The sequence below is a fragment of the Phacochoerus africanus genome, chromosome 5, assembly GCF_016906955.1.
Source record: "Phacochoerus africanus isolate WHEZ1 chromosome 5, ROS_Pafr_v1, whole genome shotgun sequence".
In the NCBI taxonomy this organism is placed as follows: domain Eukaryota; kingdom Metazoa; phylum Chordata; class Mammalia; order Artiodactyla; family Suidae; genus Phacochoerus; species Phacochoerus africanus.
In genome coordinates, this window is record NC_062548.1 from 96,468,978 (window position 1) to 96,529,925 (window position 60,948).

The 60,948-nt window shown below is 42.0% G+C and overlaps 1 protein-coding gene across 2 annotated transcripts; it reads left to right on the plus strand.

The window, feature by feature from the left end:
* Nucleotides 1-3,008: 3,008 nt before the first annotated feature.
* LHCGR (luteinizing hormone/choriogonadotropin receptor) lies at nt 3,009-60,698 on the plus strand. 2 transcript variants are annotated; one of them, XM_047782110.1, is made up of 11 exons: nt 3,009-3,239; nt 22,389-22,460; nt 24,528-24,602; nt 27,617-27,691; nt 29,717-29,791; nt 29,880-29,957; nt 40,089-40,157; nt 45,576-45,650; nt 50,037-50,222; nt 53,315-53,395; nt 58,607-60,698. In XM_047782110.1, the coding sequence occupies exons 1-11, from the start codon at nt 3,067-3,069 to the stop codon at nt 59,748-59,750; spliced, it is 2,103 nt and encodes a 700-aa protein (XP_047638066.1). In that variant the 5' UTR covers nt 3,009-3,066; the 3' UTR covers nt 59,751-60,698. The 2 variants fall into 2 exon arrangements, with proteins under 2 accessions (XP_047638066.1, XP_047638067.1); XM_047782111.1 differs by having other exon boundaries at nt 59,317-60,698.
* Nucleotides 60,699-60,948: the final 250 nt, after the last annotated feature.

Here is a 60,948-nt window from a genome sequence, read left to right on the forward strand (position 1 = left end):
AGTAAAGATTCATGAGCTTTGTCTTCCCAAGGCAAATATAACACTAGAATTTCCATTTTAGTGTTTCATAAATTGTACGCTGGGAACCCCATGCATCAAAATCACATATGAGGTGCTTGGGAAAATGCAAATTTCTAGGCCCTGAACCATACTAACTGAATCAGAATCACTTTGGAGAGAGTGTCCCAGGGGTCTTTGTTTTTAAAGCTTCCCAAATGCTATTTCTGCACCCTGTAATATAAGTTCTGTTCTAGAATTTTGGAGCGCTTTATTAGGATTTCTGAGTTGTAGTGACAGATATTTTTATACCTCTAAGGTAGAATAAACTTATGAATTTTATGAACTTTAGTTTGTCAGCAAAACATAATTAGCAATCCTTGTGGGTCATACTCTTTTGAAGTTCTGTGACAAAAGTAACCATGAGCATAGTTACATGACACAGAAGTCCTTCAGATTTAAAAATATTCACTCTAAATAGGTCACATATTAACGAGTAGGATAGGTAAATTCCACTGTAACAAACTTTTGTGCTTATAGCAAACAATTCAATGTGATTTTGTTATAATAGGTACATTGCAAGAATTGATGTGACGATTAAGATCCAACTGAAACTAATCATAGATAGAAAAATTGTATGAAAACTCAATACATGTGTGAGTTTTTTTACAAATGAACAACTTCACCTCTTCATAAACAGGATTTTATTTCCAATCCAAGACAAACAATAAGTCAATGTACACAATCCAACTTCTTCCACCACCAACACAGTAAGCGCTGGCCTCGAAGTCCCTGCTCTGGAGAGATGAAAGAGCCTTGGAGATTGTGACCTCCAAACCCTCCTCCTACAGATGCAGAAACCACAGACCAAGTCACACTACTGACGATAGTCAGGAATTCATGACTGCCCAAAACTTCTCCCACTGGAGTCTAAGGGGCTCCCAAGGATACTCAAGCACAGAATCAAACGGCTCTTTGGAGGTGAGTGGGAACAACCATTCATTTTATATAAGAGATACACTATGAAGTTAAAAAGAAAAAGCTAAATAAAACATAAGATTTTAAATAACTGTCACTTGGCCACCCTGAATTATTCATTCCCTCTCTCTTGCAATTCAGGCTACATGGTGGAAATGTTTGAAATACCCATTGCTACCCAACTCTCCTACCAAAGTCTGACAAATTAAAAGGGGAGATTAAAATGTGAGCTCAAAGTAGTCATGCGTAATTACTTACCACTTATCCAGATAGATCTATAGGTTGAGAATTAAGCAAGTTTGTTAAGCTCTTCCGAGATGACTTACTAAGCATCTACTATAGGTCTGTGCCTGGGTTCCATTTATTCATTCTGCTATTCAACAAATACATACAGAGTACCTACTCAGAGCTAGAAACTATGACACATCCTAGCAGTACTAAGATAAATAGTCAGGGGAAGCAAAACTAAAGCAATAATTACAGGGTGTTACATTATAAGCTATAGAATCAAGAGCTATGGGCACAATTACTTGGATAGTTTGGGTCCAAGAAGTCGTTACAGTGGAAATGACTTTAGGCTGAGTTTTAAAGGACAACCAGGAGTTTACCTAATGGAATACAGGAAAGGAAGAGAAAATCATTTCAGGTAAGTGAATAGCATATGCAAAGGTACAAAAGGGTGAGAAGATGAGGTAAGAAGTAGGAGAAGGGGGTACAGAGAAAAAGACAATATTACAGACATAGCTTTGTTTTCCATGTCATCAAGTACAATGTAGGCAAAGCCATGAGTTTCTTCTTTTAATCAACTTTCTTCAAGCAAGAGGCTCACAAGGACTACAGCCTGGTGATTGAGCCAGTCTGACCTTGAGAGTTAGCTTCAAACCAGAAAGAAAGAATTCTGTTCTTTTACTTCCTGTCTCTAGTCTTAGACACTTTCCCAGCTCTCAAAGTCCATTCTTTGCAGAATCCAGATTCCTTGAAAGGAGAAAGGAAAGATGCTTTAATGATAAAATTAAATAGGGAAAAATTTGCATCCCCATAGTTAACTATTAAATTTGTTTCCTTTCCAAGTCCTTGGTATGCAGATCACACATTAATTTTTGTCATTGGTAAGACAAAGCGGGTAATAGACATGATTTCAAACAGGTTTCCACCACTTAAGAGCTGTGGGACTTCAGGGAAGTCATGTAATCTCTCAGAACATCATTTTTCTCACTGCAAATACCCTTCTAACTGATGGTTAAATTCAGATATGATATGAGGAAGAGAACCTGTCACAGGTTCCAGCCTACACTGAGCCTTCCATTAGGGCAGCTGCTGTACATGGTAATAGAAGATTCATTCCTTCAACAAATCTTCATTGAGGACTTACCATTAGAGAAACCAGAAATATAAAAATAAACCTGCACTGGACTTTGCTCTCTAGGACCTCACAATCTTCAGCAAAAGTAGAGAACATGCTCAAATAGCTATATTACTTGGAAAGTGGTTACTACTGAGAGACAGACAGACAGTAGCCGGGATGTTGGAAGGACAGAGATTACCCCTGGTGTGAAGGCATTGGCGGGAGAGAAGGGGCAAGAATTTGGGAGCTGGGAATGAAGGACAGGAGTATTGGAGCTGTTGGACAGTTTCATCTCTTCTAAAGTGGACAGGGGTGGTATGGAGTGGAGGATCAGTCTGCCCCCTCACAGACGAAATGAGAGGCCCGGGAAGGGTCACACCTCGCTCAACTTCACACTCACGTTAAGGCAGAGCCACGAAAAGAATTCAGAACTCCCCACCCCTTCCCTTATCCAAAGCATTTTGCTACCTTCTAAAACTAGGGCCATTTGCAGATGTAAAGGACAGGAAAGGCCAGGAACGCAGCAGAAGGGAGATGGTGAGGTGCCTCTGGCCACTGTCCCTGGTTGAGAATGGAGACTCGGCAGTGAGAGCGCCGTCGGGGGTGGGGATGGAGTGGGGGCCAGGAGGGGCGGGCTTAGGACAAGCGGGAGGGCAGGCCAGGGGGTGGGGAGAGGGGGACGGGCAGCAGTCCGGGCTGCCGTGGCACCTACCCAGCGGCGGGAGCCAGCGCTCAGGCTCCCGGCCATGAGACGGCGGTCACCGGCGCTGCGGCGGCTGCTGGCGCTGCTGCTGGCGCTGCTGCTGTTGCCACCGCCACTGCCGCAGGCGCTGCTCGGGGCGCCCTGCCCGGAGCCCTGCAGCTGCCGGCCCGACGGCGCCCTGCGCTGCCCCGGCCCACGGGCCGGCCTCAGCCGACTGTGAGTACGCGGCGCCCCAGCCTGGCACCCTCGCTTGCTCCAGCCGCCTGGCCTCCCTGCTGTTTTGCCCCCTTTTACCTGGATGTTGGAGAAAGATGCTTCGCCCTGTCAAACTTCGCCACCCCGCTTAGAGCGTTGTGAAGCCAAAGCTTGGGAGCTGTCTTTGCCACCCCGTGCTGTCTTGGGTTGGAGCCCAGGCACCCAGGCCCGCTCTTTCCCTCTAGTTGGGGCCAGAGCCAAGGGCATGGAACTGCCCAGAAGCCATGTGGGGAGGCCTCACTCCCTGCAGCTGCTGGAAGGGGACAGGGTGACCTGCTCCTTACTTAGCAGTTGTCTCTGCCAGGAGAAGTATTGCGTGGTCTTTGGGCCTTGGGCCAGCCAGGTTGGTGAAGGCTTCTGTGGGCTTTGGCATTCTACGGTCCTCTAGGAATGGGGTGCTCAGGCTCTACGGCCAGGAGTGATCTGGTCATTCAGGGGGGTCTGCTGGCTAACCAGTGCCCACCTACTACACCTTAGTGAGCATACAAGCCACTGCTCCACCCCAGCCCCAGATGTGCTTGCATTGTCCGATCAGATGCATTTCCATTTCAGACCGGTTGCTTAATCAGTGAGGGGCCTTGAGTCCCAGCTCTGGCACAATCACAGACACAGATGGCGCTTAGGGAATTGTACACACCAGCAGGAAGGTGGAGGAAGTTGTTTGCTGCAGTGATGGGGTGGAGAGGAGAGGAGGGCCTTTAGCACTAGAGTATCAGAGCGTCACCTGCTCTCCTTTCCTCCTTTCTTCAATTTAGAAAAAGGTATCATGCATTATATGGTTCTATTTATATGAAACATCCAGATAGAAAGGAGATTAGTAGCCATCAGGCTGGAGTGAAGGCCCAGTGACAGCTTAATGGGTGTTGCTTTTTGCAGTGACGGAAATTATTTAAAATGAGATAGTGGTGATGGCTGCACAAGTCTATGAACATACTAAAAACCATTGCATTGCACACTTTAAATGGGTGAACTTTATAGTATATAAATTACATCTCAATAAAATTGCCAGAAGAGAAAAGGAAGGAAAAGAAAGAAAAGAAGACTATGAAAGTATCCAAAAGGAAGGCTGGTGGAGGTCTTAGTTATGTTCTAACCATTAGAGGTGATGGAATTCTATGCTGGGGGAGGAAAGAGACCCTCCCCCATTTTCTGGGGCTCCCAGCAGTCTGTCAGGAACCCATTTCATGGAGGGGATTCCCCACCCTCCTGAGGGGCTGAGCTTCTCCTCTGGAAGAGTCAGTGGCCTTTGGGGAATATCTGCAGTTGAGAGATAAAGTTTAAAGGTTGAGGGGTTTGTATTAATTAGTTTCCATTAGTTATCTTGTCAGCTCAATTCCCTGAAGGTGAGGGCCATGCTGATAGAATTCATTTCAATCAATAAATAAATCCATAGAAGCTGCCTTTCAAGCCCCAGCCCTTGTCCTTCCCTGACGTGCCTCCCCTCTTGTTCTTATGGATGACTGTGCCACTAACACTGTGCCTTTCTTACTCACCTGGTACTTAAAGTACAGATTATAAGAAACTGAGATCCAAAGAAATTGAAAAACCTGCCAAGGTTCCACAGCTACTGAGGAACAAAAGAATTTCATTTGCTATCTTTTTATATTTGCTTCTTTTTGTAAGAAGACTACCCCTTCCTTTAAAAAAAAAAAAAAAAATCCCACTTCTCCAGATTGGAACTGAGTGGAAAACCCCCCTGGTGGGAGGCAGACATGGGTGAGCCAGCTCCTTTCAGATTCAGCTTTTCACTGAGATCTCTTGGTGGCCCTCTGCCACACCCACGTTGGCCTCAGGAGAGTAGTACCTCTTCCTTAGAGTAGGCTGATGTGAAAAGAATGAAACAAATTCTCTCCCTGCCCCACAGCAGGGAGAAGCCTAGAACCCCTTGAAAAGATTTTCTAGGAATGACTAGGTTTGGGGATGGAGATGGGAAGCAGGCACATGGTAAGTGCTGTCAGCATGCTGAGACTGGTTAGTCCTGCTCCCAGAAAGGGGCCAACTGTCTTGGCTCTGAAGTCCTTTGCCATCTCTGTAGGGATTCCAGAGTCCTTGACTTCCTCCCTTCACATGCACTATCTTGGCATGCACACCAGCAGCATCTCCTCCTAAACATTTAAACCCCTTAGGTCAGCATGTGCACTGACCCTCACAAGGTCAGGTTTCCCAAGAATCAGATAATTGAGAAAGGACCTTGTCTTTTAGGAGAGAACCCTATGGAGGTAGAGCCCATAAAAGCCAAAATGGAATAGGTTTTTCAGCATGATAAGGTGACTTCAACATCCATATGACAAGAGAGATGCAGAAAGAATAGGAAAGTAGTTTCTTTAAGGTAATGTTCTTCAGACCAGCAGCTTAAGCATCACGTGGGAAAGGTTAAAAATGAATACTCTTGAGCCACAGTCCCAATCTACTGCATCAGAAACTCTGAGGGTGTCGTCCAGCAATCTGTGTTTCAGCAAGCTCCCAGGTGATGCTGATGCATGCTTAAGTTTGAGAATCAAGGGATTGCTCTCCACAGAGGATATAATCTTCTAGAAAGCAAGAGGATGTTTCAAACTTCTTTATAGCCTATGCTTCTCTTCCCATTCCCCTACTCCCCCACCCCACCCACATACACATTTACAATACCTATTTATTGCAATAGGCAGCTGAGAGTAAAACCTCAAACTCTGAGACATATAGAAATTAAACAAGGTTGAGAAGCATTTTTTGTTTTGTTCATTTGTTTTGTTTTGTCTTCAAAGAGGGGCTGGGGAAGGAATCCATGGAGGAGAGAATGAAGATATAAGGGATGATGGAGTAAGATGTCAATGGGAGTGGGAGCAGAGCATCCAGCATCAGACAGAGAGGGAGAGTTAATCCTAGAAAGAGAGGGACACTTCTGAGTCCTGGGGAAGGAAGACAGATGAGTAAAGGTATACATTTGAGGTAAAGAAAAGAGAAAGTGAACGGGCTCATGCTGAAACCCTCTTTTCTTGGCAATAAATGAATGAAGAGGTAAACAGTAACTATAAGATAGAAAAGATAGAAAATACCATGAATAACACATTACTGTGAGTTCAGAAAAAGAAGAGAGCTGAAATCATAAGTCTTCCAGAAGAAGGATGTGTCTTATACTACGTTATCCACAAGGTTTGACTCTGCAGAGAGAGGGGAAGCTCTCTCAATTCTGGTCGTTGGAGAAGGGGAGCACCACAGAGCACCTCAGAATTCATCACCAGCACCTCAGTAGATGCTACTTTATGTTTGAATCATTTCATGCCTTGGGAGTCCTGCCTTATGACTTGCATCTAAAGTCCACTATCTTGTTTTTTGTTTGTTTTGTTTTGTTTTGTTTTTAAAAGGAACATGGGGTATAACTGATTATCACTGATAAGCCCGCTACTTGTAAGTTTTGAAAATGGCATCATTCAATGGTTCATACCTTTGCACCTCTTCTATATTTTATTAAAAACTTAGGTAGTTAAAATCTAAAATGTGATATAAAAAATAGCCTCCCACGTGTTCACTCATTTTAATTGGAGAAAAAAAAAGTAAAAGAAAAAGATGGATTTTAAAAATTCCCTTTTCCTTTTCTTATTAGTTCCAGACAAGTGGAAAGAGGGAGAAAAAAATCTCACCTTCCCCATAGTTATATAAAGATCTTTGTCTCTATGACAACAGAAAGGTTGATCTGCTTGATATGGAAACAGCTTCCGAAAAATCTGTTAGTAAGAAAATGCTAATAATAATAATGGCAATTTATTTTTTGCATGTTGTGCCTCCTGAACAGAGATTAAACTTTTATACTTTACTATGAGACAAAATCCAGAGACTTTGGAAGGATAAAATGTGCTGTATCTATCAGTCCAGTGTCACAAGAAGTGTCAGTCTCTTGACATCTTTCCAGAGTGTCTTTCTCCTTTTCCTACCTTAGGTGGTAATCTGGGTCCAGAATGGTTTCAGTGTTGCAGAGGGCTGTACTGGGGAGGGTCCTTATGGAGCCCACAGTCTAGGTAGAAACATACCCAAGAGGCTAGTATAGGTAGGAAAAGAGGCAGCAAGGGGCTAAAGAATCCAGGTACTAGATCAATCACTATGGGCTGAAATCTCTAAGGGAAAGCTTCATGGACTAAGGGTTATGAGCATGAACCTTGAAGGAGAGTAGTCCACGTAGAAGAAAAACACAAGTTAGACTAGAGATTTCCTTGCTGGGAAGCAAAAAATAGGGCTGAATGTATTTGTCCCTTTTTATGCTTCTCCCATGCTCTTTGGGGGAATTTTTTGGTAAGGGAAAATATAAAGTCATCAGAAATATTTGATGAAATTATCCAGAAAGTTGTGCAAAAAGAAAAAAAAAAATTCCCAATGTGTAGTTCTGGACTGATAAACCTTCAAAGTCATTCTTGGACAGTTTATTACAAAGGCATTAAGTAAAAACCATGATTTGGAGTCAGTTCCCAATAAGCTTTCCCCAATGGCTGCTCTCTCCCATACACTCATAACCTGTTTTGATACGTAGTATTGCACATACCCCACCATAATGTAATTATTTACTCAATGTGTACCTCCTCTGCTACAGAAGGTTTCTCAACCTCAGCACAATCATCCTTTGAGCCCAGATGATCACCTGTTATGGAGGGCTGTGTGGTACCCTGCAGGATATTTAGCAGCATCCCTGGCCTCCACCCACTATATGCCAGTAGCATTGCCCTCCCAAATTATGACAACCAAAAATGTCTCTAGATATTTGCCAAATGTCCCAGGTGTGTGATGGGGTGGGGAGAGTCCCACCCCACCGCACCTTGGTTTTGAATCATTGTGCTAAAGTGAGAAGCACCTGAAGAGGTCTTATTCAATTCAAGCCATATGATTAAAGTGTCTACTGAGCTACTGGTGATCAAACTGAGTGAACAGCTGAATAAGTACAATGAACCAATGCAAAAAGGAGGCACATGTGTTAGCATGTATCACATATAAATGTCACTTTAAAAATCTCCATCCTAGAGAATGGGGAGACAAGAAGGTGCTATCGGTAGTGGAAGGAGTTCTTTGTATTACAGCAATATCCAAGTCCCAGATTTTGCAAACCTCTCTCCTATCTGTCCTTTGAAAGGGCCATCCAGAGAAGCAAGATCAGAAGCTTACCTATTTTAGTATATTCCATCAAGGCTGTTCTAATTTTTTCTTTAATTTGTTTTAACTCACTCATTAGAGAAAAATCAATTCCCAGCCAGGGATCCATTAAAACAAAACACAAAAATCACCAAGGCAGCCTGAATTGAGACCTATTGGCCTATTGGCCCCAGAAGGGCCATGACACAAAGTAAGAGTCCACAGGAGGGAAGCCTAACAAGCTCTTACAAGTAGGACAGCTTGGGCCTACCTCCAGCTTCCCTGCAGCTGAACTAGACAAAAAAAAAAAAAAAATTCTATATGCAGAAAGCTCATGTCCCACCTCCCTACCTTACCCCACTGAAAAAACCCAAAGACTCAAGGCAGAGGTTGATATTGAACCTCTGTTCTGACTCAGCTCTCCCAGTTATTACCTTTAAGGCAGTTCTTAAACCTGGCTGTGCCTTTTAACAGACTTCCTGGGGGAAGCTTTACAAGGGTCACGTTTTATTAGTTTAAAAATCATCCTTTTGGGGAAAGTGAATGATGGCCCCCAGCCAGACAACAGAGTTCCCAAAATTTCAGCAGCAATATAGAGCCAAAAAACTTCATACACAGATCCCTTTGGCACTGGACCCAGTGCTCCCTCAGCAGAGAAATAATTCCTTGATTTTTTTTTTTTTTGCGATTTTTCATTTTTTATTTTAAAAGCAAATTAATTCAGGGCTCCAGTCCTGCTCTTTTATCCACCTTTGTCTTCTTCCCAAGCCCTGCAGTTTGGCTTCTTTTCATGTCTTAAAATGAGAGATGGAAGCTTTCTTTCCAAAATACAGTCTCCCAGGTTGGCCGCACCAGGCAGTATGCTGGCCATGTGCAACTTTTATCTTACTCATGGAATTTTAAAGCCAGTTGAGTCACAGTGGTGGAAGAGAGGCCCTGCTGCTCACTTCTAGACTCAAGAGAGCTGGCTCCATGGGAGCATATGTGTTCTGTTCTGGCAGCTCCCGTGGCTGTGTGAAAAAAATCATATTTAATGCAGATTTTAGCAAATTTTGCACCAGCTATTTTTTTAAGCAGTAAATTAAAATAATCCCACCCACCAGGCAGGTGGGCTCTTTGACTTGGTGAGCAGCTTCTAGCAGCTTCTCCACATGGTCCTCATGTACTCCCAGCTTCTGCCTCACTGGGAGATGCCACCCCCTCCCTGACAGCAAGCTACTCACAGCTGCTCTCTATGTGGCCTGAACCACAGCTCTTTAATGCCACCTGAGCCAAATTCAGAAAAGTCCAATTTACAAGTAAAACAACTTTCAGAATGAAGTTTTTATCCCTTGCTGCTGTTAAATTTGTCCTTGGCTCTGATAAAATGAAATGACTCCTAGGTTCATGATTCTACCTTGTGAGCAGCAGCCCCAGTTATCTGAATTCATCAAGAGGACAAAGACCACAGAGACATGAGTTCTAGCACCAGGCCCCTTTTCCCTAATTTCCACCGTGGCCTTAGGACACTGAAAAAACCTCTGTGCTATCTACAGAAGTGGTATGATGATTCTTGCCCCCAAGTTTGCTGACTGTGGTGAAGATAAAGGGGACAGCAAAGCCAAAAGTACCTGGAAATAAAGGTTTCAAGTAACTACAAAGTATTACTGTAACAATCTGATGATGCAGAGAAAACCGAGAAACCCACAGCCCATAGATAAGGTTGAACAGTAAATATCTACCGTCCAAGAGGCAAGCCTGATGGAACAGTCTTGTTCCTGGGAGGTGTTAATTAGAGAAAATGACCCACTAGGTCTCCTCAACCTGGACAGTGAATAAGTTAGAATCCTGAAATAGCAGAGCTCATTATTGCCTGAAGTCCGATATGCTGGATGTTACAGCCCAGGCTGAGCCGCCTCTTAAGACACGCCACCTAACACCTGATTATACCATTTTCTGTTGTTCAACAGAGACAGTTCTGTCTGCCTAGCTAGAACATCCAATCCTATTCCTTCCCCATCCCTAAGCCTCAGGCTGGACACATAAAAACCTTCAGGTCAGATTTGGTGACCACTCAGGAACTACACACTGAAATGTCCAGGACAACGTGCAGAATTCACAGACACAACCCCTGCTTCTCCATGAACTGATAATCTTCCAGCCACAGGAGAGAGAGGACTAGTTTTCAGCTGACTGCAGGGAAATGCAGAAGGTGATAAAAGCCAGGCAAAGATTATAAACAAAATCTGGTGAGAGTTTAGAGGAGGGAGCTGTCCCTTCTAGCCAGAGTAGCAAAGGTACCTTGGTGGGGGTATTATTTGAGCTGCTATTCTCTAAGCATCACTCTCTTCAGGGGCAGCTGGGCTGACATGGTTATCCCATAAACTGCATCCTGGCCTTTGACAGTAGCTGAGAGGCCACCAGGGAATCACTATTCAAAGCCTACTGCTCTCTCACTGACCACTGGGCACATGCCCTGTCTGTGTTATGGATCATGAGTGGAAGAATGGATGATCTCCTTCTGGAAACCTTGGGTGGGGCTCTGCTCAGGCTTTTCTCATTTCCAACACCAGAAAGTGACTCTGACAAATTTCATCATAAGAATTTAACTTAATAAAAGAAGAAGGTCGTAGAAGGATGTGAGCAAGATTCAGAGAGAACTTGGCATTTCAGCAACAAGAGGTCAGGGAACTTTTCTCTAGATTCCACCTTTACAATGAATTGGTTCCCAAGACTTCTCCTGTCCATTACAAGCTTAAAATTCCTAAGAGAATCTGATGGCTCCAAACTCCATTCCTGAGACAGAAGCACAGTCAATGAGATGTTTCCAGCTTGGTGCAACCAGCAATGAGCTGCTTCCAGAGAAGGGGAATTTTTGAGTCAGGCAACCACACAAATTGGTGTCTACCAGAGCTGAGGAGTCAGTGAAAATTGAAGGTATCTGTGCCAGTAATTTCCGGCACTTCAAACCCCATCCCATCAAAGTAATTAAAAGTATGTAACATATTATTTGCAATCAGCTTTTATAGGCTCACCAAAATAAAATTTAAAAAAACATGTCTGGAAGCAGAAGCTTATAATGAAAGAGCTTCCTGAAGCATATCTGCAATGCCACTGCCCTGATAACATAATATTCTCTGCTTCTAAAAAATATTTTTGAGAAATCATAACAGATGATGCAGACCTTCCCTGGGGAGAATTCAACATGTAGTTTTATTTACCAGAGTTATTCTTTTCATGTTATATTATTGCTAGAAGAATTCTAGTTTGAGGGTAAAGATTGAGTTACTTTGCTTTGTGTCTTTAGGAAACTTAAAATGAGTTTTGAGTAAAGGCTCAGACGTGTTTACCATTTTCCTCTGAAGCTTTGTATTTTTAATTTACTTGTTGCACAAATGATGGGGGAAATCCATTATCCAGGGGCTCTTCTTGAAAATCTTGGTTCACATTATCATTGGTAAACTCCTCACAGCTTCTGGGGTGCTCTGGAAAGTCTGTCCTGAAGAAGGTCACTCAAATTGCACTTTCCAAAAGGGGAGTTCCAACTGACTGACTTTTTTTAAATCAAGGAACAAATGAGAACCCTGCAGAATGGCTCCTTAGAGTTATTTAACCAAACTTTGTTCTTTATCATTTCTTTAAAAGGCTATCAGGCAGGGGCTGTAAGAGATACTTGAGCCAAAAAGAAAGGTACCAAGTAGGAATGTTTACTCTCCCTCAGCTGTCCTAAATAATCAGCAGAGTCAAGAGTTAGAGATAAGTCACAGGCATTTTGCAGACTTAAGGGTGATCTTGACAAATAAGTGTCCATTTCAAAGTCCTGAACCCACCCTACCCCAGCCCCAATAAGAACATAGAGTTGTCACTAGATATACAGCTGGGGTAGCTTGAATCCTTCCAGTAAGCAGCTGTGAATTAAAAAGTGCATATTGAGCTCTAATCTTGTGCTAGTTGCTGTATTAATATTACAGAAACATTTTCTTATTTAATCTCAAAGATTTCTGTGGTATAGTTAGTATCATCACATTTCTTTTTCTTTTTTTTTTTTTTGGTCTTTTTAGGGCTGCACCTGCGGCATATGGACATTCCCAGGCTAAGGGTCAAATTGGAACTGCAGCTGCCAGCCTACACCACAGCAACAGCAACACCAGATCTGAGCCATGTCTGTGACCTACACCACAGCTCATGGCAATGCCAGATCCCCAACCCACTGAGTGAGACCAGGGATCGAACCTGCATCTTCATGGATACTAGTCAGGTTCATTACCACTGAGCCACAATGGGAACTCCCCTCACCACTTTATATGTGAAATGAACCCAGGCAATCTGGTTCCAGAGTCTCTTCACTATCCCACTTTGCTGCCTGCAGAGAGAAAGCCATTGGTAATGAAGAAACATTCCATAGAGTATACAAAGCCTAAGACGGACCTTAACCAAGGGTAGAATATGACCAGCAGAGAAGGGAAGACGTGTCAGATGGTGGAGACAGTGTGACTGATAGCAGCAAAATGTGAGGCAAGATCAGGAAATAGAATAGTCTGAATTGTCTAGGGAGGCACTGTCTAGTAGAAATCATATAACGTTAGGCACATGCAAAATGAATTTTCCAATAGTCACAATTTAAAAGGTTTTAAAAGGTGAAATTAAGTTTAATGAATGATTTCATTTAATCCAAATGTACAAAATATTATCATTTTGTTGGAAGGCAGAGATATTGAGTAACATCCTCCAAACTGAGAGGGAAAAACAAAGCAGGCAACTCCATAAAGTACAATTATGAAATCTCTTGAGTATAACTTGCATACAAGTTGGATCGGGCAGACAGCAATCCAGAGGAATCTGCAGCTATGCTGACACCACTGGGTTTCGGAAAGAGTACTGGGGGACTTAACAATGCCAGAGTCAAAAACAGAACCTGATTACTGGGGAAAAGCATGTCCACACTGGATGGAAAGTGGGGTTTTTCCTTCCCCTGGGTGGGGGGGGGGTGTCTCATGACCATTAACTGTCTACATCAGCAAAAGCCATGCTTCCAGTTTTCATATCGGATGAAGACAAGGATAAAAGTAAATAGGGAACATATCTGGTTTGGGTGCTTCCCTTGTGAGTAGACTAAGACTCAGCCATGCAGAAAGGGGATGGGGTAGGACCGTGGGCCTAAGATAGAATTGACAAAACGGAGTCGGGGTGATCCAGCCACATAGACCTCAACATGTAATCAATACAAAAGTTGTTCATAAGAGACTTGACATAATTTTCTCTTGCCAAGGCTTCATTATCTGGTGTGTATTTTACACTTACAGGGTATCTCAATTTGCACTTTACATATTTCAAGTGCTCGATGGCCATATGTGGCTAGTGGCTGCCTTTTGGACAGGGCAAGATTAGTGCATTGATTATAGGAGAAGAGTGGGTGACAGGACTGGCAAATGAAACTTTGGCCTTAATTTTGCCTGGGGGGGGGAGCACTGAATGCAAGACTGAGATATTTGCAAGTAAGTAGACAGGCCAAGGGGAGGCACAGAAGAAATCTGAGTATAAGAGTAACTGGAGGGAGTTATCAGGGAGATTAATCTAGACGGGGCAGAGGGGACTCAGGATGGGGTGAAGGGAGACCAGTCTGGGGACTGCAGAGCTGTCGAGGTAGAGAAAAGAATAGCCAAGAAGAGTGGCAATGGAAAAGGAACAAAGGGGCTGGAAACAAGAGACAAGTGTGAGGGCAGAATCCACCAGAGACTGGGAGTTCAGTGGTATAACAGAGGAAACATTTATTCAAGGCACCTGGTAAATTTTCAAAAAAAAAAACTGGGTAGTCATTAGTGCTGAGGACAGAGGAGAAGGGGAAAAAGCACTCATGTGGGCTATGAAGCTTCATGGGAAACAAGAATTTGAGCTGCATCTTTGAAGTTAAAGACCATGAGCACAAGAAGCTCGGTGGCTCCATCAGAAGATGAGGTTTTCACAGGAGAACCACAGGACTGTGCAGCAGGGTATATCAACACACCCCGAAGGAAAAGTACTGATGTGATTTCACTAATGTAGGACTCAGCACTCTGCTAGGAATAATGTGACTATGTTCTAGTGCAGATCTGCTATTGAACTGCCATATGGTTTCAAGGAAGTCATTTCACTTTTCCTAATTTAAGATTCTTCATCTAAAGTGAGGGGTTGGACCAAACCATTTGCAAGCAGCCCTTTTACTCTGATTCCTTAAGTCTCATACAGTAAGTACTTAAAGGAGTAGTCGAATAACAATCAAAAATATCTGGATGTATTTTTAAGGAGTGTTCTAAAATTTTCTCTCTTTTTTTCCTTTTTTTTTCTTTTTTTTTTCTTTTTTTTTTTTTTCCTTTTTAGGGCCACACCTGCAGCATATGGAATTTTCCAGGTTAGGGGTTGAATAGGAGCTGTAGCTGCCAGCCTATGAGACAGCAACACTGCATCAGCCACATCCAAAACCTCCGCTGTAGCATGCGCTGGATCCTTAACCCACTGAGTGGAGCCAGGGGTCAAACCCCCATCCTTATGGATACTTGTCAGATTCTTAACCCACTGAGCCACAACAGGAACTCCAAAATTTTCTGATGTAAAACTTAACATATTGGATGCCCATCTACACCGACTTCATATTTCAGTTAACACTGATGTCTTGGCTTCCTCTAGGTAAATGAATGCTAAAGACAAGAGGCTGATAAATGAAGGCATATCCAATAGTGAAGTTATCAAATAAAATAATGCTTTTGAAAGTCCAAAGATTTAAAGTCATTTGTAAAAGGGAAAGCCATTTTATTTCCTTCCAAGATAAAAGCAAGTTTATTATAATTACCGAGTGACTTTGAAAAGAATACGGGAATTCTGAAGTCTCTGTTCAATGTAGAACAAGGTCTTATGTAATAAATACAAAAACATCCAGGTTCTTTTCAATCTAAATAAGGTCATGTTTCCCCCTCCAATTTCCATAAGTTCATTAGGTAAAAAAAATCTTTCACTATCCCTAGTTTCTTTGTCTCTTCCTCTGATTTGGTAGTGTTTTAAAATTCAGAGTGTGTAGCTCTAGCAATAAATTAATCGTCTGTGAAAGATGGATGGATGTTTGTAGCTTTCTTAAATCAATAATATAGATGGCTTTTCTAAACAATTAGAGGGAAGTGAATAAAAATATTTGACTTCTGCCATTCTGGGCAGAAGAGGTAAAGGCTCCGACAAGATGAGCAAAGACCCCACCTAGGCTTTGAGGACTCCAGATTGATGCTAGATTTCTCTCTGGCTCTTGTCTTCCTCTAACCCCACTCAGCCTGTGGACTTCAGAAGGAGGTCCTGCTCTGGTAACCATCTGTGCAAGCTCTTAAAAAGCAAGGTAAGGTGGTGGAAGCTAGAGCTGTAATTAGCTTTAGGCAATACCTGTCTTTAAAAGGAGAGTGTGTCAACTGAACCATATTTTCTATTCACCTCGGGAGCTTGCTATTTAAAGGAAGCTTTCATCAAATCCTGCTGTAAAACAAAGTACTCTTTGATAATGCAAATGTCTTGAAATGGATAGGCCTTTATAGGCAATGATACCTATATCTTGGGTTTCCTTGATGGGAGACACAGGGCCCTCCTGACCCTGACACTCTGGAGCTAACATTATTTTGAGGATTGTTAACAAGCCAGGGAGCTGGACAAACTGGCTTATCTCAAGGTCATCTGTGTTATTAAACTTAGAATTGAGAAAAAGAAGAGAACCCCAAGCCCCACCCTTGAGTACTCAAGAGACATTAGGAACAATCAAATGGGATCAGATAGTGTGGCATCAGCTTCTTCAAGGTGTCTGGGTTTACCTGAATGCTACTTGTTAATCTGTTCATCTGCTGCTGGGCTCTGACAGAAGGTGAGCTGATGGATGCCTTAGCAGTTGGGATTGGTTGGGAAGGGGATTGAATTAGGGGCGCAAGTAAAAGAGCTGATGGGAAGGAGCTCTGAAAGTGGGATGGCATTGACCAGTCACTGGATGTGGGCTGACCAGGAGAGAAGACCTAGTGTTGGGTGAGGTGGCAATCACAGGCTGAAGGTAATTCCAGGAGAGCAATCCAGCTGAGATCTTCAGTTGCCCACACTCCCAACAACAGGGGGAAAGAGTACCTCAGTCCTAAAGGGTGGTTTTGGCAGCCCACCAGAGCATCCATTAGAGGAACTAACCCAATTGCACTGGGCAGCCCCAGCACAGATCTCCATCTGTGCCGGGGGGCCCACTTTTCAAAGTCAGAACCAAGCCTGGAGGAACACTACATTGGTCCTAACCAGGCAGCAATAGCAACTGTTCTGGGTCAGCAGCATCTTCTAAAAGGCAAAATCTCAGGGATCAGGATCAGGTGACTGACAAGAAGGGAGAGGCTCCACTCCTAGACGGACTCTGGGGAGACCAGGAAGGCTACAGGATAAGGAATCAAGGCCAAAAAAAAAATACCAATATGGGGAGGGGGTGAGTGCAACTCAAGGTATTTCAGGTACACTCCTGTCCTCCAAACATTGTTAGCTTTAGTGTAAATAATGCAGAAAGACATAGAACTTCACCGGGGTCATGACCAATTACAAGAGCCCAAAACTAGAGTCCTTACTTCCAATCCTGAGGAGTAGAGACTGCTTCCACATCAACTGTAACTCATAACTGGAAGGTGTGGGAGACCTGCAGATGGGATTCCCGAGTCAATGGAATTTCCAAAACTGATGAAACTAAGGCAGCCTTTGTCATTGAATCTAAGTATTTGTTTCAATATCTCCGGCAAAGGCACTTGGGCAAGGTGGGATCTGACAATAATCCAGGTATCATCTGTGTTGGATCATCCATTAATTTAAAAATCAAAATTTAAAACTGTACAAGGGACTGAGAAATGCAATAAATATAAACAGCTGCATGGTTCCACACCATATACTTCCACAGTCATCTCACTCACTACTCTAGAGGCAGAGAGAGCTCTCCACTCTGCACGTTTAGCCTCACATTTGCCCAGTAAACTCGGTTCTTTATTATTCATCTGAGAGGCACAGTCTGGGAGTGTCGCTCTGATTTTCCTTTGTTTCATGCATAGCTTTCATTCCCTTTGTTGACCCTAGACAGCAGAGCTGCTGGACTGTCCTTGCCTTTGGCCCCCTTTTTCCCAGTTCTTGGCTGCTGCTCTTTATCTTTATTAAATAGACCTTTCCATAAGAGCACCTAAAATCCACAAAATTCTTGACATACATGTAGACCTAACTTTCAAAAAAGGAAAGGATGAAAAGAAGGAAGGAGGGAGGGAAAGGAAGGAGGGGGAATTCAATACATCAAAATGAAACTTTTCTTTTTTGTCTTTCTTCCTTTTAGGGCCACACCCGCAGCATACAGAGGTTCCCAGGCTAGGGGTCTCATTGGAGCTGTTGCTGCCAGCCTTCACCAGAGCCACAGCAACACCAGATCTGAGCTGCATCTGAGACCTACACCACAGCTCACAGCAACACCAGATACTTAACCCACTGAGCGAGGCCAGGGATCAAACCCACAACCTCATGGTTCCTAGTCAGATTCGTTTCTGCTGAGCCAGGACAGGAACTCCAAAATGAAACTTTTTTTTTTCATTTGTCTCTCAGGTTCAGAGTTAAGTTGATCATACTTCTTCCTTCAAGTTACAATATCACTAGGCCATTCAAAGTCCCCCTGGTTTTATTTATTTTATCCCATTCTCCTACTTCCTTTCAACTAATTATAGGCAATCATCCTAATGCATGTTTATATATTTTCTAAGTCCAATGTTTGGTGTGCATGTATTTTAATTCTGCAAGTAGTATTATATATACATCATTAATTTCTTAGTTGTTTCTCTTAACATCTTGATTCTAATATCCACACATGCAGCTCTGTGTGCCTTTAGACCTTTGCTTCTAACTGCTGATCTATTAGGTGGGTATGTTCTGTCCACATTTTACCTCTCCATCACTCAGTGCTTGATACTCAGGTTGCCTCCAACACCCCCTGATGCCATAACGCTATGAAGAAAATCCTTGCGCAAGTTCTCTTAAGTGTCAGTGTGAGAATTTCTCTGGAATGTATACAGAAGCAGAACTGCAGGGTTATTGGGACAGTTGTTCACATGGCTGAGAGTTTCTGCCTCCGTGGAAAGAATCATAGAAGCATCATCAGAGAAAATATCACCTTCAAAGGGAGTACATTCAAATGGTTTTTAACAAATCACCTGGCCAAGTGAACAAACATTTAAATACAGGAGACAGACTTCTGAATACTTAGGAGCTGCTGCCAATTGAAAACAAGTTGGAAAGAAAGATATGACATCTCTAAAATAAAAATACAAGTCAGTGGGAAAACCAGTTTGGGATTCCTAAGACCACATTCTCCACATCACTTCATGAGAATGCTTCTGTGAAAAGCTTGGTGCACCTGCCTCACCCCACCTCTCTCCCCATTCTCTGACCCCAAGGCCTCTTTCTTTCTCCAGCCACAGCCACAAAGCTACCTGCTGTTTGCCCAGTGGCTCTATTATGGTAGGAACTCTATTTTTACTTTCATCACTGCTGCCTTTCCTACTCTGCAGCATCAACATCAACTCTGCAAAACTTCATCTTGCACAAGGGCTGTTCTGTAGTCACTGGGGACAGCCAGTGCATGATCTACAGCTTCTCTCACTTCTGTCCAACCTTTGCTCCTCATCCCTCATCCCTATTCCAGTCAGAAACTCAGGCACTCCTCCTGGTCAAATCTGAACCAAACTGTTCTCCTGGGAGCCACACTGTGCTCCCTTCTGGAAGAGGAGGCTGCCTGCTGAGTGGCTCCAGCTTCTGGGCTCTATTTGCATGAATAAACAGCTCTGAAGGGTTCAGTTGAAGCTTTTATGTAAACACTCTCCAAAATATGTTCTGCACTGCATTATCCTCAGCAATAAAGATTCTGGAATCAGAATTTGGCTGTCAGTTTTATTGATGCTGCATGGGGTACAGTACAATACAGCTTTCTCTTCTGGAAATTTATTGACTTGGCAGTGCAGAGATCAATAAAACTGTGTTTTTAATCAGTAAGCCAAGCAGACATGATTCCAGAAGAAATATAGGAAGCAAACATGCCATCAGAAGAAGATTTCTCCCCCTACTATCCCCGTTCTTCTCGGATGCCCTGTTAAATAAGTTTGGGTGTTGAATGATGTGCTGGTGGAACAGTCTTCAGGAATAAAATCGGAGGACCAAGTTTGGATTTCTTGCTCTAGGTTGTATCAGCTCTAAGAGACTGCTGAGTGAGAGCATTTTTCTAACATGAAATTTCTTTACATTAGCCCCTTGAGAGGAACTGCTGGAAAGCTGCTCTGCAGGAGGAACAGCAAGAGTATGACATGCCTCCTCTCAAGAGAAGCAAGGTTCCAGTCTGTCCCTTCACCTTGCTAATTGAGGGAGAGTGGGTGACCTGGCACATATCTGAAGGAAATGATCTAGATCTAGATATATATCTACATCTATATAGAAATATAGATATGTACACACAATGGAATATGTATATGGAATATATATATATATATACACACACAATATATCTATTCTAATATAAACTATTCCATAAACAATGGAATAGTTTTAAGACATAAAAAGAAGGAAATCTTGCCATTTGCAACAACATGGGTGATGCTGGAGGGCATTATGCTAAGTGAAATAAGCCTGACAAAGATAAATATTATATAGTAACACTTATATGTGGAATCTAGAAGGAAAAAAAGACCAATTTCATAGAAATAGAGAATAGAATGGTGATCACCAGGAGCTGGGGGGAGGGGGAGGAGACACAGGTCAAAGGGTACAAACCTTTGGTTGTAAGAAGAGTAAGTTCAAGGATCCAATTACAGCATGGTGGCTATGGTTAAGAATACGGTCTTGTACGTTTGAAAGTTGCTGAGTAGACTGCGAGCACTCTCACCACACACACAAAAAGAAAGTTAACTGTGTGTTAATTACCTTGATCTTGGTAACCACTGTATAATGTATGTAGATACCATATCATCACTTTGACATTTTAAATATGCACAATTATATCTGTCAATTATTCCTCAATAAAGTTTGGGGGAAGAAAAAAAAAGGGAGAGACTGGGTTAGGAATCACATACATTTCAGCGCAATATCCCACAGTGGAAAGAACATCTGGACTTAGGTGGCTTGGTCATGATACCTTGCTCAGGCTACTTATCTCTTACGATTCAGTTTCTTCTTCTATCAAAGGGGAATACCCACCTCCCCCCACTGTGGAGTGGATAAAACAAGGTTACAGGTGAGTGTGCACAGTTCGCACAGCATGGTATACCAGTAGCAGGTCCCTCCTTGGACATTATGACATCTCACTGAGGAGAGGGAGGAGGTGTCCTTTCCACACAGCTAAGACATCTCTGCTGCAGAGACACGTGAAAAGCAAGGCAGCATCTCCCACCCTCATCCCCTATATTCTCGATATTTACTTTCCTCCTGAAATGTCCTGGTCCACTCCGCTACCCTCTCACAGTCCTTATGCCAAATCCTTAAATCCCTGTAGATGCTTGATTAATACTGGTTGGCTGTTTATTTCTGCCTCGCGGATGCTTTCCCCTGAGTTATCTTCTCCCTGGGTTCCTCTGGCCCTTGTACATCATTCTATTCTAGTTTTATCATTGCTGAGTAATCACTCTTTTCTCAACTTTTATGTAATGCATAACTTTTATCTCAATTCAAGAACACTTAGATTGTTCCTCTCATTGTAAGTTAGGGCCTGAATGAATCTCTACAGATGTTTCCCTAAAATGGCATGAGATGCCCATTTGATTTAACCCTAGGAGCAAAGTGGTCTGGTTGGAATAATATTAAAATAGGCTGCCTGGGGAAGATGGTATAGATGGAAACAGGAGCTTGCTCTTTGTGAATCTTCCTTTCTCCTGCCTGCCTGGTTTTCAGTTGTATTTTCACCATCTATCTCTCCAGTCTACCCAAGATAGCTTCTTTTCTATCCTCCCAACCAAGGCTATAAGGCCACTCTAGAACTATGTGTTAACTATTTACTCGGTGCCAAGTTCTATACTTTACACAGATTATCTTGATTAATCATCATCATAACAACCCTGTGAAATAGGAAATGTTATTTCCATTTTGCAGATAAAGAAACTAAAACATAAGACTTAAATAACATGCTCAGGGTCCTACAGCCAGGTAGTGGGAAAGTGGGTGTGTCTTAACCCCAAAGTTCACTGTCTTAACCACAAAATGACATACTGTTTGATAAAGACTGAGAATGAGTCATGGCAAAACTCTACTTAAAAGAGACACATGCACCCGCACGTTCACTGCAGCACTATTCACAATAGCCAAGACATGGAAACAACCCAAATGTCCATCGACAGATGATTGGATTCGGAAGAGGTGGTATGTATATATACACAATGGAATACTACTCAGCCATAAAAAAGAATGACATAATGCCATTTGCAGCAACATGGATGGAACTAGAGACTCTCATATTGAGTGAAATGAGCCAGAAAGACAAAGACAAATACCATATGATATCACTTATAACTGGAATCTAATATCCAGCACAAATGAACATCTCCTCAGAAAAGAAAATCATGGACTTGGAGAAGAGACTTGTGGCTGCCTGATGGGAGGGGGAGGGAGTGGGAGGGATCGGGAGCTTGGGCTTATCAGACACAACTTAGAATAGATCGACAAGGAGATCCTGCTGAATAGCATTGAGAACTTTGTCTAGATACTCATGTTGCAACAGAAGAAAGGGTGGGGAAAAAAATGTAATTGTAATGTATACATGTAAGGATAACTTGATCCCCTTGCTGTACAGTGGGGAAAAAAAAAAAAGAATGAGTCATGGCACATGTCTTTATTTATGTAAGTTAGAATTTTCAACCTGAATCCAGTTGTTGAGGAACTCTGTGGTAACACACACACACACACACACACACACACGCACATGCACACGCACACATCTTATTCATGAACTTAAAAGGCATTCAATCTTAAATCTTAAACTCTTGGCTTTCCTTTTTTCTTTTCTAGATCACTCACCTATCTCCCTATCAAAGTAATCCCATCTCAAGCTTTCAGAGGACTTAATGAGGTCGTAAAAATGTAAGTAAGATACTGCATATCAAAAGACATTTATAATTGGAAAAAAAATTTTCTCAGAGCACACATAGTTGAAAGGGGATAATTCTGCTAGGAAAGAAATTATGTTTAAGAAACCCTAGTATTTTTATCTGTAAAGTACAAATAATATCCAGGGACCTTTGAAGAAAAGGTATGATTTTCAAGAGTCATTAAAAATAGATAATTAACCCTGTTTCAATGAACTGAATGCATTTTGATAAGTGATGATAAACTACTCAAGTAGAAGAGGAGAGAGATTCCAATCATAAAAGCTCTCCTTCTGCAGCAGCAGCCATTCCCTCGGGTCACATTTTTAGATAACACCCCCCATCGAAGAAAATGTGTTGAAAGTTTATTGACCATAGGGAAATTATCTTTGTATCTAAAATATAAGTGTATGACAAAACACAGTTTTTATAGCCACATTCATGAAAAGCATTTATCAGAAGCATAAAGCAGCCTAATAATACAATGTGATTTCTATTTTTTTTAATTATTTATTATTATTTTTTTCCCACTGTACAGCAAGGGGGTCAGGTTATCCTTACATGTATACATTACAATTACATTTTTCCCCCAGCAATGTGATTTCTTATCTGTATCAGGTATAACTTCAATCCTGTGTCCCTGGGTCAGCTTCTAGGTCATAAGCCCCCGACGCACACACACTTGCAGAGGCATCCCAGCATTCTCTTTAATGCCAGTCTGAGTCAAAGACCTCAGATGTCATTTAGTTCCCAGAGAGCATCTTTAATCTTAACAATCCTCTGGGCTTTGGAAGCAGATTTGCATCTCTAAAGAAGATGCTACCTCATCAGTCTTAGCTCCTTAGGGAACCTCTGACTGCTCTTTAGGGTATCAGCAAGGAATGAGGATATTAAAAATAATTCCTCAAGAATTAGTGCATATTACAGGAAATTCATTGCAGGTTACAGAAATCTTAGTTTGCTTAAGCCTCACCCTTACTGTTCTGCTCTCCAGTTTACATGTTGAGTTTCAATAACTTTTAATGCATTAAGACCTTCCAGTGAGAAAAGCAGCCACAGTTAAATAAGCAAACTGTGAGGAATAAGGTGAATCAGGAACTGTCCATCACTATGTTGTTCATAAAAGACCATAACTTCCTTAGGCTCAACCTTTCTGTAGACTGAAACTCTCAAGTCTATAGCCTTCAGTGAATGTTAATCTTAGAATCTGAGACTTTTTTTCTTTGCTAGCAGCAAATGGTAGCCTATGTTGGGATTTTAGGGTAGTGTTGACATTACCTACACGCTTCAGGGGAAGCCATATATGGCAAAGCTGGTTCCTTTACTTTTGTGTCTTCTTTTAAGAAATCAACTCATTCATTCATTTATTCTCATACCCAATGTGCCAGGCCATATGAAGCTACCAGGGACTCAGAAATGAATAGGACATACTCCTTGTCTTCAGTCTGCTAACAAAGTGAGGAAAATGGTCAAAGAAATAGACCATTACAACTCAAGAAGGACACTACATGCAGGAGGTGACCACTTTGCAACTGCTTCCGAACAGGATTTGGGGAGAAGGACAAAGAGTTAAGAAACAATGAATCCTGAACCAGAGTAAAACCTCATTAGAGTGATGGAGGTAGAAACCCAGACATTCCGGTCCTGATCCTGAATCCTCTTAGAAGCACTATTTGCCTCTCCTCTCAGAGCTTTAATGTCCAAAGCTGTAAAGCGAGGAGATCTGATTAGATTTTCTCAAAGGGTGTGTCCACTTCTAACAATCTGTGATTCTGAGTCATAAATAAATAAGAAAAAACCCTGTCACATCAACAGGAATACTGAAACGTGCATTTCTACTGCATCTGGATTGCAGGTGCCTGTTGGTGCTCCTACAAGGGGGTGTTAGCACTTTATGATGTGAGGACAATTTAAGTATCTCTGTCCTTTTTTTTTTTTTTTAAGGAAACACCGGAGCCACCAGTTGTTGGGGTCATGCACACTGCTTATTATCATGCAGATACAGTCATTTCTTTCATGTTTCATCTTCTTTTTTTTTTTTTTCTCTCTCTCTCTCCCCTAGTGAAATCTCTCAGAGTGATTCCCTGGAAAAGATAGAAGCTAATGCCTTTGACAACCTCCTCAATTTGTCTGAAATGTAAGCATCAGCTAACAGATAGTTTATTGCTGTACACTATTACCCTCGCTGGCTGGAGCCCTCTCAGTATTTGTATTCAAGCCTCCACTGCTAGGAATCCAAGAGGAAAAGACTACAGCAATTACTAGGTCTGGGCAGGCACTAATTTCTTTCACTGCAGTGGCCTGAAGGTTGCCATGGTGACAACTGCTTCTCCCTGGGAGCTGTATAAACTCTGAAACATCACAACACAAAATTGGAAATTAAAATTGACATTGTGGAGTCCTGCCAAGGAGCTCTTACCTTATGGAAGGGAGGGTATGGGGAAATTGGGGTGGTGGGAAAATTTGGAAAGGAGCATAGAGATCATGAATTAGCTCATTTGAGACTGTCTGGGCATATTTTTTTATTTAGTAAATGGTTCTTGGAAATCTAGCAGGTAAAAATGTTTGGCATGTGTACACTGGATTTTTTGTTATTATTGTAATGGTTTTGAACTGATTCTTAAAAATAATCCTTTCCAAATTATCATTTTCTTCCAATTTACCAAAAAAAAGGGGGGGATGGGAGAAGACTGGCTCTAGAGATTCAGTTTTCAAATGATAAACTTGTGGCCCAGTGAGGTTAACTGACTTGACTGATGTCACACACACAAGTCAGTGCCAGAGTTGGGACCAGAAATCAGGTCCTGGGCTCCTAAACATGGCTTCTTACTGTTGACTTGATTGGTCCAAACCTGAGCTTCTACAAACTACATCTGCATAGGAGTTTCAAAAGTTAAGGAAGGGGGAAGGATGTTAGCAACAAACATATTTTGAGCACTGGTGCTTGGCCTTTATTTCCTCTAGGTTTTGTCATCTGACCCTCATAGCTGCCCTGCAGAGTGGGGTAATTATCCCTTTTGTACAGGAAGGAATGGAGGTTCAGAGTGTCCATTGGAACTTGGCCAATATGGCACTTTAGACAATGGCAGAGCTGGAATTCAACCCAGCCTGCCACTCTTCAGAGCATGTGCCTTTCCCACTTTACCACAAGGCTTCCCTATAAATGGTTCAATTAGCAATTATCTAAAGAGAATACTTAAGTGATAAGTATGTGGGTATACCTGTTCAACCAAGAGTCAAGTGCTACTGGAATACAAAGGAGGTAAAATATAAATCTCCCCCAGAAGATGACAGTGCAGCCAGGGAGGTAAGAAACTCACCTAACAGTTATGGGAAATCCAAAATAATGGTACTTAAGTGTGAAAGGTATAGTCTAGACTTGGCTGTGAAGAAGAATTTCATAGGGAGTAGGGGGTGGGGGTGGGGAGAGGTCATTTCCATTACAGATGACAGTCCTATTCCAGACCTGGAAATCTGAAAAGCTGCAGTTTTAATGGACTTCCCAAGCAATGCTGATGCAGAGCAGCTTAAGAAAAATAAGGCTGCTCATAATGGAAAGCAACATTTATTAATAGATTAAGAATCATTTTATCAATACAGAAAGAAAAACAAAGTGCTCTAAGGGAAAGTTTATGGATTTTCCCAGGGAAAGCCCTGAGACTAGAATGTCAGCTCCCCACAGGCTCTCTTTGCTTTGTTCACAACTGTATCCCCAGCACCTTGAACAATGCCTGGCACATATAGATGCTCATTAAATGTTTGTTGATGAATAAGTGGATGGATGAGTGGTCTAAAGTCAGATCCCAAATGATTTTTAAGAAATATAAGTTCTTTCCATCCTACCTACATAATGCCCATGGCCCATGATTGCTTGACTCAGTCGCTGTAAAAAATAATTACAACAAACCATCACTCACCTCTCAAGAATCAAACTGACATAAAGGATGGAAACAGACACCAATGGTGGGTAAGTGCAGCAAGGTGGAATGTGGACTAGACTTGTAGTCAGAAAAACCAGGTTTACCTCAAAGTTCTGCTACTTCTCAGCTCTGACTAGAGACAAATCATTCAACCTCCTGATTTCATCAACTATCATAATCATTATTAACACTGGTAGAGAACTTACTGTAAACCAGACACACATTTACTGCTCAAAAACCACCCTATGATGAAACCAAGCTTTTAATGATGTATCCAAGATCATACAATTAATAAAACCAGCAGGTAAAACCAAGCTGACTCCAGAGTTTGTACACCTAACCACATTTTCTCTATGGAATAAAAGTAATTATCATTTCCTTCAGTGGTTCTTGCATGGCTTAAAAAAGCCAAAGGCATTTATTGAATTTTACTGAATCCAGAGATAGACAGAAACCAGCAAATAAGGCTGCTCCTCAAAGGGTCAAAGTCACTGGCAAACTAGGGAGAAGGCCAATGACACCACTGTGGTAGCGTGGCTGTACTTTCACACTCTGCAGAGCTCTGCCTTGTACACTGTCTCTAGCTATTCTATTACTCACTACCTACCAACCTGTGAGATAAGAAGAGTGCTATTATTATTCTAATTGTACAGAAGAGAACACTAGCTCAGCAAAGTTAGGAGGCTGGGCATGATCACACAACCAATTATCTTACAGAATGGGCATAAAAATCCCCCAATCCAAGGCCCTAGCCTCTGCCCTGGGCTATTCCAAAGACTAAATGCCCATCTGGATAACTGGTCAGTGTGGCTGTAAGCCCAGGATGAAGAAGTCCACTCTGCCTACAAGGGCAAGGAGCCAATTTGCTCATTTCTCTTGGAAGTGGAATCTTCCATCATCCCCCAGTGTGCTGGCTCCATTGGGGGCAGGACCTACCTGGCCAGGCCATGGTGGTTCTTCCTCAGGGGTGCAAGGGAGAATGGAGCAGAATCCCAGCTATGATGCTTATCCCTATCTCAGCAACACACTGACAGCAGAACTTCTGGAAATAGCCAACTGGCTCTCCCCATTCTGTTTCCAATCCCAGGGCCTCAGGAGCACCTCTCAAGCACGGGAGGGTCACTTGGTTTTGTTGATTTTGTCATTTTCAGCCAGCATCCTCTGGTGACCATGGTCTTGTGCATTCCAAGTGAAACACATCTATTATCTCTTTTTCTATTTGTCTTTACAGACTGATCCAGAATACCAAAAACCTGGTGTATATTGAGCCTGGAGCATTTACAAATCTACCTCGGTTAAAATACCTGTGAGGAATTTTCCTTTTTAAGCAACTGGGGTGGGGGGATGGGAACATGGGTACCTGAGGAAAATCTAAACAATTAAAAGGTTTGGAAGAATTTTTAAACCACATATTTAACATTATTTACATGACTGTCTTCAGCTTTCTGATCAAAATTTAATCAGCATTTCTCATTAGCTACCATGCTGGGTGCTTTCAAATACATGTAAATGGGTCCCAAAATTTTCTCCATCCCAATCATCCAAGAAGAATATCAACCCTTTACAGTGATTTTCAAAGTGATGGTAGAAATGGGGCAGGGAAGCCAGGACACTTTAAAAGGGGTAAATTGGAATCTTTATGGTGAGGTGCTGGTATAGACAGAACACAGGTAAAAGTAGAGAGGCAATTCTGATTTGCGCCCCCATCCCTGGTTGAAAATTACTGATCTCCTTTTTCTCATGTGTTCATTCACTCAGTGAAAATTTTTAAGCTATTGCTTTGAGATAGGCACTGTACAATATAAATGTACATTATTTTCTATTTCCCATTAAAATTTTACTTTCCCATTAAAGCTTATGAAGTCCACTAGTTAGAGTAAGCTGAGTACCACAGTAGCCCAACAAATTCATTGCCTTGCCAGCAAAACTAGGATTCCTGAAACTTGATACAATCTATAAATGCATCACTATGGATCCTCTCACATATCAAGTAATCACTTTTTCACACAGAAAAAGAAATGAACATTTAACCCTCTAACATAAATGTCCTATCTCTCTTCTTCCTAATGAATTAAATTTCATAAAAACTCTAGAGGATGCAAGGTCCACAACCACTATCACCTCAAAAAAAAAGGGGGAGAAACATCTTCTCTCCAGTGTTCCACATCATCCAAGCAGTCAGCCCTGGGGAGTGTAGCTCCACTGACAACTCTAGCGCTGGATGATGATGCCTAACCTATATGTTACCTTTTCCAGTCCTCCAAGGGGTCTTCAGGGTATATAGTGCCACATCAACCACTTTGGAAAAACATAAGAAAATCCCAGAACCAAATCTGACCATTGCAGCCCCTTATTATCCAAGAAACACTGTCTTTATTAAATAGTATTTTTACCCCTAAAAAGCAATACTGCCCCGACCCCAATAGATATTGCAGTCCAAGCCCACACTGCCTTCACCAGCCACAGACAGGGCAAGGATTCCATGTGATCTGGGCTAACGGGTAGGGAGGAGAATGAGGGTGAGCCAAGAGAGAAACACGGCTTCCTTTCATTATCACCAGAGTGCCAGGCAGTTCATTTCAGTTGTCCAGATTCCATAAGTGGTGAATTCAAAACTCAGTTGGGGGCGGCCCAGAGGCCTTGACCCCTCTCAACAAATCCTGATCTTGAAAAATTAAATATTCTTCAATTTAACCTATCACTGAAGCCTCTCTCTCCTTTGAAAACTAAGTAAAAGGTGGGAGGGAAAAAAGAGGAGCCTTAAGTAGCTCCAATAACCAAAAGAATGTTTAATGATCCCAGTGAGACCCAAGGAAGAACCCTCTGCATCGCAAGGCAGCTCAATAAAGGGAGATATTTTAATAACGAGGAATATGGATTTCTCACATGGAGATTAATCTTCCTGAAGTATTTGAGTTAAAACCTGTTCTAAAGTAGAAGGATGCTTTCTAGAATCATCAAGAGCATGGAATAAGTCAATTACCAAAAGGAAATCAAATGTAATACAATAGAAAAATGTAATTGGGGCAATAGGGAAAAGACAGGCTGGAAATACAAACGTAAACAAAAAAAGACCTAAAAATCTGGCCCCATCCCCTCGATCTCGAAGTAGGAGTCATTACAGCAATTTCTCCCACAGTGTTGGGGGCTTTTAAATTCTGATAATCTTCAACAGCTTGAAGTTTTACTGATAAAGCCAAACTCCATATTTTAAAATTTAATGTGAAAGCAGTATCTGCAAAGTACCTTTCTACTGTTTTTAATCTTTATTCCTTAATAACAATCACTTTTGCTCACTCTGCCCACATCCCCACCCCACCCCAAATCACAGGAGCATCTGCAATACAGGCATCCGAAAGCTTCCAGATGTTACGAAGATCTTCTCCTCTGAATTTAATTTCATTCTGTAAGTACCAGACTGATTGCTATGCATAACTGTTTCCTATTTGCAGCTGAAATTTAGAAAGTAAATATTTCTCATTTCATTCCTCAAGGGAAATTTGTGATAACTTACACATAACCACCGTACCAGCAAATGCTTTCCAAGGGATGAATAACGAATCCATAACACTGTGAGTAAACCCAAGATTCACGCTGTGCCATACAGCTCCTGCTATTCTCACCTCTAGCTTGAGGTGGCCCTTGTCTTTTACCATGTTCATAACTCACTGGTGACATTCTTCTTGACCTAAAATGCCATGGGTGAGAGGAGCTACATGGGATGGCAGCTAAGTCATATGTTCACATGACAACCAACCCACCAAGTTTAAAATTAATCAAATGGGCCCTGAGGATTTACACTGACTGAATTTCCAACTGATGAGATTGTTCACTACATCAACGGACTACTTTGAACCTGAGAAGAGACCGCCTGGAGGGCAGTGGATGCCCTGGTTAAAAGGGAGCACAGCAATTTCCAGTTTCAACTGAGGAGAGTTTGGAAGGATATTCTCCAAGTAGGTAGAGTAGTTGATCAATGGACCCTGTTCTCTCTTTCTCTAATTTTTTACCTTCACCTTGGAACCTGCTCACTTTGTTTCTATGTTTCTAAACAACACCATCTATGCCCATTCCCACAGCATTTAATACATGAAAATAATGCCTTTTTATTAGGCAGATGCTTAGCAGGTTACCAGGCTCACAGGCCTACCCCTTCTGTGCTCTTTCCTAAGGCCTTACTACTAAAAGTATGATCCATGGACAGGCATCTACAGCATCTTCAGAGAGCTTGTTAGAAATGCAGACTCTCTGGACCACCCCAGACCTACTAATTCAAACTCTGCATTTTCATAAGATTCCAAGTGATTCATATGCATGTTAAAGTTCGAGAGGCATCACACTAAGATAACCCAATTTATTCTCTTCACTGTATACCTGCCTTTCTGTCCCAGAACTCCTGCCATCTTCACACAGACACCTTCCTTTGCCCCACCATTCATAGGTAGCAGCCTGGGCACCACATCACATTTATATCCAAAGCCCAATGACCAATATTCAATTCTGCTCCCCATATCCACATCCCTCTCACTCGTTCTGCTTTGGTTACAGCCCACGGCAGGATCACGACGAGGCAATAAATGAGCTTAAATGCCCTTAAAGAAAGAAAGAGAGAGCATGCACTGGATGACCCTAAAGAGAGGAGGCAGTTGTGAAACAAGAGAAGAGACCATCTCAGAGGACTCTCTTTTATATAATGGATTCTAGAAATCAGTATCAACAGTACACTAAAGTTGAATAGTACTTTTATTTTGTGTAGGTATAATTCAACATGTTACAAACATGTTGTAACATTATCATGTTACAAAGATGTGGCCAATGAAGCCACCTCTCACAGTGATACAATCAAAAGAATATAAAGTGGCAACCAAAAATAGTTTCAAGATAACTTCAAATTCTTTCCTTGCAACTTTTGAAGGAAAGGAGACTAGATCTAGAAAAACTTCTCTATAGTCTTTCTATTCCTCCACTGCCCTCATGTACTATTTCCTCACATACCATAGCTCTTCCAGCTGTTTATAAAGTATTTATGACTCATCATTGCATACGGACCAGGAACTATTCATTTATCATGTCCTCTATCAGAAAGAGGGCAATAATAGGGCAAACACTGAGTGGGGAGGCATCACACATCTTAGGATTTGGGGTCTTTCCACATCTTTAGTAAGGACACAGAAGACATATAAGATCTGTGTCTTTGAGAAGCTCATAATCTCAATAGGGGGAAAACATTGAAATAATGAAAAAATAATACAAGCCAATACATATTTCCTCTAAGAGTATGTGGCACACAGAAATGGGAAGTCTTGGAGAAGTCCTCTTGGGCTGGAGAAGTTATAGAGGCTGCATGGTGGAGCTGAGACTTGCATTAGACCTTGCAGAATCTGTAATATGGTGTGAGTAAATGTGATAATAGTGGCTAATATTTATATAGCACTTATTAAATGCTGGCACTGTCTCAAAGTACTTTTTAACTCACTGAAGTCTTGCAACAGTCTTATGAGGTAGGGACTATCAGCCCCATTTTTATATAAGGAAACTAAGGCACTGAGAAGTTAAGTAATTTGCTCAAGGTCAAGACTTAGATCCAGACAGTCTCAGCTCCAGCGTCATGGTCTTAACCATTATGTGGTACCACACACTGAGAAAGTGGAAGTGAGTATTCCAAATGAACATGAGCAAAAACATGCCTATGGGAAGGAGGAAAACAGGATGAGGCATACTCAGTGGGAGTGAACATCCTGCTTAAGAAGTGGGAAATACATTTAGATAAATGGCGGAGGTGGAGGAGACACTGGATTGAAGAGTCTCAAATGCAATAAGGGATAAGAGGCAAAAGGCTTATAATTAACTCTGAAAAGAGTATTCAGAAGAAACCATTCAGTAAAGTAGCCTTTATTCAAAGATCCCAAATATCTAAGACTCCCTTTGATTTGACCTAAATCTAAAAATAATCAGGAACCAATAGGTACTCCTCCCAGATGGGAGTGGTCTAAAATAAGAATGAAAAAGCAGAAGATGTGGAAGAAGATCAACAAGAAAATGCATGTTGAGATAAGCCTTAGAGGTCTATGAGCTCCAAAGATGGGGCCACACCACCAAACCCAAGGAGCAATCAAAGACATCTCACACACAACATTTCAGCATTTGTACACAAGAGCTGCACAGCGTTTTTTATTAGGGGTCATTAACTTATGTTAGTTATGATTTTAAGAAGAATAGTGCCTATCAGCAAGGCGTAATTGCCCCACCTCTGAAGTTAATGAGGATTGCAACTCCAACTCTCCCAGAGAGCCCATGGGGGCATTGTGCTTCCATCCTCCCTCACTCTCGGTCCTTCATCTGGAAAGGAGTGATTAGTCATTTGCTTGGCACTTGTTCTCAGCTGAATGGGCCCTTCTGTAAGTGATGGAGTGTGTGGAGCACCCTGCTGGAAAAGGGTATTACATTTAAAGAGGAAAGCCTTATTTCCTCAGCTATAAAGTTCAACTCTCTAATTAGACAATAATTAAAGCAACCCTTCTCTTTTCATTATGAGAAGTTTTTGAGATTTTGCTTTTTGTGGAAACTTTCCTACCCTCCCCCAACCCAGATCTTTACCAACTGTGAGCTCATTTAATGAAAACAAAACACTTCAAATACTTCACTTGATGCTGGAGAAGCTCAGTGGGGCTAATGCTAAAACTATGCATTATGCTCTTATGTCCCTTTATAGTCACTTTGGCTTTTTCATTAAATCTCCTCAAGAGGCTACCTTGAAATGTCCCTCCCTGAGTGAGCAGGATTTGGCTGCACCACCTTTATAATATTCTAGATGACTGGTCATTTCAGTCTCAAAAAGGAGACAACCTTGATTCACATCTGAACTCCAGATAGAGAAGGAAAGGTCATAGCAATTAATTCTCTAAGACCCTCCAGAGAAGGGATGTCTGGCAAAGGATGACAAGAGCCCAGGCTGCACCTGTGATGAGCCACAGGGGAAAGACTGCTGGGCACTGAAGTAGAAAGCCTGGGTTCTAGTCTTGCCTCTGAGTCTAAGCAGCCTTAGTCAAGTCCTACCATCTCAACATGCCTCTATCTCTGTCTTACAAATGGGATTTTTAATACCTCCTTCAAATTCAATTCAGTTACATTGTGTCAACTACATTGTACCACCACAATTAATGCTAATATTTAGCAAGTCAGTAATTTTAGACCATCATGAAAACATCATGTCTCATCATCTTTTTTTAAATATTTTTATTTTGAAACTTTTAACTGACAAATGGAAAGAACAGCACTATGAACACTCCTATACACCTTTCCTAGATCCACCTACTTTTAACAGGTTGCCACACCCAGTCCATCTCTATGGAATATGTCAAAACATCCAACACCTGTTCCCTTTTGTCATATCATCCAAAAGAATTTTATGATCCTTCCTTCCTACCTAAATACTTCAGCAGATACCTCCCTAAACAGAAACATTCTACCTAACTACAACACCATTACATATAAAAAAATCAAAATGAATTTAATGACATCATACAACCTATAGTCTATATTCAAATGAAAATGTCTTCCATAGGGAGTTCCCACTGTGGCGCAGAGGAAATGAATCCCACTAATATCCATAAGGATGCAGGTTTGATCCCTAGCCTTACAATGTTAAGGATCTGGCGTTGCTGTGAGCTGTGGTGTAGATCTCAGATGCGGCTCAAACCCCGTGTTGCTGTGGCCCTGGCTTAGGCTGGCAGCTGTAGCTCCTATTCGACCCAAGCCTAGGAACCTCCATATGCCACAAATGAGGTCCTAAAGAGAAAAAAAAAAAAGAAAATAATATCTTCTATAGATTTTTTTAAAACTCCAAATGGGAATCAAAGTTCATACATTGCGTTTTGCTGTTATGTCCCTTAGTCCTCCTAACCTCACCTCCCATCCCTGTCCCCCACTCCCTCCAGGACTGCCCCCACCTTCCTCTGTTCTTTATGACGCTAGTTCCTTTGAAGGGCCAAAGCCAGTTGTATGGACTCATGGCACTGTATTGTCATGATTAGATTCAGGTCCACATTTCTGCAAGAACACTGCACAGCTTATGTTATAGGTCTCCCACCGCATCAAACCAAGAGACATCTCATGTCACTCCTTGGCCATTTGGTTAGGGTGGCGGCTGCCAGACCTCTGCACTGTAAGAGCATATTTTTCCCTTTGTCATAAGTACCAAACTATGGTGGGATACTTTGGGTCTGTGTGACTATCCAGTTGGTCAAGAATCATTTTTTTTTTACTTTTTGTCTTTTTGCCATTTTCTTGGGCCGCTCCCGTGGCATATAGAGGGTCCTAGACTAGGGGTCTAATCAGAGCTATAGCCACCATCCTATGCCAGAGCCACAGCAACACGGGATCCAAGCCGTGTCTTCAATCTACACCACAGCTTACGGCAACACCAGATCCTTAACCCACTGAGCAAGGCCAGGGATTGAACCCGCAACCTCATGTTCTTAGTCGGATTCATTAATCACTGAGCCACAACGGGAACTCCATTGGCCAAGAATCTTTTACCCAGTAGTTCCAGCATCTGTTCATTATTCAGTTATTAGAGAGTTAAAAAATGGTAGTTTTAAATTCATCCTTCTGCTACACTTATTAGCCAGCACTCTTTTGTATAAAAGAGGTTTCCTTTTTTCTTTTTCCTCTCTTTCTCTCTTGCTCTAAGTGTCACTATGAAATGAATTTTTCAAAAATCTTATTCAGTAGATTATACACCATTATTGTCATCATTATTCTGGATGCCTGTCACCTTTTTATTATTGCATATGGTACGTTGGCATGAACTTGGCTGGGTGGAGGGATACATAAAAATTCACTACTGCTGAAAAGCAATAGGTGTGCCCATATCAAGGAGAAGAATCCCTTGCTAGAGAGACTGTGAGCCCCACATAAATGGGGAACTTCTGATAACTTCCAAAACCAAGGTCAAGGCAGCATATACTTGTGACCAGTGACAGCTATCCACACCACCACTGTCAGGGCATCCACTAAAGTGTCTTCATACATAAGGAATTATTCAGACATAAAGGGACTTCAGCAAAGTACTGCATGGAGAACAAAGGGGTGATTTGGGGATCCCTCTTCTTTAGGACGGTGCAGTCGTTTGATTAAAATTTTGCTTATAGACTTATTACCACAGGGCATATTTTCTAAAACAGTGTACTTTCCCTTTCCATAAAAAATGTTACTGATTCTACAAGGCCTAATTCAAGCTCCACCATGCATCCTCTCTGACTTCTCCAGCCCAAGATGACTTCTCATTTCCATGTACCGCACATACTCACAGTGGATGTCTATTGGCTTGTAATATTCTTCCATTATTTCATGTTTTCCCCCATTGAGATTATGAGCCTCTCAAGAATATGGCTCTTCCATGTCTTTTGTGTCCTCAACATATACATGGGAAGACCCCAAATCCTAAGGCATGCATTAGGAACCCCCCCATTCAGTGGGGTCAGTTTTTTGAGACCCCGAGGATATGTAAACCTAAATTAGGCTTTCTTCTTTGAAATCATCCAAAAAACTAAATGGCTACATGATCCAAGTGGGAACTATGGCAGAATGCCTAATATTGCTAATATAACCCCAGAAATTCTTTTAGAGCCCCAGGAATATTTGGAGTTTGTACTAAGGCAGCCTTCAGAATTAGAGTGTCATCTGTGATTAAGTTCTAAAGCCTGAATCTTATTTTGAATAAAAAGGTGTCATTCTCTCTGAATCACAATTTCTGACACTTGAATAGAGAACCTAGACAATGCTTTAAAGTAAGATGCTGCTATTGTAAGAGAAGAAAGAAAAAAATTATTTCTATGCCTGTGACAGCATCCTCAAGGCAAAGGAAGCCCTCCTCACTTAATTCTGACACCATGATGTTTTGGAAAAAAGCTCTCTGAAGTGACTCTCCAGATGTTTTAAAGGGCATTTAAAGCATTGTGCAGGCCTGACAGCATGAGGTTTCCCACTCACATCTGTAATTCCTCCAAAGTAAAGAAGCCACTCTTTTAATCAAAACACGGCAGCACATTCTATTGTATGTGACTGTTAGGAACAGAGCCAAAGAGCAGCAGCTGAAAAGGAAATGGTGAGCCATATTCTTTGGAAAGTTGGGAGAAACAGAACCCAGACAATTAAATAGAAAATTAAAGACACGAAAAATGTCCAAATACAAAAATGTCAATGGTGCCAGCACAGACCAATGGCAGGCCCCTGGAGAATGAGTACCTTTGGGGTGGTTCAGGCCACTGAACTGCCCTGCTCCATCCAGTGAAGCCACCAACCTCAGAAGAGGAAAATGCCAGTTTAATTAAACAGGCCACTGCATTTCATGACATCCCATCCAGAGGATGGAAATGGACATGTTTCCCCCTGTTCTGATCAGAGAGCTGGAAGCCACTGTTAAATATAGTAATAATAATAATCACAGGAGCAATATCATAAGCATTTACTTTGCTCCAGAACCTATTTCTAAGTGCTTTAATGTATGTTTACTGTACTAATCCTTACAACAGCCTTTTGAGATTAAGATTATTATTATCATCCCTATTTTCAGATTAGGAAATCGAGACACAGAGTTTAAGTAACTAGACCAAAGTAACTCAGTAGCAGAGCTGGGATTCAAGCCCAAGCAACTGGGCTCAGGGCTTGCGGACTTAACTGCAAGGCTGCACTTAGAGCAATGGCAGTAAAAGTTCCACCAAGAATAGCAAGCCTAGAATGCCAATAAGTATCAAAAGTAAGATCCAGGTATCACATAGCAGTGATGGGGATGGACATCCAGGCAAATGACGGTATCTTTGCTTTGCTTTTAAAAGCAGGGTAGGGGCTACTTTGTCTACATACGTAGCTCTACCACTAAGAAGGCAGAGAAAGCAGTAAGACTCTGGTTTTAATTCTTTCCATCAGATCATCTGACTTGTACTATGGAAATGGCGAGAGCTGCATCATCCTATGCTATACCCTAGAGCAAAGGGTCCCAAGAGGCATGCCCAGAGCTCACTGAGAGAGCTTGTTATCAAGGTGCATGTTCCTGGATACCACAGTCAAATTCTGATCCCACAGGTCCACAGTGCACCTGGTCAGTAGATGTGAGTCTGCACTTTTGGCAAGCAGCTCCAGATGATTCCGATTTGGTTCAATGGAGGAGAATGATTTGACAAACACTGGCCTAGACTTAGAAATCCAATTTCAAAGAAATTCAGAGAAAAGATAGGCATGATTTCTCCGGGTCAAAGAGATTACCATAAAGGAATCCAATCCTCTAAATGACAAGAGACTGCCAAAGGATCATATTTCTAAGTGTAAAATAAAAGAGAGTATCAGGGGCATTGTGCTAAGGAGGCAAGAAGGTTGGGTGTAATTCTACAAGACAACAGGGATAAACCAAGGACCTAGCCCCGTGGATTCTACAATATAAATGGGGGAGGAAAACTATCGAAAAATGGCATCCAATAATCCATTACAGAACATAGTTAAGAGCTCATGCATGAAGAATTCCAGAAGAAGGCACATGAGAGCAGGGGAAGCCAGACAAAGCTCTTCCTCCCATAGAAGGGCAAGGTGACTGCTCCACGCAGCCTGCTGACGGGGCTCCTGCTAAGTAACAAGCGTTATATGAGATGGGGGGGTGTCCAAATGAATTATATACATGCTCCTGCTCTCTTTGAATTCAACTATTTTGTAATCTCTAAATTTTCTGAATTTCAGTGTTCAGAAATCATGCTTCAACATTGAGTCCCACCTATATTTATTTATACACTGGCCTGTCTTAGGTGTGCTGTGGGTGGTGGAAAGAGACCCCCACCATACACAAACATACACTACACAATACACATTACACACGTACACAAACATACACTACACAATACACATTACACACGTACACAAACATACACTACACAATACACATTACACACGTACACATTACACACAGACACATACAGTGAAATGAAACCCTATGCTTGTTTTATTTAACAAAGGCTAGAGAAATCTTGCAGATAGCAGCCACCTGGAGGAGCAGGCAGAGACTGTGTCTAAACTTTCTCAAGTCACACTCCCAGCCTGTCCCTGACATGGCCATGCAGCTGCCAGCATCCCCATAACGGGAAGCTAGCATCTTGGCAGATGCGGAAACTTAATTTTATCTCATACCACAGCCCTTTCTCACTTAAGTCTTACATCATTGTTCATGAAGAACTTAATACAAATATTTCTATTTGAGACTGTGGCTTTCAAACTTACTTGGCTATGATTCATAGCAAGAAATTCACCTTATACATATCCATTTGTCCATTTAATTCATTTAACATATATTTACTGCAATCCTCCCAGGGGCCAGGCATTGCTCTACATGCATGGGATTCTGCAATGAATCCCACGTGAAATCCTTACTCTCATGGAGCTTCCATTTTGCTGGGGGAGGTAGACCAAAACAAGTATAAAATAATCATGGGTCAGATGTTGATAAAGCAAATCAGAGAAGGGAGACAGAGAATGACAGAATGTTGGGGAGCAAAGGGGGGGTATTTTTAACAGGGCAGCCAGGAAAGGCCACACCAAGAATGTGATATCAAATATAGCTCCAGAGGAGGAGGAAGAGAGGCCCTGTGGGTATCTCAGGGAAGAAAAGCAAAAACAACCAGCAAAACGGATGTGCTAGAAGTAGCCCCAGTGAGAGTGTGTTTTGGCCTCATGTCTGCCTATTACAGACTTTAGATAAGTCGCTTTCTTCACATTTCTTTTTCTATTTCCTCCTTTGTAAAGTGAAGGGTGTCACTTCCTCCACTCCAAGTTCTTCTCCGGATCTAACACTTCCCAGCATCTGTGCTCTAAGTAGAGTCTCTTATGGCTTATTCTGGGCAGACATATACATGTGCAGACGCATGCATAAATATGTATTTATGTATATTATATGCACATATTTATGTCTATGTATGCTTACATGTATATAACATACAAAAATCGTGGAACAAAACTTCCTAAACAATACTACCCTGATTACATGCAACATACTCTGATAGTTTCATTTTGTTCTATTCCGTCCTATTTCATTTTTTAAAATGCTGATTGCATCCAACTCAATTGACTTTACTATCCACTCATGGGTCTTAAAGAACTGTTTAAAGACATTGAAATCTTCTAGGTTGTGGGGTAAAATATGGCATCAGCAAAAACTACCCATCCAAGAAAAAAGAAATGCTAACTCCGTATTTCCTCTGCCCTCAGCTATCAACAACGCAGAAAGCCCCTCTCTCCACAGAGGCCTGTAGAACCAGAGAGAAGACTTGAGTGTTAGACACCTCTAGCCTCAAATTCCAGTTGAGCCACTGTTCTCTTTGCCCTTAAGCAAGCTACGCAACAACACAAAGGCTTGGGTTTCTTAGAAATATAATGGAAACGATGAGGAGGATTAAATCATTAAAAATACATAGGATGTCTGATCAGTACCTAGTATTTAATAAACACTTAAATTAGTGGTGGTGCTGGTGGTTGGAGAAGGAGGCAAATTAGAGCAGGAAACAATCTTATCTCACCGGGCCTTGAGAATATAAAATGTTAGAGAAACAGAGCTAGATATTGTAAATGCCAGTAATTATCTCTGTAATAAATGTCACAGAAGGCAGAATGTGATTCCAAACTGTGTTTCTTTTGTTCCTAAAACCTCTCTCCTCCCTCTTCAGCAAACTATATGGAAATGGATTTGAAGAAATACAAAGTCATGCCTTCAATGGGACAACGCTGATTTCCCTGTAAGTATGTGCTCATTTCCCCAGCTCATGAATAAAAATGAAATATTATTCCGGCTACCAGATCACATTCAATCTTCAGCAACTAACTCAGGACAAAAATAAACTTTCAAGTGGCTGGTCCTCAGTGTTTCATGCATGTTACTAGGCAACTGGCTGGCTGGAAACCCCAGGGCACCCTGGTATCAAAGACAGATGCAGCCTGGATACACTGAAGTTGACAGTTTGCTGAAATATTCAACGCCCTATTTAGGCTCCTCCATCCTACAGCCTCCCTCTCTAGTCCTGTGGCTGTGGTGGATGGTCTATTCCAGGCAGCACAATTTCAGCGAAGAAATTCTTCCTCCTGGCCCCGTTGCAGAAAAATCGGATAACGCCATTTACCAGCCTAATCCGCCACAACTGGCCCACATAGAAGCCCCTCTCCCTACTGCTTGGGGGTGAGTAGGAGCTCAATTCCCACAACGTGAGGGAGCTCTGCATTTCCACCACACCCTAACCCAGCCCCCAGTATTAATAGCCTTCAGCTCTAGGGAAGCATCCCTACTGTTCCCTTGCAGTGTTCTCAATCTCTCTCTCTTCCTCTGGCTCCTCTTCTAAAAGAGTGGCTTATTCACAACGCCCCCAGGGCTGGGGCTGCTTGAACCGCATAACAGCTATGGGGGAAAGGTGACAATCACCCTAGGGCTGTGTATAATAAAAATAAAGAGCCTGTGAAACGCCCAACTAAGAGCAAAGTTAGGGAAAACAAACAAATGAAAAGGCTGTTATAATAAATAAGTCATTGGAGTTCCCGTCGTCGTGGCGCAGTGGTTAACGAATCTGACTAGGAAACATGAGGTTGCGGGTTCGGTCCCTGCCCTTGCTCAGTGGGTTAACGATCCGGCGTTGCCATGAGCTGTGGTGTAGGTTGCAGACGCGGCTCGGATCCCGTGTTGCTGTGGCTCTGGCGTAGGCCGGTGGCTACAGCTCCGATTCAACCCCTAGCCTGGGAACCTCCATATGCCGCGGGAGCGGCCCAAGAAATAGCAACAACAACAACAACAACAACAACAAAGACAAAAGACAAAAAATAAATAAATAAATAAATAAATAAATAAATAAATAAATAAATAAGTCATACGTATAAACCATGGTTTATACATATAAGACTAACATGGAGATTGTGAAAACAAAGAGGCCACCCTCAGACATTTTAATTCAGTGGATCTAGGGTATAGCCCGTGAATTGGAAATTTTAACAAGCTCCCAGGAGATGCTGATGCTGCCAGTCTGAAGTTGAAAGGAAAAATCTATACAATATTATTTTAACTATAAATATTAACCAAAGGAGTTCCCAGCTGGCCTAGCAGTTAAGGACTCAGCATTGTCAGTGCTGTGACTCAGGTGACTGTTGTGGCTCAGGTTTAATTTCTGACTTGGGAACTTCGCATGCCACCGGCAAAAAAAAAAAAAAAACTTTAACCAAAAATCCTAATATATTGATACCATCTTATATTGCTTGGTGGCTAAGAGAACAGATCTAATAGTCACTAACTGGGACTCAAACTCCAATCCCACTATTTATCACCTTGACCTTGAACCTATCTAAGCCACAGTGTTTTCATACATAAAATGGAGCTGCTCATAGGCTTGTTCTGAGGATGAAAAGATCTGTTTTGTATTCTCAGTAGTTAGCACATTGCCTGGCATAGAACAGGTACTCATTTATTATTACCTTACATTGTTAATCGATTATAAATGAATAGTAATTAAATAAGATGATAGTTTTATGCTTTTAGCACAGATCTGGCACATACTAAGTGCTCAAGAAATGGTAGGATTTTTTTAAAAAGTTGTCCCTCCTCTCATGGAGTGGATTTTCCCTCATTTTTCTTATTGACTGGAATCAAATGTAGGGTCACCCCAGCCAACTGAATTTGTTCCTGCCAAATTAAAATCAGAGGCTCATCCTCTCCTGGCACAGTACTCCTTCTGCTATTCACTCAACAAGTGTTTGCCAAGCATCAGCTGTGTTTGAAGGAACCCGCTACATTTTGAGAGGAAATGAAGACAAATAAGCCCTGGTGTTTGCCATGGAGGAGCTTACAGTCTAGGAAGAAACATCCCCAAAGGGTACATAAATGGCACACTAAGTAGTTACTAAAACAAAAGGCAAAGCATGATGCCTGGCCTGAGAGAGGTAAAGTCCTCTGGGATTTCAAAGGCAGAAGAGAAGGAAATGAGAGAAAGCCTCGTGAAAGAGGTAGACCTTGAGGTGGGCCTAACTTGGACAGGCAAACATGGAAGGAGTGTGCAGAGGACAAGAACAGCCCAGAGGAGGAAGGACACATGGGATATGTTCATAGACCAGCAAATAGGACCTTTTAGAAAATCCTAGATGTAGGTTAGGGACAAAGCAAGAAGGGCCTTAGATGCTAGAGAAAAGAATTCGGACTCTCAGCTCTCGAAAAGAGCTGAGAGTTCTGGGACAGGAGGGATGGCGGGGGGGTGGTGGTGAAAGACAGTTGGCTCATGGGTGAGCAGGGAGGATGGAGGGTTGGAAGGGGCTAGAGCCACAGAAGTCAGAACTACCTTTGGAGAAGATATAGCTGAAGTCTTTTGTGGCTGAGGTCACCTGGACAAGGAGGACTGAATATAAAATTGGGGGGAAACAAGAGATGAGGAAAAGAAGCCAGAGCAAAAGCAGAGGTGAGAGGAGTAGAGTACACCTTTGAGCGGTCAGAGAAACAGGACGTAAAGAGGAAGGTCCTTGGTCAGCCATGTCTCAGCTGCGTTAGAGATGCCAAAACGGATGTGAATTTAGACAAGTCCCATGAGTCAAGATTCTGTATTCCCCATATCTCATTAATATAAGAAAGAGGAAGCCAAGAAGACAAATCAATTTGCCAAAAGCATAAGTCCATTTCATTCATTTAGTCATTCAACAAGCATTTATTTTTTTTTTTTCCTGGTTATATCTTAATATCAAACAGTGATGATTTTTAGTACACGTATCTTCCCTGAAATATTTGGCATCCTGTAATTTTTATTTGTTAAACCTGGCAACCCTACTCTCTCTTTTTTTTTTTTTTTTTTTTTTAGGGCCGCACCTGTGGCATATGGAGGTTTCCGGGCTAGGTGTCAAATCAGAGAGGGTGAGGAGGAGCAGCCTCTGGTTACCTTCCAGGAATCTGAGAGTCTGTCCCTGCCATTCCTGGAGGACCCCAATTAGGGAAGCTTTGGCTGGAGTTTTGGGAATTCTCACACCATCCTTCGAAAGGCCATCCTGCCTGGGCTTCTCACACCTAAAAAGGCCATGCCACCTGGGAGAGTTCCCAAAAGTGACCTCCAAGAAAATGTGGTAGATGAATTTATTTTTGACCAAGTTACATAATATAGAGTTATCATTATACAGCAAGATATGACTTTTAATAAAACATGTGAAATGCTGCAGTACTGGGAGTTGGTACTGTCATGAAATTTGAACAATTAATTTGACCACAAGGATTATTTGCTCAGAGAGCCTGATTTCAATGATTTATGACAATAACTGAACATAATTAAAACAAACCAAATCAGGAAGAAGAGCCATGAAGGTTTGGGACAGAAATTTTCTTTTGATTTAGATTTTAAATAGCAATTGACTCTGACAACTCATCTCTTTGAACGTGGAAATACACCCAAGGGATGGGACGATGTGAGGGATGCGTGCTTTGTGACCAAAGGGCTGAGACTCCCATGGAAAACACTTAGTAGAAGCACATGGAAAAGAGCCACCAAGGGAGAGAGATGAGGGGCTTTTGCAGTTTTTAAATAGCAGGTGTGATATGGAGGCTTGCAGAAAGACAATGAAGAAGATGGAAAGCTACGAGATGAGCCAGGTAATTACCTAGGATCCCACAAGGGAGAGGGGAGTGGGTGTTGATGTATCCGTTTTGCCACTGTAACCGTAGTGCTGCTCAAACCATCATGCCAACAATGGATGTACGCTGTGCCCACTGTCCAGGGTTTTCCAGAATGCTCTTTGAGACACTCCCTTTCTCTTGCAGGAAGAAAGTGATCAAAAGTAAGCTAACAAGTCTGAGCCCAGGGACTCTTCTCCCCGCTCCCCTGTCTTCCCAGAGAAGTGCTTGTGCTAGGAAATACCAGCACCAGGGCCCAGATAGAAAGCTTCTTAGAAGGGTCAAGCTGAGCTGGTCCTGAGCAGTTCACCCTGAGCTATCTTGAGCTAAAGGGAACTGAAGTCCTCAGGCAGTTTCTGCCATAGCAGCTTTTGGCTTCCTCAGCCTTAAGAGCAGTGGCCTTCACCTTTCTGTTTCTACAACACACACATCTAGTGATGACCAGGCAAATGGCACAGACCCATGGGGCACCCGGGGTTGAAGGCAATTTTATTTCTCAATTTTTTTTAAGGGCCGTACCCCTAGCATATGGAAGTTCCCAGGCTAGGTGTGGAAACAGAGCTGCAGCGGCCAGCCTACACCACAGCCACACCAGATTAAGCCACATCTACAACCTAAGCCACAGCTTGTAGCATTGTTGGATCCTTAACCTACTGAGCGAGGCAAGGGGTAGATCAAACCCACATCCTCATGGATATTAGTCAGGTTCTTAACCTGCTGAGCCACAGTGGTAACTCCTGGGGGCAATTTTTCATACAGGCTCTCCCTCCTCTCCTTTCTCACCCACTGAGAAATGCACAGCTCAAAGAAAAAGACTCCAATTAACATGATAAAAGGGGTAGCCTTAAAGGGACCCCACTTTTTAATTAAAGAATTTGCAAACTTGAGTATACTATTATTAGCAAACAGTGAGACCTCCAAGGTCACCATGGCTGAGGGCCTGATGCTGAGGGGGCTGCACTTCACCCTTCAGCACTTTCTTCCCTGCCCAGCTGCCCAGTAGTAGATGTGTGGGACAGAAAGGACAAAGAGCTCCACTGAGTGAGGGGACAATGCAGAGGAAAGGTGAAGCCAAGCACACCAGCAATTTCACAGTTTCAACAAGGACAAGGATTTTTTTTTTTTTTTTTTGTCTTTTTGCCATTTCTTGGGCCGCTCCTGCAGCATATGGAGGTTCCCAGGCTAGGGGTCTAATCGGAGCTGTAGCCGCTGGCCTACGCCAGAGCCACAGAAATGCAGGATCTGAGCTGCGTCTGCAACCTACACCACAGCTCACGGCAATGTCGGATCGTTAATCCACTGAGCAAGGCCAGGGATCAAACCCGTAACCTCACGGTTCTTAGTCGGATTTGTTAACCACTGCGCCACGACAGGAACTCCGGACAAGGATTATTTTCTGCATTTTATCTACAGCCACCTTTGTCCCCTCAACCCCTGAGCACCATGTACACAGGCTGCTCCAAACGTGTATGTGCACAGCTCTGACCATTTACACACGACCTGCAAACTCCACTAAGGACAATGTCCATCCCCACAGGGAGCTGAAGGAGAATGCACACCTGAAGAAGATGCACAATGACGCCTTCCGAGGGGCCAGAGGGCCCAGCATCTTGTGAGTACACTGCTGTTGCCTCCCCTCCCCACCCAGCACATCCAGAAGGCCTGCTTAGGGTATCTGGCCACTTGGTCCCCAGCCCAGTTTGTAGGGAATCAGTTTCTACCTGTGAAAGGGCTACCCTAACCAAGCACCACCAACTGGGGGCTTAAAACAAAAGAAACTTACCGTCTCACAGTTCTAGAGGCTCAAAGTCTGAAATAAGGGTATCAGCAAGGCTGGTTCCTTCTGAGGGCTCAGAAGGAAGGATCTGTTGAGGCCTCTCTCCTTGCTCCTGGTACTTCCTTCTGGTTGTGACAGCATGTCCAGTCTTCACAGGGCATTCTGGGTGGGTGTATGTGTATGTGTGTGTGTATCTGTCCCCAGATTTCCCTCTTTTTATAAGAATACCAGTCATATTAGATTAGGGTCCATCCTAACAATCTCATTTTAAGTTGCTTACTTCTATAAAGACCCTATTTCCAAAGAAGGTCACATTCTGCGGTACTGAGGGTTGGGACTTCAACATATGAATTTGGGGGAGACACAGTTCAACCACCATCGAATAGGGAAGACTTCCTTATGTGCTGGTAGAGGAGGGTGGGTGTCCCCCTGGGAATTAATTAAGGCTGAGGGTACAAAGAGTCGGGCCAAGTCCCCTCAGTTAATGGGAGTTGAGCGTAAGGACACACAGGAGAACTAAGAGGAACAGGAAATTGAAACCAGTAGTCTCCAGGTAGTGCCGTGGGAAGCCAGAAACCTCCTACAGGAAACAACTGCAGCTGCAGGCAGGTCTTGGGAAGAAATGCAACAGGGCTGTAGACACTCTGCAGCTCTAGGGCGAGTGAGCTCATCACCTCCACAGAGGTGCTGATCCATTATGCCCTACCCTGGTACACTAGTCCTAATGCAGTCAACAAGCATGGATTGCATATGTCCTGTTTCCCAGGCCCCATGCTGGAGAGACTGTGGCAAGCTCTGGCCCTGCCTATAAAGAGACTACCATCACATAGGGGAAACAACAATAAATAGGCAAAGGGATAAACAGGCATGTAATTTTATTTTATTTTATTTTTTTTATGAACCCGACTAGGAACCACGAGGATGTGGGTTCAATCCCTGACCTCGCTCAGTGGGGTCAAGGATCCAGCACAGCCACGAGCTATGGTGTAGGTTGCAGATAAGGCTCTAATCCTGTGTGGCTGTGGCTGTGGTTGGGGGCTGTAGCTCTGAGGCATGTAGCTCTGAGGCATGTAATTTTAAAATGAGAAAAGTACTAGAAAGATAGTGAGCAGTGTAACGCGGTTCACTTGTTGGTTTATTCATTCATTCGCTGACTAATCCAATAACTCTAAGTCTATACTATGTGCCAGGCACTGGATTAGGCATCGGGAAAATAGCAGAAAAATAAGAAAAGACAAATGTCTCCACCTTCATAGAGTAGGGAAGATAGACAAGGATCAAATGGGTAAAGAAAATATACCAGACTGGAGTTCCCATTGTGGCACAGCAGAAATGAACCCGACTAGTGTCTATGAGGAGGCAGGTGTGATCCCTGGCTTCGCTCAGCAAGTCAGGGATCTGGCATTGTCATGAGCTGTGGTGTAGGTCACAGACATGGCTCAAATCCCCCGTTGCTGTGGCTGTGGTGTAGGCTGGCAGCTGTAGTTCTGATTCGACCCCCATCCTGGAAACTTCCATATGCTGCAGGCACAGCCCTAAAAATCAAAAAAGGAAAATATGCCAGATGGTATTGGTTGTGGACCAGAAAAATTTAGATGACTGGGCAAAAGGAGTTGGGGGGGGCGCCCTGAAAAAGTGTTATTTATGCAAATACCTGAAAGAAGTGAGCAAGTTATATGGGTATCAGTAGGAAGAGGATCTCAGGTGGAGGAACTGAGTTGGAACCATCTTTGCATGTTGGAAGAATGGAAGGGAGGCTAGTGTAGCAGGGTCAGCAAAGAGGAGGGGCCTGGAACAGAAGGACTGAGAGATGGCGAGAGCCAGGTCAGGAGAGCCTATGGCAATTGTAAGGGCTTTGCTTGCCCTCTGAGTGAGATGAGGAGGCTTTAGAATTTTGATCAGGAAAAGGAATGAATTCAGTTATTCTAGCTCCTGCCAGTATTCATGATTCTACATCTCATATTCCACCATTCTAAGCCCCAAACTCTGTCTACTTCTTAGCTCCGGCCACTGTCACCTTCTGACTATCTACTTAACTCCTCTATTCTCCAACTCTTGACTCTACCTCCTACCTGTGCCACTATCAACCCCTGTCACTTTCCATTCTGACCCTGTCTATTTCCTGCTACCATCAACCCCCAACTCTGTCTACGTCCTGCCTCCCACCACTAAAACGCCTGACCTTCTCCACTTCCTAATTTCTGCCATCATCAGTCCTAACCCTTCTCTATTCTCCACTCAACCTCATGATTTCTGCTTACTCATGGCTTCTGCTACCTGATGGCTCCTGCCCATTGCTTTCTCTGCTGTCTATCAGCTTCTGCCACCCTACCCTAGGGGTCCCTGTCTATATGCCTCATGTTCAAAGTACACCAGACTCAGAACCTTAGAGGTTGCTTGCATACTTTCCAGTCTAGCACAGTCTGTAGACAGAGTTCTTACAGCCAACTGGCCACCTACTTGGGCAGTGAACAGCTAAAGAGAGTTCCCTTTGGTCATGCACAAGAATGAGTTAGTGTGGTCATAAGGCACAGTGTATAACAGTCTTTGCTTGAGAAGCTGCTGGGTCCACCTGCTTAGAAACGACTGTAAGCGCTGCAAGCCTCTACACTGTCTTTTCCAGAACAGTGGGACCAGACTTATGTCTCTTACTTCCCAAGCAGCTATTCTCATTATACCCTTAGGGTTTAAGTAGTGTCTAAGTGCTCCTTCTAGCCACACCCCAAAAATATTTCCCCCACAAATCTCTCATGGAGACTGAACATCTATCATCAGAGATTCACTCCTTTGTAATAAGACCTTGCTATTTCTAGAATCCTAATTTAAAATATCTCCCCCCCCCCACCGAAAAAAAAAACTAACAAGAACGAAAAAAATTGGCAGGCCTGCAAAGAATCATGTGTTCAGTCTCTGATACATCTAAGATAATAATTCTGCAAAGCAGAATGAGAACACTGTTTACCTAAATCAGTAAGAAACCCAAAGCAAGAAGAGTCCACAACCCCTGAGACAAATTCTGCCACCTTGATTATTCCACCAAGTGCCTACACCAGTCATCTTTCCATGTTGTCAAGTTCATCTGTCCATCAATCACCTACTGATCCTCTCCCATGTGCTGGGCACTAAGTATCAGGGCAGTTTGCTGAGGGAAGTTGTGCTGCTGGAGAAGTTTCATGGCGTATCAGCTGCAGCCACTCGGAAGGTGGGCAGAATTTTTAAATTCTCACTGACTCATCTTCCTCCTCACACTGAACTTTTTTGGAGTTTTCTTGGACAGTGCCTTAAGTCTAGAAAAGCTGAGGAGTTCAGGACCTTTTTTGCAAACCCTGAGCTTTCCACACAGTTCTGCTGGCATGGCCAAGTGTTGTCTTGTTTTTCACTGATGAATCCAGTTTGCCTTTAGAGAAGGTAAGCGACGGCTAATGTCACACAATGGCCCTTAATAGCGTAACCAGCCTGTGCTCCATGAAAACCCACCCTGCAGGGCTTGATCAATCAAAGACCGAGGCCTCTGAAGCCCTAAATATGTCCTCCTGGGGTAGAGCACAAAAGCTGATGTCACTGCATGTGCCTGCTGCCTCATAAAGCAAAGAGTTATTTCACTTCTGCTAAGTGGAGAAAGGCAAAGGGAGAGAGAGAGAGGGAGAGAGGAAACAGAAGAGAGGAGAGAGAGAATGCTAATGAATGTACGGCAGGTACAAGGAGTTATGCTCAGTTTTGAGAAGAATAATGGGGTACATATGAGGAAAAAAAACACAACATAGGAGTCCTGTCGTGGCTCAGCGATAACAAATCCACTAGTATCCATGAGGAGACGGGTTTGATCCCTGGCCTCACTGAGTGTGTTAAGGATCCAGCAATGCTGTGAGCTGTGGTGTGGGTCACAGACACAGCGTGGATCACGCATTGCTGTGGCTGAGGTGTAGGCCATTGGTTGCTGTGGCTGTGGTGTAGGCCCGCAGCTACAGCTCTGATTCGACCCCTAGCCTGGAAGCTCCATGTGCAAAGGGTATGACCCTAAAAAACAAACAAACAAAACAACACAACATAGCTTTTTTGAATTCAAATTTTAATGAGAGTAACTGAAAGGGAGAATTAGGGGGAAAGAAAAACAAAGAAAAGATTCCTCAGGACCTAGAATGATACTATTGTTGAAAGGAAGTTTCATTCTGTGAATCAAATATATTAAATAAATAAGCCTTTCTGCTTTTTACCTTTCAGGGATATTTCTTCCACTAAACTACAGGCCCTGCCTAGTTATGGGCTGGAGTCAATTCAGACGCTAATTGCTACATCATCCTATTCTCTGAAAAAACTGCCATCAAGAGAAAAATTTACCAGTCTCCTAGATGCCACATTGACTTACCCCAGCCACTGCTGTGCTTTTAGAAACCTGCCAAAAAAAGAGTAAGTAAAAAACAAAAGGTAAAGCCTGCCAAGGTGTGGTAGAAACTCAGAGTTCAAAATAGTCAACTGGTGGACAGCTCCCTGCCCCTTCACTCCCTGCCTTTGAAACCAACTCCATAGCCGTGAGGTCACTTTCGGAGAGACAAGAAAATGAATGATCCTGTTTCCTCCCAAAACGGGTTCCAAATAGTCAATTCACCCTGCAACTAGAAAAATCTTTGTAGCTTATTCTGAGCTAATTGAATTAGAGCCTTAAATCACGTTATAACTGCAGTTGCAAAATGGAGTACAAAACTGGTCTCGCAAAGATCACCTAGCTCTAATCCTTGTCAGAAAGCATCATTTCTAAAGAAATGGGGGATATAGGCTCAATAGGGTGAATGTTACCTGATGTCTTAATCCTTAAACACACACACACACACACACACACAAAACACTGCAGAAGGTTTTTGTTGCCTTTTTTTTTTTCAAGCTAGTTCTCTCCCTGCAGAAGACTATCATCTATTACAGAATAGAATCCTAGATTCCTGAGGATTAGCTTTTTTGGGAACAAAAAAGGCACAAGCTCCTGGCTGGTTTATGTCCAGTGGGGGGCATCTTACTGATTCAATTAATTCACTTCAATCCGACAAGGAATGGCAGGGTGTGGAGGATTTCATTTTTTCTTTAAAGAATTTTTTTCCAGACTTTTTTGACTGAGATGCATGCTAAAAAATACTTTTTCTACATTACTACCAAGTAAACATAACACATACATAACTGAAATAAAACAATGCACTACTTAACTTTTCTACATGTGATATACCAATATTTTGTCTACCTTATATTATTTCATGTTTGTTTATTTTTAATGCTAGTCTTGATTCACTCTGTTATTTTCATGACCCACTAATGGGTCACAACTCACAGTTGGAAAAACTGCCCTAAAAGGATATTCTCATTTCAATGAATTAGATGAGGCACCAAGAAAGTGACACTAGAATGCCACTATATTTGCTTGGCATCAACCTATTTATGATTAATCAACAAACATTTGTTGCCACATACCTACTGCGTGCCTTTCCTAGGTAGATACACTTCTGCCACAAGCTTTTCAGATAACCAAGAAGACAAACCATTCCCTGTGCTCAGAGAGCTATGCCCCATTAACTGAGCTTCAAAGAACATTTTCTGAGCACCCACCAAGTTCCAAACACCATGCAAAAGTCTGACTAATCAAAGATGAGTAAGCGCTCATCCCAACTGCCAGTCACAGGCAGCTGTCTGGGGACAACATACAAGAGAGCCAAAATTTAGGTCCAATATAGCAAATGTTATGAAAGAGCTAAAAACAGAACAGAGTACTTTGGGAGAACAGAGAGAGGGTTCCTAAATATCAGTGAGACTCTGGGAAGGCTTCCTGAGGAAGTGACTTCTGCTAAGCCTTGAAGAACAGGTAGGGGGTTAGCTAGATAAGTGTGGAGAAATGCAATCCAAGAGATGAAAAAGCTTGTATGGAGGCACAAAGGCAAGAGGCAGTGGGATGAAAGTCATTCAGAAAAACTCTATCAAGAAGACTTACGGTTACACTGGAGGAGGATGAGTAAGGAGAGGAGACCAGAGAGAGGTGGGCAGTGATGGGCTCTGAGTATCAGGCCACGCTGGTTAGGGCATGGGGAACTACTGAAGAATTCAAAACAAAATTACTCAGATTTGCTTTTGTAAAATATCACTCTGGGCTGAGAGTGAGCACAGCTGATGAGAGAACAACTGGGAGAACAGACGTGACAGAGGCTGGTGTATGATAAAGCAGATTCTAGACACCTCCACTTTTATACCAAAGAGATCATATCCCTTTTGAAATTACTACCATGTAAAAAATTTACTTCAGGGACTTTTTAATCCAGAAGATGAAAGAAACTACTACCTCTGGATAAAAATTTTCTTTAGAAAAGCAGGCATTATGCAATTGTGAGATGGGAATAGAGTCAGAGGATATCGTGATTGGGACTAGAAGCTTTAACTGGCTCCCTCTCTATCTCAAAAGCTAGAAACCTTGGAGGCTAGGGAAAATGAAGAGCCTGAGGCTGGGCCAGTGGCGTATTTGTGAAAACTCTGGGTCACTCCTCTGCCCTGCAGCTGCAGAGCCTGGATAAGGCACACAGCTGTCTGGACAGATGGCCCCCAAAACTCTCCTTGGTATCTATGATTAAAATTTCAAAAAAGATAGACAGAACACAGTGCTATTATCTGAAGGCCAAGAACAACCACATTTCCTTTTAACTGGAGATTGGTTCACACATGGTATCAGCATCAAACCCGCACACAGTCTATTTCTCCCTCCCTCCATCTCTCACCCAAAATAACAAGCTGATTAATTTTTGAAAGTGAGTCCAGTAGGTCAAATAGTTTTTACATGTTCTTACCTTCCTGCTTTTATATAAAGTTATTTCTACAAGGAATTGTCTTGTTAATATTGGAGAAGAATAACATATAGAAATGTCCACCCTGGATTGCCTCATTTCACTTTCCTTAGGAATGTAGGTATAGCCTTCTTTTAATTTCTTGACATTTTCCCCTTTCCATAGGCTAAATTTCTTAGAGAGAACAATGGAGGAATAGGGAGCAACCACATTTTATTTCTTCCCATAAGCAAAAAAACTCACATCATACTGTCAGGTCCAGTATCTTCAAAACCTTACAAAAGAGATTCTCAGTTATAATTCAAAGCCATGAACTCTGAATGGTTATTTGTTCATCAAGGCTGGTGTGGTGAGAAGCAAACTTTTATACACCATAAAGGTAGCTTTTAATGAACACTGAAAAATCTATGATTCAATGTGACAAATTTAAGTTTTTTCATCTCCAGAGCCCACACAAAACACTTAGCATTCAGAAGCATTTTATCTAAGCTGGAAGCACTCTAATGACAATTCAGAAGCCTTTACTCTCTCCCCAGGAAGCATTTCAGTTAGGACAATGGTGCAGAACAGGACGCTGGTGTAAGAGGTAAAGAATTTGGATGAACAAAGCATAAATAGACATGATCAGGTTTAGTTTAAAGACCAAAAGCTCAACAGTGGCTTTTTTTTTTTTTACCTCTTCTCTTTCAGGCAGAATTTTTCATTTTCCATTTTTAAAAACTTTTCCAAACAATGTGAAAGCACAGCAAGGAGACCAAATAATGAAACACTGTAAGTATTTGCATGCAAAGAAACTTGGAAGCCATATCTCATTCTGGGTGCACCCTGTTATCAGTGCCAATGATTTTCTTTTGATAAAAGTCTTGGTTGGGGGCATGCTTGCAAAGCATATTTTAATAGCTTTAAAATGGGGATTTTTCTTTGCAAGTGGCATCTAGTTGCTCAATTATCTCTTTTACTTGGTTAAAAAAAAAACTTTAAAAAACATACTTGTGTGCTTATTCTACTGTTATATTAAATTCTCTTTAGAAATTAAAATTTTATTTGCAGGTATTTTGATGTCACTAAGGCCTTGTTTAAATGATAGCCTCATTTGTTGGGATGTTCACACGTCACATGGTCAGCATTCCAGGAAGATTAACTGATTGCAGACAAACTTCTAGAAGCAGCCACTTCCCTTCAGAGAGACTTAGGCCATCTTGACCGTTATACTCTGGAGCTTAAAATTATTCAAACTTAATGCTCTCACCAATACACAGTGGATGGGAGCTCCACTTCTATTCTGACTGATTTTTTTTTAACATTTCTCTGCTGCCGTGGCATTTCACAGACCTTCAAGTGTAAAAAAAGCATGCTTCAAAAGATAATCCCAGTGTCCCCTCTGCCACATTTAGGGCAATTTAGAAATTCTATTATTTCCCACCCCGACCCCATCCTCTTGTCTTTGAGGCTATAAAACTAGATGTTCTTCTGTGATACCTTGCCCATCTCCATTCCCTTTATGCATCTTTTTTTTCCCCCTCTTTTTTTCTCACCTGCAAGTTATACAGAGGCAGCGGGGTGCTATGATGGAAGGACCCTGGGCTTGGGAGCTTCTCAGAGTTGGATACGAATTCTTGGCACTAATGTTTCAGTAATACTGCATATCCCTGGGCAATGCTTATCTTTTTTGAGACTTCTTTTCTCTTCTTTTCTTCTTTTCACAGTAAGGGGTGGCAGAAATATCATTTAGCTTTCAAAACCGTAAGAACGAAGGGAGTTGTAAAAGATTGTAACAGCTTCTAGGTTACCTTGTTTTATATAGGCTCTATTCTTTTCTCCTTTCTTTCATTTAGGTCTGACACCAGCTATCCTCCAGTGTTCTTTTTCCTCACCCTCCCCCTTCTTTTCTCTCAATACTCTCTCCATCACTCACCTTCCACATAACTCTTTTTGCAACCATGTGGCTTTCTTCTCACCCACAGGAAACCACTTCTGGGTATAGTCAATGGTGGCATTAAGGGGCAGTTTAGGAAAGGAGACTTTAGCTCAGTCTCATTGACAGTCAGTGCCCCCCAGTCCAGGCCTTCCAAAATGAGGATACAATCTCAAGTTTGCTGTGCTAACAGTGCTTTCAAACAAGTCCCCTATCTTCAGCATCCCCCAAACTACCTTAAATTAACAGATAATCTAAGTAAAAAGAGTACACTCTCTGTGAAAACATTTTTTAGGATAAACCCCCTTCCTCCCCTTCCCAACAAATTACTATTCCTGAGTTTCCAGAGTTTAGACATTCTAGAGCCAGCCAGTAAGTCTTATCTGCTCTCTCCAAGATCCTAGGGTATCTTTACTGCTCTGGCTGGCTGCACTGTCCTCCTAAATCCCCGTCTTTTCTCCTGCCTGTTCCCTGTGAATGGAGCAGCATTGCTACTGCTTCTCCTTCCTCAGACTCAATATTGTTAAGCCCAAGTCCATTCACACTGCCTGCGTGGCCTTCAGTGCTAAAGACAGCTCCATGCTGGGCTTTGTCAATAAGCATGTTGCTGGCCTCAGGAGCCAGCCCCAGACTGCAGGTGGGTATTCGGGCCTTAGACAAATCACCAAGGAAAAAAATTGCTAGGCATACGCTCAGTAGGCCAAAAAAGAAAGAGCAAGGGACCAGGGGAGGAGGAAAGAGAATATGTGTGACCTCTTAATGATACAAATTTATTCAGATATCATGACGGCGTTTTTAGAGCTCTGAATTAGTGCTTCTAACAGCTGAAGCTATTTTGATAAGGGGAAAGGAATAAGGGAAATTAAGGCAGCAATACTTGGAAAGCTGTCACCTGATTTAATAAATGCTATTATTTTGTAGCAATCGTCCAGGGAAACTTGCTTAAAATGCATATCCCTGGGTTCTGTCCCTAAAGAGTGTGATTCAGGGTCTGAAGTTAAGGCAGGAATCTGCACTGCAGCAAACACTCTGGTGATTCTAATGGAACTAAGCAGTCCAAGAGCCACACTTTGCAAAACACTGACAGCGAGTGAAGGAGAAGATGGATATAAAGACCTAGCACTGCCACTAGTGCCTGGAGCTAGGGGACCTGAGACAAGTCTTTTACCTCCTTCAATCTTGGTTTTCTTACCCATAAAATGAAGGGTCTGGTGAGCTGGTCTTTAAGGACCTTTCCAATGATAAGAAAAAAAAATATTTTTTTTTTTTTGTCTTTTTGCCATTTCTTGGGCCTCTCCTGCGGCATATGGAGGTTCCCAGGCTAGGTGTCAAGTCGGAGCTGTAGCCACCGGCCTACACCAGAGCCACAGCAACCCAGGATCTGAGCCACATCTGCCACCTACACCACAGCTCACAGCAATGCTGGATCCCCAACCCACTGAGCAAGGCCAGGGATCAAACCCGCAACCTCATGGTTGGATTCGTTAACCACTGAGCCATGATGGGAACACCAAAAAAAAAACTTATTCTATCATTCTTGTAACTACCATCTCTTTAGAGATTTAAAAATCAGGTAATTATACTGATGTTCACAAGATGAAGACAAACAAATGTGCCACTTATATTTTATAATAAAACAGGTGAGCTTCCTATGCCATCTCCTGTGCATGGCAGCAGCACTTCTCTAGCTCCAATTTGGTTTCTATGGTATTCTAGCACATTTTTGGAGTGCCAAGTCATAGATTTCTTTTCCTTCTTTTTTTAAATCTGTGTTCTTTCCTTTAGGTAATTGTATTGCTTCTACTCACTGTATCATTTCTTTATTTTATCATTAAAAGTTTCTTTTTCATAGTGATTTCTATTTTTTTCATTATAGCTGATTTACAGTGTTCTCTCAATTTTCTACTGTACAGCAAGGTGACCCAGTTACACATACATGTATACATTCTTTTTTCTTATATTATCATGCTCCATCATAAGTGACTAGACATAGTTCCCAGTGCTATACATCAGGATCTCATTGCTTATCCATTCCAGAGGCAACAGTTTGCATCTATTAACCCAAAATTCCCAGCCCATCCCACTCCCTTCCCCTCCCCCTTGGCAACCACAAGTCTCTTTGCCATGTCCATGATTTTCACTGTATCATTTCATCCATTCACTGTATTAGTTATACACTTCTTTCTACAGAACATGAAAAATTTAGTTTTGAAAGTAGAGAAAAAATACTTTCAGTGTGTGAGGAACCTCATTTTGAGAGTGAAACACATATTTGTAATGGTCCTAACAGAAAAATGATGCTCATTTCTCCACCTCCCAAGATTATTTTAGTGGACTATGGGAAAAGGAGAAATCTGTTAAGCCTACATGCATCATAAAGTACCAATCATCGTCCCTGTATCCTCTCAACTGCTTTCAGAACCAGCATCACCCTGGTTTGCTTATTCCACTAACATTTATTGAATAGATACTCTGAGCCAAAACTCTGTGAAGCACTGAGATTTCAGAAATAAATAAGACCTATTTCCCTGCCTTGGAGGCTATTAAAGAATAAACTATTAAAGAAGATGCATCATCACATAATGGCAATATAGTCTGAGAATTACAATAGTACTTAACTGCAGCCATGGTAGAAAGGAGGGATGATAAACTCCTTAGAGGTGTAGAATCAAGAAAGGCTTCATAGAGCTTATCTTCAAGGATAAGGAAGAATTCACCAGAGAAATGAGGAGAGAAGGGGAAGAAACAGCAATTCAAAGACAAAGGGATGAAACAATGCAACCTAGTCTGAGAGCCTTAAGTCACTTCATGTGACCAAAGGGTTGGTTCCACAGAGGACTTGCAAGAGATAATTATAAGAATCTCTAACATTCACTGAGCACTTAATAAATGTCAGGCATTGTGCCAAACATTCTACACGTCTGACTGTATTTAATCCTTAGCGCAATCCTATTGAAGGAGGTATGATTATTATCCCTATTTGGAAAATGAAGAATTTGAGGTACAGAGATGTTACATAACCCTCCTGGGTTTACCCAGCCTATAAAAACTGGAACCAAGAGAGTCTTGCTCCAGAGCCCATGTTCTGAACTATGCAGCACTACTGTTTCTTAGATGGGACTGGAGAGAGGGGCAGAACCCAGGTCAAGGAGAGACTCAGAGGTCATCACCGGGAGCCTGAAGTTTATCCCACAGCCAGTGAGAACCTAAGAAATGTCTGAATTAATACAGCTGTGCTTAAGAAAGCCTATTCCAGAAGAAACATACAGATGAACTAGGAGAGGGTGAAATTGGAAGAAAGACGCCAGGAAGAAAACAAATTTAATTGTCCAATCAGTGAGAATGAAAATCTAAATTCCAGCAGTAACACTGGGGTTGGGAGAAAGTGATCAGCAAAGGTGACACAGAGTCCCTCTTCAGTCCACTCTCTGTATTTGACTCATACCCTAAGAAGTTATCTATTTCCATAACTTCTTCCTATTGTTCGGCACTCTATTCTTCCTCTGCTCCTAAATATCTAGTAACCTATCCTTGGTCTCTGTTCCTCATCTGGTCAACATGATCAGCCAGGGACTTAAGTGCAAGCAAGTCCTCCAGGAGCTGAGGCTCTTTAACAATGTGAGCCTTGCAATTCCATTTGTGTTCTACCACAGACAAACAGCTTGATAGCAGTTTGGTTGGCAACTAAAGGAGATAAAAATAGCTAAGAAAATGTCACGAAAGGGTTCTTTTAGATTGAACAAGCATAGATTGTTTCTCTAAATTTGTTTTCCAAAGAAAATCATCTTCTGTAAACAGCTTCATTAAGTCTTTGCAGCACTGTGTAAAATCTCCATATTTAAAAAACTTCTAAATGCCTTTCCAGTCCCTTCTTCAGAACTCCTCCAACAATTCAGGTTTCTCAGATAACAAATACATGGAAGAGTAAGGCTATTTTAGCTTTGTTTCCTTTTGTTTCTTAGGCCTTATTAAAAAAAAAACTCTAATGATGATTTTTGAATTTTTGAATATTCAGAATCATTGAAAATCTTATAAGTTTACACTGAGCCAAAATGTTCTTCTTACAGTTATTCTGCCATCTTTGCTGAGAGTGAACTGAGTGACTGGGATTATGACTATGGTTTCTGCTCACCCAAGACACTCCAATGTGCTCCTGAACCAGATGCTTTTAACCCCTGTGAAGATATTATGGGCTATGACTTCCTTAGAGTTCTGATTTGGCTGATTAATATTCTAGCCATTATGGGAAACATGACTGTCCTCTTTGTTCTCCTGACCAGTCATTATAAACTGACAGTGCCTCGTTTCCTCATGTGCAATCTCTCCTTTGCAGACTTCTGCATGGGGCTCTACCTGCTACTCATTGCCTCAGTTGATGCCCAAACCAAAGGCCAGTATTATAACCACGCCATAGACTGGCAGACAGGGAACGGGTGTAGTGTTGCTGGCTTTTTCACTGTATTTGCAAGTGAACTTTCTGTCTACACCCTCACAGTCATCACACTAGAAAGATGGCATACCATCACCTATGCTATTCAGCTGGACCAAAAGCTACGCTTAAGACATGCCATTCCAATTATGCTTGGAGGGTGGCTCTTTTCTACACTAATTGCCATGTTGCCTCTTGTGGGTGTCAGCAGTTACATGAAGGTCAGCATTTGCCTCCCCATGGATGTGGAAACCACTCTCTCACAGGTCTACATATTAACCATCCTGATCCTCAATGTGGTGGCCTTCATCATCATTTGTGCTTGCTACATTAAAATTTATTTTGCAGTTCAAAATCCAGAGCTGATGGCTACCAACAAAGACACAAAGATTGCTAAGAAAATGGCAGTCCTCATCTTCACTGATTTCACCTGCATGGCTCCGATCTCTTTCTTTGCCATCTCAGCTGCCTTAAAAGTGCCCCTTATTACAGTAACGAACTCTAAGGTTTTACTGGTTCTTTTTTATCCTGTCAATTCTTGTGCCAATCCGTTTCTATACGCAATTTTCACAAAGGCATTCCGAAGGGATTTCTTTCTGTTGCTGAGCAAATCTGGCTGCTGTAAACATCAAGCCGAACTTTATAGAAGGAAGGATTTTTCAGCTTACTGCAAAAATGGCTTCACTGGATCAAATAAGTCTTCCCGGTCCACACTGAAGTTGACCACATTACAATGTCAATATTCCACTGTCATGGACAAGACTTGCTATAAAGACTGTTAACTGTTGTATGAGCAACCACATAATTTAATTGTATTTAAATTGTGTAAGAAAAAAAAACTTGTTTTTATCAATAATTTTAACAAAGGATTGATTTCAGGAAATTATGCACACTGGCCAAAGAGAAACGTCTACCTAGCCCAAAGTGTGGTCCATGACCAATGCCAGTCCAAAAACAGCCTGTCACTGACGCTTAACAATACAGAAGTTGAGAGTGTTTAGAAACTTTTATAGCAATTTTCACAGAGTAATTTGATGTGTGTTGAATCTAATATTTAAAAAATGAAGTGGTATTTTCCATGTTTGATTTTTTTCTCATTTCATCCTTACTGTAATTTTTATTACATTTTACAAGAAGATTAGTCCTAACAGATTTGAAATTTAAAGTAACTGGTCCTTTTCCTCAGAGAGTTTGAGAAATACATTCTAGAGATGCACTGTCCAATCTGGTACCCACTAGCCATATGTAGCTAAATTTAAATTATGCTAAATTAAAAATGTAGTTTCTCAGTTGCACTAACTACATTTCAAACATTCAACAGCCACACATGACCACTGTCTGCCATATTGGACAGCACATATACAGAACATTTTCATCATCTAGAAAGTTCTACCAAATAGTGCTGCCCTAAAGACTTTTATCTATCCCTTGTCTAGGTTCTACTATTTAAAATTTAATATAAAGTAAGCATCTAAAGGCACATTTCAGCCTACTGATTCGGTGTTTAGTCTCTAAAAAGCAATGAAGTCCCCTAAATAGTAGGCTGTAAACTCCTTGTAGGTAGGAACCCTGGCTTAATTTTGTTTCCCTGTCTCCTAGCTCAGGATCTTGGCAATAGTATGTAACAAATGTACTGAATTACACTGAAGATATGACATCTGCTAGGAAGAAAGTGGGGTCTTTTCCTTTCTAGGGCTCCATCTTTTATGTGAGTAAAAGAAAATACTTAAATATTTTAAAAGTCATCATTTCTATCTTCAAGGATATAGAAAAATATATCTAATATTTGCTATAAGTATTTTTATTTATCAGAATTGATGCTTGTAGGACAATGAAGTTATGGTTTTAACTGCAGTACTTTTTGAAAGTTCCTTTGACTTTTTAAAAATAACTTAAAAAAACTTAATTATGTGCCAAACATCTTGATAAGTATTTTATATAATTTAACCCATTTAATCCTCATAAACTCTATGATGAAGA

Excerpts from the sequence above, each read along its gene's own strand:
- LHCGR (XM_047782110.1), top strand. The coding sequence starts at position 3,067 with ATGAGACGGCGGTCACCGGCGCTGCGGCGGCTGCTGGCGCTGCTGCTG. Across the intron at positions 3,240-22,388 it reads CGGGCCGGCCTCAGCCGACT|ATCACTCACCTATCTCCCTA; the intron begins GTGAGTACGCGG and ends TTTCTTTTCTAG. Across the intron at positions 27,692-29,716 it reads CTACCTCGGTTAAAATACCT|GAGCATCTGCAATACAGGCA; the intron begins GTGAGGAATTTT and ends CCCAAATCACAG.